At 38.6% G+C, this 72,089-nt stretch overlaps 2 protein-coding genes across 3 annotated transcripts; both read right to left on the minus strand.

Moving 5' to 3' along the window:
* Positions 1-23,590: 23,590 nt before the first annotated feature.
* On the minus strand, positions 23,591-29,067 carry LOC147537846 (uncharacterized). The gene is made up of 4 exons (XM_086643406.1): positions 28,736-29,067; positions 26,495-26,583; positions 24,300-24,477; positions 23,591-23,780 (listed from the first exon to the last, which is right to left on the minus strand). The coding sequence occupies exons 1-4, from the start codon at positions 28,913-28,915 to the stop codon at positions 23,715-23,717; spliced, it is 513 nt and encodes a 170-aa protein (XP_086499532.1). The 5' UTR covers positions 28,916-29,067; the 3' UTR covers positions 23,591-23,714.
* Positions 29,068-35,008: 5,941 nt separating this feature from the next.
* Positions 35,009-38,055, minus strand: LOC147537847 (uncharacterized). 2 transcript variants are annotated; one of them, XM_086644799.1, is made up of 3 exons: positions 37,705-38,055; positions 35,382-36,170; positions 35,009-35,274 (listed from the first exon to the last, which is right to left on the minus strand). In XM_086644799.1, exons 1-3 carry the CDS (start codon positions 37,712-37,714, stop codon positions 35,246-35,248), a joined length of 828 nt encoding a protein of 275 aa, XP_086500925.1. In that variant the 5' UTR covers positions 37,715-38,055; the 3' UTR covers positions 35,009-35,245. The 2 variants fall into 2 exon arrangements, with proteins under 2 accessions (XP_086500925.1, XP_086500924.1); XM_086644798.1 differs by lacking the exon at positions 37,705-38,055 and having other exon boundaries at positions 35,174-35,274; positions 35,382-36,287.
* Between the last annotated feature and the right edge of the window lie 34,034 nt (positions 38,056-72,089).

The raw sequence follows: 72,089 nt of genomic DNA on the forward strand, positions 1-72,089 counted from the left end.
AAAGAACCTCAAGACCTAAAGAATTTGATTAGTTGAAATTTTAAACAAAGGCCCTTGATTTTGAAAAAGTTGTTTAGAGAACTACATACTTATATCTTAAGCTGGCCCGTACTCGAGTATCCAAGAAAGGAAACCAATAGAAGTATCTGCTAGGTGGTTTTGTAGCCTTGATGTCGACGCTAGAGAAATTGATAGAGCTTCCTTTTCAAGAACATTCAATTAGGCGACTTCACAGTGAAGCTACAAACCATAGGAGTACAGTGTACTCAGATAGTAGGTAGTGTACTCAGATAGTAGGTAGTGGCACGTACCTGATGATACAAAAAGTGGTCATCAGTTGGTTAAGGTCAATGACCCTAGAACAGATCGAAAGCACGTGGGTCAACTCGCGTCAAGTTAACAAGGGAGGTCGAATCTGAAGGAGGTATGTCAAACTCAAGCCCAGAACTAAGGGGTCGGCACGATTTTCCCAGTCACCTAAGCTCTGCCCTGACTCAAATACGACCAAGTCTGCCTTGGGAATTATGAGAAGGCTAAGGAAGTCTCCAAAGGAGGAAACATGTCCTAGAAGATCTATCAACTCAAAAAGATATCTACCAAGGATCCTAAAAAAGAGGAACTCCTACAAAATCAACGATACGAGATAACTTCTCCTAAATCTCTTAACTACGAAATAGTAGTTCCAATCCAGCATGGTGAATCTCAACGGCCTCATCATCACCGTCAATCGACAACCGATAAAAAATAACCTATAAAAAAACATCAAATCACCTCGAAGAAGGTACGTTCAGATAACTTCAAGGTTCACTCAATACTCTATCTTTTATCTGCAAAGGGAAATCTGGCTGTCTTGAGCGTCGGAGAGGTTTTCGAGCTCCTTGTAGGTTTTTCCCCAGGTTTTCAAGAACTATCTCAAAAGTGAAGTTGATCGTGAAAGGAATCAACGGAGCAAAGCCATTCAATTAGACGTGATCCAACATCAAGTCTCTTTATTTCTAACTGATACAGGGTTGACAAATTTTGACATCAGTAGTACCGATGGAAGGGGTCTCGCTCTCGGCAAGTAGTCGTGTAGTTTGTAATAAGTCGTTTGGGTATCTCTGTGAATTTTTTAGTAATCATAGAAGGAAGTCTGTTTTTATCTTCTGGACAACCACCAAGGTCAGATCAATCAGTGAAGGGAGCTGAAAACGAACCGAGGGTACAACTAATTGATGTGGGTTGCTTGGACGAGATTTTGTTGCACTTCCTCTTCCTTGATGAGACTATAAACCTGTAAATACTGAAAGAATCCATTAATAAGATTTTACTACGTATCGCGAAAAGCAATATTGGAGTTTTAGAAGGAACTCCACAACACAGTCTTGATTTAGCATGTTGAGAATTGATATGCACGGTTCGACTGACATAAGAGAGTTCAACTCATTTTGAAGAGATTTTAGATGGGTGAAATACGTTCAAATGCGAGACCCATTTGTTTCAACCGAGAAATATTACCTCCATCCACACTTGTACGTCTTATTTTGAAAACTCAACTTTTAAAAGAACGTCATTAATTTGTGTAATCACAATAAAAACAAAATATTTTTTTCGATTTAATTTGTATTAACTTTTAATGAAAGAATATATTTGTCATCACATTTTTAGTTACGGATATTGTTACAAAGAATAAAAATTCTTACACCAAATGACAATCCAAAGAACAAAAGAAATTGACCCGCAAATGTGTAACGAGGCAGTAACACTTTTGAGTTCAAAGGCTTTAGGAGCATTTATTTCACAAGTACGATTATAAAATTCATATGCATCATGTGCATAAAGAATGCTAGTGGGAAACTGGATTGAGTATTGATTAATCGACCAAGCCGTTCAAATCGACAAAACCAAGAACGTTGTTCATTGCTCTAGATGAAAAGCCCTAGTTATCTCATGATGAAATAGGAATGACCAAAGTAGTAATAGGACAATCTCAATGGTGAACATCATATGGTCCAATAAGAAAAGAAATTTCAATCGAAACGTCAAAATTTTGAGCACCTGAAGAAGCCATAATAAAACGGAGAACAGAGAGAGTTAAAAAGATTATTACTCTCTGGCAACATGAAATTATTTGTCCAGGCTGATGAAAATAAATCTAATATTCTAATACGTGTTCAATATCGGGGCAGGTGATCACGACAGAATAAAATGATAATAATATGTGCAAAGGATCTTAGTACAGCCCAAAGCAATTTCAACGGGTACTCGTGTTAGGTCCCGATCTATTTTTGCCAACAACCCTTGATTGGAGTGGTAAGAGGTATAATCTTCCACTTTAGAGGTCAAGGTTTGAAAGACACACGCTGAACAATTTTTAAAAAAAATTAGTAGATAAAATTCTATTCAGGGGTACAATAAACCACAACTTAACTAATTTTTCTCTCCTTTGTGCATTACAAATAGTTTACATAGAAGGAAGAAAAACTACCATAAAACACCTAAACTTAAAAGTGACTGCCCACTATTACTTTTTCTTAACCCAAGGGAAACAATTCCCACTAAGGTGGCCAATACGCGGACAACCGTTTCTCTTATATGGACAACTATCTTATGTGGACAACGCAAAAAAATTAAATTTTTATATGGACATCAGTTTCTAAGGGGACAACTCTCTATTGTTTTCGCTCAAGTCCTCTTTGAATCAGATGTATTATTTGATGACCTCCCTCTTTCTCCATAAACCCTAGGTTAGTTTAGTCTTCATCTCTTCTATTACTTGTTCTTCATCATCACCCAAATTTCTTGAGAGCCAAATTCCTTGGAGAAGCACTGGTGGATGACATATGAGAGAGAAATAGAAGAGAAATAAGTAAACTTGAACTATTAACTAAAGATTCTTGGGAGGCTAGGGTTTTATTCTAAATATGAGAGAGGTTAAGGATTCGGGAATCCATCGAGAAATATTTGCGTAGATGCTTGTTTGGGTCGATTCTCAAGTTTGAGTCTTCTCGACTCTAAATTAGATGCTCTAAGTGCTAGATATACCTAATGGTCATAACTAGTCAAAGGGTCATCATATTCCATTAACATCGAGTCTAGATCGGAAAGATCGATTAACAAGTAACTATATGACATATGCTTGACATAAGACATGAAACAAGTTTAACCGACTAACCTAACATGATAGAGATATCAAACATACTAATCTAATCAAACAAACAAATAAATAAACATATCAAGATTTCATCATAATCCTCAACAAGAGGTTTAGCTAGACATGGAGAAATTCTTGAATTCAAGCACAATTGAGAGTGTGATTAACATTATAAACACCATAAAATCCATAATCATACTCACTTTATTTTAATTTCTCTCTTTCTCTCTAGGGTGTATGTAGCAAGAACAACTAGTAATCAAGCTTTAGAAGGACTATTTATAAACTTTGAATCAAGAATGAGAGTAGTTATTCATAAAGATAATCAAATCAAAGCATAATAACATGAATCACTCATATTAAGTACTTTATCTCTCTAAAATTCATCACAAGCAAGTTCAAATAACTCAATGCAACCTTAAGAATAGCTTAAAAAACCTTAGAAATCAAAAGAAGAAGAAGATACAAACAAAGGAATTCAAGGGAAGCAAGAGGGGTGTTTGGACGACCAAACCCTATGCAAAACAAGCTTTCTCACGCCATTAATGGGCTGAAAAAGCTGCTGGCCGAGCTGGGTAGCCATGGCCAAGAGCACCAAAGCATAGCCAACCCATTCTTCACCTTCTCTACCTTCTTTGTTTCACTTCCTTTTGATTTCTTCTTGTTTTCCCTCTCTAGATCTTTAAATCTCCATGAACCCTAGCCTCCATTATCATTTTCTCTCTCTAAAGGTTAGCACATAAGCATGAAGATGAAGTCTAGAGACCAAGTTAGGGCATTAATTTCTATTTCCTACCCCCAAAAGACCACTTTGCCCTTCCTTAGTAGTTATAGTCACTCCATTGTCTAGCTTGACTTCTTCAAGTTATTTTGACTCATTCAATGACTCCATTTCATTTTAACTTGAATAATGGGCTCTCTAACTTGACCAAAGGGTGCAAATGACAATTTTGCCCTTGTCTCCTAACTTGCTCATTTCTTATGCTTTTCATCTCTAGTCTTCACCAAAGTGATAATCATGTTCCAAAGACTTCATAGACTTTCTCAAATTATATTTTGACCCTCTTAGATGCAAATGACCATAATACCCTTGGTGAGTCTTTATCTCCTTACTTGCTCCCTTTTGCTCTTAGACTTTAAGGACCTTTTCTTAGATTCTTTTAAGTGCTTTTGACTCTTCTAGGGTCTCCTTAGCTCATTTCCTTGAATAGTTCTTTTATGGTGCCTTGTCATGAATATAAACATATCTTATTAGAATTGAAGCATAAAATGGACTAATTCATCTAAGTTAAGTGACCTAAATGTGATGTTTTCACATCACATCAAACATCCCCAAACTTAGGCTTTGCTGTCCTCAAGCAAACAATAGAAAATTACACAACAAAGCAAAAAATCTAACTCACTTTCGGAGGAATCCCGGTTACATTTAGCCTATGCAACAAGCCTTTAAACCCTTAGGTTACCCCTAAAGGACGAGTTTTGTCTCGTGAGGGTTTCCAGTGAATACACCCACAAAGTTCTAAATTTCCAAGGGATATAAGAGCTCAACTATCGATGCAAATAAGGTGATGATCAACAAGTGAGAGATTTAAATATGTCAAACATATGAATCAAACCGATAAATACAAAAGCATGCTAAGAGTCTCCTCACTAATAGTTTTATACTCAAATGCAAGTATTCCATCATCATGAGCATCATCCAAGTCTAAAGTAACAAAACCTTGTTTCCTATCATAGCACATTTCGCCTCGACATTGGCCTCACGGTTATACGCTCTTAAACATGAAATCACTCAAAAACGAATTATAATGGTTTACTCTCATATGTGAGCATGGAATAAAGTAAACTCAACATATACAAAAATTAAATGAGGATATCAAGTTCTAAAATGAAATGATCTCTTAGGAATGGAAATAACCACTAACGGAATGGGGAAGCTCACTCACCCTTCTCACCCACTCTACCCTCTAATAATGCCTCCTAAAGGTAAACGGATACAAGTGATGGAATGGAAGATGATGAAATCCCGAGAATGTCGACGCCTTCAATGATAAAAGAACACTCAAACCACCTTTAACTTGACTTTTTGCATTGAATACTTCATTTATTCCAAACACTTACATAAACACTCAAAAGTTCACATGAACTTTTACACAAAAACAACTTTCTTTCTTTTTATTTATTTTTTTTTTTTTTTTTCTTTTTTCTTTCTCTTTTCACTTTTTTACACACATAACCAAACACCAAACACAAAAGTACAAACTAGTATTCTCAACAAATCACTTTTACTTTCACACTTTGCTTTCACATTCTTTCTTCTTTACTTTTCATGTCTTCATTCTCGGGAGTAGTATGATGAATGGATGGTGGAGTATCTGTTTCCCTAAAGTTGACACTATTATCGGGTTTCATGGACTACAAGAGTAATGTTTATTCGCTATCCTGATGTCATTCCTAGTGGCTAAGGAAGTTGAGCTCATGAGATCGTCTAAGCTCTTTGGGAAGTTGCGAAATTGAGTAGCTCTTCATTCTACTCGGAGTTAGCACGGAAGAGTACACTCAAAAGCAATAGAAAGGCTCAGATATCTCACATGGGTTTAAGTCTCCACTAATGACTATTTTAGGTCACTTAGAAGTGTTCCTTCTTCTTTAAGATGATACTCACATGATAGCACACGAACACTAAAGGACTTAACATTCATGAAAAGACTAAGAGCATGCATAAGATTTATCGAGAAAGACACACATGCATCAACATACTTAAGAATACCACTAGAGTCATACCAAATCTACCCAAAAAATTTTCAAATTTGGTCGAATTTTTGAACTCTCTAATCTTTTGAAATCCAAGGTCATGAGGCCAAAATGTCATATCCCCATACCCAAACTTAAAACTAACATTGTCCTCAATGTTATAAGCATATACTCACCAAAACATAAGAGGTACAATATGTTAAAGAGAAGAGTGGAAGGATATTACCATAGCTGGAGGAGATAAAGAGTGCTACTACCAAGACTTATGTATTCGAGTTCCAAGTTGATAATAAATCCACCGCCATCCCCAAACTTGGAACGAACCACGTCTCAAAAGTATACAAAGCGAGACACTCCTAACACATCAAGAAATAGCATAAGAATGAAACATAAGCACGACCATATAAAAATGACCACTCACGCAGGATCACTCGATTGCATCAAGCTGTGCAACTAGCCTTTGAGTCTCTCGTATGCACGATAGCACGAGTTTTGTCTCGTGGAGGGTTTTCAGAGATGCTACCTGAAGGAGTTGAAGGAGATGTCCTTCGACCAAGGTGACAATGCGAACAATTTGTCGGATAGGATAATTGATGTGGAAGATCATCAAGTCCGATTGATTTAGGGATCGTAGAGTTGTAGCTAGAGACCAACTACGATCGTCGAATTACGAAGTAATTCGCGGCTAACTTCGATCGGATCCTACAACGGGTTACACATAAGAGTGACAAATTGATCTAGGATATGACTAGTGGGAGTGAGATATAATCATGGGAGTGTCCCATAAACATATCTCATAGGCCTAAAAAGGAATTAGGCAAAGATAGTACAAAAAGGCCAAAAACAGGGTTTTTGGGCCTAGACCGGTTCGGGTACTTCTAGGACTCGGATTGGGCTGAATTTTGGAGGTTTAGTTGCTGATATAATAAACATTATATCTGCCAATTTTCGTGGTGTTTGGGCACCTCCTCCTTAGGGAATTAAGAAAATACCAATAGTTGCTATTTTCGACTATTTCCCTAAATCTTATTCTAAAGGGTGTTTTGGGAAACCTAAAAGGAGGTGGATTCTTATTAGGGTTCTATATAAACACTCTTAGGGCAGAGAATAAGGTGTGGAATTTCTCTCTAAGCTTTCTTACTCTACCACATCAAGTAGAGAGGAGAAAGTGAGCTAATTCCCATTACTATCAATCTAGTAAAAAAGAAGGTGTTCTTCTTTTCCAACCACCATTGGTGTGCTAGCTATACAACAAGGTGGGAGATCAAATTGATTGCTCGTGTCCCAAGTAGAGGAGCTACACTTGAAGCTCTTGGTCTTCTTCAATCAATTCAACTAGTTCGAGGGAAAAGCGATTAAGGTAATTTACTATCTCCATTAGATTAATTACTAGTTTTGCATGTGATCCTGGGAATACTAGTGTAGACTGTCATATTTCCGCTATAAACACTAGTAGAAGGGTGTAAATCCCTACAGTGGCGTCAGAGCCTCTTGCTATTAACTAGTTTTTGCTAAGAATCGAACTAATTCATATGTTCGATTAAGTTTGAAAATTGAGTTTATAAAAGTATTTTAAAAGGTGTTTTAAAAGGTATTTTTAACTCATAATTTGATAGGATTCAATAAATTTTCAAATTGAGAATCACATTGATGATTAAAAGTGTTTTAAAAGTCTCAATTTGATTGAATTTCAAACTAATCCATGCTTGATTAAATTGATAGTTATGTTTAAAAAGATTTTAAAACATAAAATTTGATTAATTTTGAATTGGATTCAAAGATTTTTCAAAATTGATTTCAAAATTGTTCTTTGAAAGATTTCAAAAACCTAGATTTTGATCCAAAATTGGTTTGATTAAGAGTTGTTTTTAAGTTTTGGAAACTTTTGAAAAACAAAATTTTGGAATTTTAGAATTTTAGAAGTGTTCTAAAAAGAGTAGTTTTGACTTTAGGAAGCTCTCAAAACAAATTTGGAAAAATTTAAAAGTTTCTAAAAGTTTTAAAAAATTTTTAGAAGTGTTCTAAAAGGAATTTCAAAATTTAAGAAAAGTTTTAAAATTGGAAAATAGCAACTTAGAGTTGCATAAGAAAAAAAAAAAAATTTTTTTTTTCTTTTTGGAAACTAGGGTTTTGAAAAACCCTAGTGTCCGGCCAGGAAGCTTCTGGATGCGTCCTCTGGACGCGTCCAGAGCAGCTGCTGAGACGCGTCTTGAAGACGCGACCAGCAGCTGTGACAGAAGCTTCTGGACGCGTCTTGAAGACGCGTCCAGAGCAGCTACTAAGGACGCGTCTTGAAGACGCGTCCAGGTCGCGTCTAAGACGCGACCAGCAGCTGCGAAGGAGCTTCCTGGACGCGTCTAGGACGCGTCCAGAGCACTCGACCAGACGCGTCTTGGAGACGCGTCTGGGAGGTTCTGGGTGTCTCGGACTAGTCCGAGACACCTAGTGCTGGTCCGGTCCAGTACCAGACACGTCTAGGACGCGTCTGGTACATGGACTAGCGTCCTGGCTCCGGCCAGGACGAGACCAGGCCTTGATAGGCCTCGGCCAGGACATGCCGGCCCTATGGGCCGTGCTATGTCCGGACCTTGTCCGAGCCCTTTTTGGGCTTGGGCCGGGACTTGTCTAGGACTTGTCCCGGGCTTTTTTTTGAGGCTTTTCGGAACACGAAAAGGGACCATCATTCGAGTGGGAGTTTTTGCCAAAATTTTTTCCGATTCCAACCAAATAATTCCAAAATCAATCCGGGCCATCCAATAGCCCAAAACGGATTTCTCTTTAAATTGATTTATGAAATCATTAAGAATCGAACCAATATTTTTTCCGAAATTGACCCGGGCTTTCTCGAGCCCAAAACGGAGTTTTTCTTAAAGATGAGTTTAGAAATCATAAAAGATAAAACCGGAAAGCACCACTAGTAGAATTCTTCGAATTTAGACTTAAGGTCCGTAATGTGACATGTGATGTCAACAAAAGTATCTCCCAAGATAATCATGCATATATAATTCTTAGCCTTGATATATTATATGATTGCATGCGATGTGAATGCGGGAAACTAGTATGGCCATAGATTTATTTCTTTATTCTTGTTTTAAGCACGGATGGGTGCATGCTTTGTAATTAATTTTAATTTCAAGTTTATACGATCTGCGAATCGTTAGAGTCTTGTAATTAGAGTTTAGGGTCTATGAGTCCATTGAAGAAACTCGAGGATGAAATCCAAAGGCGAGTGGGAGAAATCAATGGAGGTTCAAAGATGGCGATCTAAGACGAACCAAAAGGCGAAACAAGAAGAAAACCAAGGGTGATTAGATCTTCTAGGTTAGGGGCCATACTAGGATCCATGTCTGCTTGATTTACTTTCTCGCGCGCATTTACTTACTTATTTACGCTTTATGTCGTGGATGTTAGTTAGGCTAAATAGTTCACTATAACAAACGCCAGACTAGCGTAAAAGTCCCCAAAAGTAATCTTGAGTAATCGCCTATCCAGATTAAGACACTCGTTGCGCCCTTGTTCGAGGAAGGTGGGTCGGCCTTCGCAGAGTACCTCCTCTACCTTGGGACAATGCGAGTAGGTCTATAGAAGAGGCCTACACGTCTAAATGGTTCTACTCAACGAGATCAGCAAGAGAGTCTTGGATACTCGAGGCAAAAGGATAGATTAGTCATTCATTAATGAAATCTATCAACCAAGAGTCATAAGGTATGATCAGTGAAGTAGTTCGCTCACCCGGAACGACGGAGTCAAAGGGTAGGGCCTTCGTCCGCTTTACTTCGAAGAACTGGGGTCTTGGAATCACTTATTCAATCGGGGACGATTTTATATTGAATAATGTGGGAAAACTAAGTTTTTCAAAAACGATAACGAGTTTTAAAACTTTGCCATTTCTTTATGTAGTTTTAAGATGACACAAACGATTTCAACATTGAATCACACCTAAGGGAGGTGCTGATCCACTTCCTAGAATGGAAGAATGAATCCGAGAATAGTTCTCAGATTCAAAAGGAAGGTCACTAGAATACCCAATCCCAATGTTGACTCATACAAGAGAAGGTCAAAAGCCTTTTGCAAGCAATCGTATAACATTCTCTTTGGAAGAGCAATGGATGCTAGCACGACCATTAAGACAAACTGAGGAAGAAATTCTTACAGAAGTCATAAATGGAGAGGTACGAGACCTCCAAGGCAATCTGAAAGTCATCCTAACGGAAGACAACAGAATACATCTATCACCCAATTCAATATCAATTGAACAAAGATAGATAAAACCTTAGATGAGTCACTCAGGTTGTTACTGAGCAGAACATACGGGAATATCCAATCTAAGAAAGGTTCTTGAGATTTGGTACAAAAATCTAAGAAAGAGCTCTTAAGATTCAAAAGGGCAAAGGGTCAGTCAAGTGAGACAAACATTTGATCGAAGAAAAGGCAAACAGTTACCGAGTACATGATCAAGAGTATTTCTCATTACTGTAAATGTTTCCAAACAATGGCTAGACCATTTAAAAGGAAACTACCCTTAGCACCTGGAGGACAAATGGAATGGAATTATGAATTTCGGTTCCGTATCCTTGTTAACAAAGTTAAAAACAAGTATCGTAAAATTCCTTCATCAGGTATTTTATACCGGATGTACGGCTCGGTAAAGCTCAAGGAAATCACATACTTGACTAAAAGAAGTAAAGATCCAAGAGGGAGCAGAAGCAATAATGCTAAGGATGCTGAAAGGGATCAAAGTCTTCTTTTAGACACTGATCTAGATTAGAACTTAATAGTGATTATTTTGTTCTTCTAGAAACGTCTGATGTTTTAAACCAGTGGTAAAATTAACTGAAGGTTAACATTGATAATGGCTAACATCAAGAGATTCAAACTCATTAAACTTCAGCATTGCCAATTAGGTCTTAAGGACTAAATTGACAAAGTCACCCTTTTCAAAAGGCATAGAGACTAGTAATCTATTAGGACTCATACAGTGTTATGCAGACCTATAAGTTTACTTGCAGAAGCTAACGAGAGAAACTTCAAATACGTACTCTGACAACTTCATGAAGTATGGAAACGTACACATCATAAAGTATAAGTCAGAATGTTTGAAAGGTTCAAACAAAGTACAAACCGAAGTAAAGAATCACTTTGACAAGATGGTAAAAACTTGAGTCAAACATTTGATAACCATCAAAGGAGTTGAGAACTCAATTTCCAACTCGCTCCATGGAACACATCTGTAGGATGGTGGATTCAGTGGGAGTAATCGAACATTGCTATGCATGACTCGATCAAAGATGGGTTTAAGCCAGTCTTCCGAATATTTTGGGATATAGTCTAGACACGATTGTTTTCACACTTAACCTATTCCGTCTAAAGCTAAAACTTGTAAAAACGTTACAAAACTAGCTAATATCTGACGCAATTTCTTTTAGAAGAAATTTGGGCTTCTTCCACAACCAATCAAGATAACAAAGTGTTTGTTGCTCATGATAGTATTCTTCTAATAATTAGCACACCTAGTAGTCTGGGAGAAAAGCACTAATTATTACAAGAATAAGTGGGAGAAAAGTACAAATCGATTCAATTCGATCATGAGAAAAATCATGGAGGGTCATGAAGAACAATCATGAAACTTGTACAAGACGATTAAAGTCGACCAGGAGCAACAAACTGCGGCTCCTCGGAAAAGGAAAGGTTAAAGACATGATCTTATAAACCCACCGCACAAAAGCGAATGTCATTTGCCGGAGAACTCTCAAAACAAGTGAAAGTGTCTCTAAAGGAATACCTTAAAGTAATTGAGAAAATTCCAAATTGTTGTTCAAAAGCCCTAAAAGGTCAAATCTCAAAGACACAGAAAATAAAGGTTATTTCTGAAGAGATAAAAGACCTGCGCAGAAATGGAAACTGACTCTAGATTTTGGCTAGAACCCAAAATCATCGTGGAATCCATATCTCGTCAAGACATGAAGCTTGATAATTTAAGTCAACAAAAGACCTAAATTGGTTTTCCAAAATAGAAAACTGAGAAGGATGGAAACATTCGTGTTTTCCGAAACGAGACAAAAAGAATAAAGATTCTTCCAATCAAGTTATGTCCACAAGCATGCTTCAGAAATCTATCGACGGATTAAAAACACGCAAGAGTTAGAATCTTCGATTCAAAAGGCAATCAGAGAAATTTGATTCCTGGAGAATGAAGAAAATCTTGAATCACGAGTTTCAAGAAGGTAAGTGGGAGTAAACAAACCTTCCGGGTCGGTATGCAGAGTACATACAAAAGATTGAGTACGACATAAGGTGTTGTATAACAGTAACGAACTGACTCAATAAAGGACCACACACAAAAGGATAAAATGCCATTTTGGGCATCTGAAGATCTATAAGCATAGATCAAAAGGATGATAGGATTAGAGAGGCTCAGTACGCTGAGATGCTTGAGATCCGAAACAGAAAATCTAAGACTCGGAAAGTCTAAAAGAATTTCGACCCAAAAACTCATGACAGAGGGCGTTGCAAAACTCGGAGTCTAAAAGACACCGATGAGCTAGCACGCATGAGAGACATTTATGTTCGAAAACATAAAGTCAATCATGTTGGACATGATTAGCATTTAAACATCCGAATTCGGATTGGAAAACCGAAACACTACTTAGTACATCCTAGAAGGCTAAAGGATGAAGTAGTACAAAATTGAACATGTCATCGTAGCAAACTTTCAGACATGGAAGGAAAGTAGGCTAAAAGTGTTTAAGCCGGGAACTGTTGCAAATACTACATAAAGAATTAAAAGCCTTAACTCTAGTAAAAGTTACTAGAAATTATCAAGGTTGAAGATAACCGTCTTCAAATTAATTGATAATTAGCAAAGTTTAAAACCGACTACCACGGTAGTCAAACTGAACTTTCACCTAAGACATAGTATGAGATTCATACACAGTCTAAGGCATGAGGTATAATTTTAAACCTCGACGAGTAAAACTGAGTGGGTAAAAAGAGTTTTACGGAAGAGGCTCAAATTTACAACTCTCGTTATCAGAAATAATAGAGTTATTTCACAAGTCGTCTAAATTTGGTTTAGTATTTAAACGACAGTCCATTGATGATAAAACATTCCGAATAGGTTTGTCAGATACGTGATCTGATGAATGAAACCCTATTAAGTGAACTTGGAATATTTATTATCGAATCCCTGGTCCAGGTCATTGCATGGACAACAATGACTCACGAAGACTAGCACGGGAGTCGATGGGATAGCGCAGTTTCGTGGGCTATAGGAATAGTATATTCTATTCGACTACGTGGGTGTATAAAAGGTTTATACACTAGATAACCCTTAAATGAGAAGTACATCATTCGTGATGAACGTCAATACTTCTCATAAAGACAATTGGAGAGATTCCTCAAAACATGAGTGCTCCACTCATCTTATGTAAGGAATGCCCGACTTTGGTTCCGTTAAACGCCGCGCCGTAAAAGGAGGTTATAAAGGCGGATACTGGGAAGGACAGGATAGACATGAAGTTAAGTGGGAGCACAAGAATGGATTGTGTCACCCTAATCACATTAGGTACAAAGTGTCTCAAGGCCACTTGATGAGTAGCAACTGAAAATGCGTGGCCGCGCTCAAACGGATTAAAAGTTAATCGTTTGTCTTTTACAGTTGTACTCGGATATCAAGAAAGTCTGAATGATGTGACGTATCAGATGGGATACTAAATTGACACGGGAATCGAGGCATTGCACTTGTTCTAAGTCCAAGTGGGAGTCTGAAGGAGTTGAAGGAGATGTCCTTCGACCAAGGTGACAATGCGAACAATTTGTCGGATAGGACAATTGATGTGGAAGATCATCAAGTCCGATTGATTTAGGGATCGTAGAGTTGTAGCTAGAGACCAACTACGATCGTCGAATTACGAAGTAATTCGCGGCTAACTTCGATCGGATCCTACAACGGGTTACACATAAGAGTGACAAATTGATCTAGGATATGACTAGTGGGAGTGAGATATAATCATGGGAGTGTCCCATAAACATATCTCATAGGCCTAAAAAGGAATTAGGCAAAGATAGTACAAAAAGGCCAAAAACAGGGTTTTTGGGCCTAGACCGGTTCGGGTACTTCTAGGACTCGGATTGGGCTGAATTTTGGAGGGTTAGTTGCTGATATAATAAACATTATATCTGCCAATTTTCGTGGTGTTTGGGCACCTCCTCCTTAGGGAATTGAGAAAATACCAATAGTTGCTATTTTCGACTATTTCCCTAAATCTTATTCTAAAGGGTGTTTTGGGAAACCTAAAAGGAGGTGGATTCTTATTAGGGTTCTATATAAACACTCTTAGGGCAGAGAATAAGGTGTGGAATTTCTCTCTAAGCTTTCTTACTCTACCACATCAAGTAGAGAGGAGAAAGTGAGCTAATTCCCATTACTATCAATCTAGTAAAAAAGAAGGTGTTCTTCTTTTCCAACCACCATTGGTGTGCTAGCTATACAACAAGGTGGGAGATCAAATTGATTGCTCGTGTCCCAAGTAGAGGAGCTACACTTGAAGCTCTTGGTCTTCTTCAATCAATTCAACTAGTTCGAGGGAAAAGCGATTAAGGTAATCTACTATCTCCATTAGATTAATTACTAGTTTTGCATGTGATCCTGGGAATACTAGTGTAGACATTAGATGTCATATTTCCGCTATAAACACTAGTAGAAGGGTGTAAATCCCTACACTACCCACAAACATCAAGGTCCCACCTCAATAGACCAACCAATCATATAACAAAAGACGAAAGGTTTGCAAAGAAAAGATGTAACCGGTAAGAACCGTCTCACAACAATGTAATGGTATTGGTACATAAGTGAGACGGTAAAAAATAAAAGGTAATCCCCAAACTTGGATGATGACAATGCAACAAAGTTTGATATACTAACAGGGAAAACATGCATTTCACTAAAAGGATCTACATATGTATGAGATATTGGTTGAGATGTCGAACTAAAACCTAAGGGGTTGCCCATAAGGCTCAAGACTAAGTCAGAAGTTTCCTTAAGTGAGGGTTCAACCAATCCTTTAAACATTATTCTTGTCTCGATATCATATGTGTCCTTAGGGAAATCTATACCCCCACTCAAGAGGGCATCCACATCTCGTCCATCTTTACTAGCTACAAAGGTCTCACGTAAAAAACTAGTCATGTCGTTATGATTCTCCTGAGCACTAGTAGTATTGTCCCTCTTAACTATCAATGCAAGCAAATTCATATCACGAGTAGGGAACAATTGTTTATGAAAAGCGGAATGAAGTTCATCAACTAGTTCAGACTCAGATTTCGACTTTAAAACCTCGTTATGTCCATCTCCTCTCTCAGAATTTGTACGATCCTCGGGTATGTCTACCTTCATAGGAGTATCCAATCTAATCATTTCATCACTTCCAAGAATGAAGTTGGACTTAACATTAGCACTAGGTGTATTACCCTCACCTATACCCTTGAGATCTGTTGGAGTTTGCGGTTGTGAAACCCTTTTCTCGATGTCTTTCAATTTTTCCTCCATCTCTTTAAGGGCGTGCAAGGTGTTTTGACTAATCTGAGTTTCTGCCTCACAAAATGATTTCGAAACATCTTCAAGAGTCCTCTCATGATGAGACGCATAAGAACTAACTAAGGGCTCTTGAAGATTCTCATAATCATTGGTAAAGACATCACTCCTCGAACCTACGGGCTTCATATGAGTGTTTACGACATTTGTGCATCCTAGCGAGACATCTCGACAAAGAGAAATAGTAGGGCATTTACTCGCTAGGTGTTCTCGACTTGCACAAATGCTACAGACACTATCAATCGCTAAATCACCATCATGCATATCTATAAATTCTTTCCGAGCCATGTAGGCAATTTTATCTTCTACTTCCCTGTTCTCCTTTAAAAAGCATATGCCTCCTTTTGAGTAATGGTTTCCTTCGGCTCTATCTCCGTCACTCTTAACGGGTGTGTCCCAATCTTGGGCCTTCTCCGTTAAGAGGTCGAGATACTCCCAAGCCTCATTAGGATTTTTACTCATAAACCCTCTGTTGCACATCACTTCCACGAAGTGTTTCATTTTGGAGGTCAAGCCATCGTAAAAGAACCCGATGACCCTCCATATTTCATAGTTATGATGTGGACATGCGAGAAGGAGGTCTTTAAATCTCTCCCAACACCCAAAGAAGGTCTCCTCTTTGTGTTGCTCAAAATTCATAATTTCTCTTCTTAAGGTGTTGGTTCGATGGATTGGGAAAAACTTTTTCAAAAACGCCCTAGTCATCTCATCCCAACTTCTTATAGTCCTAGGCCTTAGAGAATGAAACCACATCTTCGACTTTTCTTTTAATGATAATGGAAATAGTTTGAGCTTAACGACTTCCTCAAGTACTCCATTGATTGGGAGTATCGAGCAAATCTCATCGAACTCTCTCAAATGAAAATATGGATCTTCATTCTCTAGGCCTCGAAATATAGGAAGTAATGGAATAATCTCAGGGTCTATGTCTAAATCACACTCATTACTCAGAAATATGATGCATGAAGGTATGCTAGCCATGTTAGGTTCAAGGTAGTCTCTAAGACTTCTAAGCGGTCGATGAACCTCACACCCATCATTCCAACTATCATTCCCATAAACATCCATTGAAGCACAATTAAAGCAAAATGCAAGCAATCACAAGTGTTCAATTCAACCACTACTATCAATAATAGACAAGATGCAAATGCACTTAAGCCACTCAAATAGGTAAAGGTTAGGGAACGATACTAGAGGTGGCGTTTGTTACCATAATTTGATCCTTTTCCCTTTTCTTGTGTCTCCCTTTATATCCCCAAACTTGTTAACTTTCGTCCTTTAAAGCTCCTTGGATGAGTACCTTAGAGAAAATCAAAAAAATTAAGAAGAAACTATGGAAATAAACAAAGAAAACGTCTAAGTAAACAAATAACACCAAACTAATGAACAACACGACAAACGATATTCAAACTACTAGACCTATCCCCGGCAGCGGCGCCAAAAACTTGATGCACCCGAAAGGTTGCACACCCAAGCGGAGGTATCAAGTAGTAACCCGGTAAAGCCGGGGTCGATCCAAGGATAGGTTGGTAACTCAGATATCGAAGGATCTTATCCACGGATTTAGATGTCAAAGACTAACTTAGACAAAAAAATAGAAACAAATAAAGTAAAGAGGGGGGGTTTTAATTAGGCATTGACAAGAAAGAAATAGAAGAGAAATAAGTAAACTTGAACTATTAACTAAAGATTCTTGGGAGGCTAGGGTTTTATTCTAAATATGAGAGAGGTTAAGGATTCGGGAATCCATCGAGAAATATTTGCGTAGATGCTTGTTTGGGTCGATTCTCAAGTTTGAGTCTTCTCGACTCTAAATTAGATGCTCTAAGTGCTAGATATACCTAATGGTCATAACTAGTCAAAGGGTCATCATATTCCATTAACATCGAGTCTAGATCGGAAAGATCGATTAACAAGTAACTATATGACATATGCTTGACATAAGACATGAAACAAGTTTAACCGACTAACCTAACATGATAGAGATATCAAACATACTAATCTAATCAAACAAACAAATAAATAAACATATCAAGATTTCATCATAATCCTCAACAAGAGGTTTAGCTAGACATGGAGAAATTCTTGAATTCAAGCACAATTGAGAGTGTGATTAACATTATAAACACCATAAAATCCATAATCATACTCACTTTATTTTAATTTCTCTCTCTCTCTCTAGGGTGTATGTAGCAAGAACAACTAGTAATCAAGCTTTAGAAGGACTATTTATAAACTTTGAATCAAGAATGAGAGTAGTTATTCATAAAGATAATCAAATCAAAGCATAATAACATGAATCACTCATATTAAGTACTTTATCTCTCTAAAATTCATCACAAGCAAGTTCAAATAACTCAATGCAACCTTAAGAATAGCTTAAAAAACCTTAGAAATCAAAAGAAGAAGAAGATACAAACAAAGGAATTCAAGGGAAGCAAGAGGGGTGTTTGGACGACCAAACCCTATGCAAAACAAGCTTTCCCACGCCATTAATGGGCTGAAAAAGCTGCTGGCCGAGCTGGGTAGCCATGGCCAAGAGCACCAAAGCATAGCCAACCCATTCTTCACCTTCTCTACCTTCTTTGTTTCACTTCCTTTTGATTTCTTCTTGTTTTCCCTCTCTAGATCTTTAAATCTCCATGAACCCTAGCCTCCATTATCATTTTCTCTCTCTAAAGTTCAGCACATAAGCAAGAAGATGAAGTCTAGAAACCAAGTTAGGGCATTAATTTCTATTTCCTACCCCCAAAAGACCACTTTGCCCTTCCTTAGTAGTTATAGTCACTCCATTGTCTAGCTTGACTTCTTCAAGTTATTTTGACTCATTCAATGACTCCATTTCATTTTAACTTGAATAATGGGCTCTCTAACTTGACCAAAGGGTGCAAATGACAATTTTGCCCTTGTCTCCTAACTTGCTCATTTCTTATGCTTTTCATCTCTAGTCTTCACCAAAGTGATAATCATGTTCCAAAGACTTCATAGACTTTCTCAAATTATATTTTGACCCTCTTTGATGCAAATGACCATAATACCCTTGGTGAGTCTTTATCTCCTTACTTGCTCCCTTTTGCTCTTAGACTTTAAGGACCTGTTCTTAGATTCTTTTAAGTGCTTTTGACTCTTCTAGGGTCTCCTTAGCTCATTTCCTTGCATAGTTCTTTTATGGTACCTTGTCATGAATATAAACATATCTTATTAGAATTGAAGCATAAAATGGACTTGCTCCCTTTCACATCACATCAATAATCAGAAAACTTGTCAGATTTTCGTCGCAACTTAGCTTCTGTTATGCAATATTTTCGTCGGTTTTCTGCGAAAATATGGCATAACAGAAGCTAAGTTGTGACGAAAATCTGGAAAATTGTTCGATTTTGCCAGATTTTCGTCGCAAGTTATGTTCTGTTTTACCTCATCAATGTCATTAATGCGTATTATGGAAACGCACGGAAAAACTTCTTCACGTGCAAATTGAGGGATTTTGTCTTCTTCATCCATCTAGGGTTTGATATAAAAATGGTAGAAACTACAGTTTACTTTTAATAGAAGTGAAGAAAGAAGAATATGACTAAAAAGAGATTTTGTCTTCTTCATCCATCTAGGGTTTGATAAAAAAAAAATTGTAGAAACTACAGTTTACTTTTAGTAGAAGTGAAGAAAGATTTATAAGACTAACAAGAAGGGCCTTCATCAAAAAAAAAAAAGACTAATAAGAAGGAAGAATATGAAGAAGAAGACAGTTTAGGTTTTCAATCTTTAACTATTATTTTTGTTAGTAGTCCACAAGTTACTAATTATTAGTATTTAAGACTTCATGGAGTTGTCCCCTTATTAAATCAAAGTCAACTAAGTCAAGCATAGTTGACTCGCGTCGGGCCCGAAAATAGTCGTCTATATAAGAAAAACGGTTGTCCGCGTATTGGCCACCCTAAATAACTACCCGCATCAACCCACTCTAAATAAACTACCCACATCTCTTTTCAGTTCAACAACACCTTCTCCATGAATTTGACCTTTCTCCTCAAGGTTTATATTGATGAACCAGTCCCAGACTCGAATAAGTCTTCTCCGGTTGAAATTCTTCGGCTTCTCCTTTAGCCAAACGCCATGATTGCCTTCTAGCAATAGAATATGTGGCCTACCAGGGACGTGTGGTAGGGGGTGCGGGCCGTGCGGTCGCACAAAGCCCCCCACCACATGGGGCCCTTACTGAGTTTTATCTTACCCGTCTGCAAAACGTTACCCATTAAATAGACTTTCAACACTCATAGGCATGAGTACGTAAATTACTGCAGTGGAGAAGTATGTGTGCTAGGAATATATGGTCAGTGGTTCGAAACCTCCTCCACACAAGTCTTAGTTTTTTTTTTGCCAGAGCTTTGGGGAAAGCTAAATAGTTTCTGAGGTGTGAAATTTTAAAGGGAATATGCAAAATTTTGAAAAGTTTTCGGGGAAACATATTTTATGGGGAATATGGTTCAAAATAAAAAAACCCTCCACCTCACCTCACCTCTCTCTCTCTCTCCACCTCATCTCTCTCTCTCTTCTCCGACTAGGTCGTCGGCCGAAAAATTTTCCGGTCGGCGACCTCGTCGGAGAAGAGAGAGAGAGAATGGTAGGGAGAGAGAAGATGAGGTGGAGAGAGAGAGAGAGGTGAGGTGGGGGTTTTTTATTTTTCCCTCTAACAACTTCCAAAATAAAATTGTCAAACAAAATTGACCAATTTTTTACCAAGTCTTCACACCCCGGAAACTATTTTGGTTTCCCCAAAGCGTTGCCCTTTTTTTCATACTTCAATTTGGTAGTAAAGGACTTTTAAATTGCTAACAAACAACAATGACAAAGAATATCAAGAATAAATTTGTGTTTGTAAATACAAATTTTCGTTTTTGCTTTTTTAATTCGATAATGTTTACTATCAAAAGCAAACAACATTTGCAATTTGGCGACTTTTTCAATTAATGTGTGTGTATTGTAAAAATTCTAGAAAAAAAAAGACGATTTTCTATTGTTTTCTTTAGTATTGATAGTGGATCGAAAAATAACAAAAAATCATCTCTAATTTGTAAATTTTTGTAGGATTTTGTTTGTATGAAGATATGAATTTAAAGTTAATAAAAAAAACTAAATAAAATATGAACTTTTACGATTTATATTCTTTTTATAGTTAAATAATTTGGAGTTCTTCATTATTTACCATGCAAGGACATTTATATTAAGAAAATGTAAGAACATTTATATTTTACGGATTGTTGTATAAAGGGCCCATATTGAATCTAGCACCAGGCCTCTAAAATCTCAGCCACGGCTCTGTGGCCTACGACAGTTATGACCAAGCTTAAATTTTTCATCACAATTAAAACGAAACCCTTGCATCATTCTATTCTGCACTTCATCCCATGTGAGTCGCTTCATCTGTGTAGTTGCCTTAGATTTTGAACGAGAAATACATTTAGCAACATGTGAATCGGAAGGTTGTATGATTTTATTGTGTCGTGTAATCTGTTCATCCTTCATTTGTGCAAGACTAATGGCTTCCTTTAAGGATTTTGGATTCAACATCCTAATACCATCGGAAATATCTAGTTTAAGGCCTACCATGAATGTCCTTACCAAGGCTTTCTGTGTCCAATCTTGAATGTGGTAACTTAATCTTTCGAATTCCCTTTGATAGACACGTAATGATCCAAATTTGTTCAACTCTTGAAAGTGCTTCGTTTTCACAGTCCGTAGGACCAACCCATGACTCCTCTTGAAACTTAACTTATGTCACTTCATTACCTTCCTCTTCGAAAGCCTCCGCATCCATTGCCACCACTGGTTCGCCTCACTTTCAAGGTGAAAGGAGGCCAATGCCATATTTTGTGCTTCAACAATATTTTTGATATTGAGAAAATTGTTCCACTTTTGTAAACCACTCCGTAGGATCTTTTCCATAAAATCGAGGAAACTCTAATTTCGTTCTTTTCGATGAGAAAGCAGGTCGATCTCCTTCTGAATTGTCTCGCGTGTCTTCTCTATTGGAGTGAGAACGACCATTTCTATCGTTGTTGTTGCTGCTAGACATCTATTTATTTGAGATCAATGTTACAGATAGCTTTCCAATCATTACTTCCTTTTGTTTAAGGTTATTGGTAATACTAAAATCAACCTGATTGAAGTTATCTTGTAGTCCTCCAAATGAAGCCCCAAATGTTCAATCCTCTCTTTGTTAGTAGCCATATGAACAATGATCTGATACCAATATTAGGTCCAGATCAAAGCAGTGAAAGAAGTTAGTAGATAAAAGTCTATTTAGGGCTAGAATAAACCACAACTTAGTTAATTTCCCCCTCCTTTCAACATTACAAAGATTTAGTTTAAATAGAAGAAAGAAAAACTACCACACAACACCTAAACCTAAAAGTGACTACCCACTATTACTAATTAACTACCCGCTCCAAAATAACTTCCCACATCAATTAACTACCCACTCTTAATAAACTACCCACATTTCTTTTCAGTCATCAATGTTGGGGCCCTGGTGTCTAATCATTTTAACCTTCGAGTGCATGGTTGATAACCTGAAAGAAATTTTTTTTTTTTTTTTTTTTGAAGCCACGGGAATCGATTTCCATTCATAAGTGATATAAAATCACATTTGTTTACATGGATGAAATTGTTATTTCTCTCTTCCAACTTCATGAGAGTTGCATACCTTTAAATGCAAAGTACCTCGTGAATAAGAAAGAAATTGGACTAGACTCTGACGAAGAAAGATAGAAAAAAATAAAAGGATCCTAAAGATCACAAATGAAAAGACCCTAAAGGTCAACAAAACAACTGATAATACAAAAAAGAAAATACTAATCAAACATCCCCGTTAAATTCGCCGGAAAACCGCTTCTGTCGCCGGAAAACTGTCACCATTGCCGGAAAACTGCCGTCATAACCGGAAAAGCCACCGTCATCTCCGAAAAGCCGCCACCATCATAGAAGAACCTCCAATATAAAAGTACTAAATATAGATAATTTCTTCCAAAATTCCTTTTGGCCTCTTCGGGAAGCACTTGATTATGCCTAATTAGACCAAACGATTGCAATGGAAACCAAATTTGTTCCGACAAACACAGAATCATCAAATCGAACCACCAAGAGAATCTGCTAATTCATAGATCCGCCATGACTGTTCTCTAAACCACCAACAACTGTTCATTTTCCGGTCAAGATCTAATCCAATTTCCATCACGAAGGACAGCGATAGATCTATAGTCGCCACTTCTTCTCCGAAAGAATGAAAAATGTTTGACTCCATTAGATCTTTATCAACCTGCAAATCAACTTCCCAACACAAACAGCGAAAGGAAGAAGAGAAAGAAAACCGTTGTTCAAAACAAGATACAGTAAAACCTTCAAACTTCGTGAGTCAAAAGTGATTAGGATCAAACTTCGTGAACACAAAATACTGGAATAAGGTTATGGATCGTCGGTTGATTTAGCCGAATAAAAGGGGAAGAAACTAAAAAGGAGAAAGAAAAGAAATAGTAAAGCTAATAGAGGAAGATCCGGCGAAGGAGACCCTTCGCCGGAAACTAGGTCACGTTCTCTCTTTCTCTCTCAAGGAAGCGGTTTCTCTGTCGAGAGATAGATCTCTTTAATATGACACAGATATAGAAAAATTGTCTGTCAATGCAAAACTACAACCTGAAAGAAATTAGGTTGGAACCTTTTCCCATTGATGCTGTTCACTTCATTATAATCTTCTCACAGAACTACTACTTTAGACCATCTCCAATGCGAAACTCGAAAAAAAAAATCATCCTATTTGTCAAATTTCGATTGAGATTCTCTTTATTAGATGACACTATTGAGCTCTTCTACGATTTTATTGAAAGAGGGAGATTTCAATTTCTTTTTTTAATCCTTACAATTTCTTTTGTTTCCTTTTTTCTTAAGTATTTTATTTTGAAGGACTATATTTTAAAGTTTGAAAAGGACTTCTAAACAATATCCTTTATTAAAAAAAGGATGTTTGTCTCAGTCATCGTTTTCCTTTCTGTTTTATTATATATATATATATATATATATATATATATATATATATATAGAGAGAGAGAGAGAGAGAGAACTACACAACAGTCAATTTCATTTTTGTAATGAAGAATAAAGAACACAACAGAGAAGTATTCTTGATGTAGAGGTGGACAAGAGTTTCAATGGGTTTAAACTTGTTGATAACAATGAGGGATGAACCTATTGGTTAGTGCCCAGTACAGTCTCAATCCTTTCAATGAGCTTATCAGCTGCCAATGCTCCTTCCTGAGTTTCAGCAATCAAAAACATATAAAACACGGAATCATGAAACAATTATAAAATTACCCTTGCAGATTAACTAACATATGCATGAATGAACTGGCATATCCAAATGTACTTAATAAAACACGGGTAGGTCATCTAAACTCGTCAAGTGAAGCTCCAACGACCATTTACTTCATTTAAAATCCATAAATAATTCCATACAAGAAAGTGCCCATCATCTAGTTGTTGAACAATTATTATCTGTGGGCTATCAGGTGGACAAGGGCCCATCATCTAGTTCTGGCCCTTCTGGGTAGTATGGAAACAAAATGATGGTTAGGTTGAGAGTTTAAGATCCAATGCTTAGATGATGCTCTGTGGTTTATTACTTATTTACTTTTGCACATTCGTGTCGCAAGTTGTTGATCAAAGTCACAAATTCACCATCTGATGAAACTTTAGAAATATATATGTGATGGAACGATGTGAGGTTGGGTACTGAGAAGCAGCAAAACGAAAAAACAAAAAAGTTTTACTTACGAAGCGATCACAAGGTTTCCCATCCCTGAAGATGATGAAAGTGGGAAGTGCCTCGATTTTGTACTGATCAGCAATCTTAGGGTATTTTTCTGTGTCGATTTTCACCAATTGTATCTTATCTTTCAGCTCTGCACTAACTTGATCGAGAATCGGAACCATGTATTGGCAAGGACCGCACCTGTAAAGAAGATTGTGTTAGACCAAATCCAACAGAATATCAAGAAGATTATAATGAAAATTGTTTCCTGAAACAGACTTGACCACAAAAAGCTGCAATTACTATCAAGAATAAACTGTTAAGTATTAACAGTTGCCAATCAGCCTTGGAGGTCAACATTTACTTTTGAAGACAGTAACCAATAAGAGGTCAAACCTGTGTACATGGGTATATACTTGTACCTAAAGTACTTTACTTAAGCTTCAACTTGATGTGGCAGTTTTCCTCACCAAGGTGTCAAATTGTAAGTTGTGACACGAATCATTTTCGAATTTTATAGATTGTATCGCAGATTTAAATCGAGAATCATAAGATTTATTCCGTATAATATATATGTTAGTATATTTACTACGTGTACATAATTACATAACGTAAGATGTTTATTCACTATTATAGTTCAAACTTCAAAGTACTTGCTAATAAAAAATAATGGAGCAGAAGAAAAAACTAGAATATAATTCTATACCAATATAAGATTAATAATAAATCAATTTGAGCATAAAGTAGATGTCTTCTTTCAAAAGCTCTAAAAAAGGGCTGGAAACAGAGCGGAAAGGAGAGAAAGTCAGTTTAGAGATAGAACGTCATAAAAGAAAGAAAATCTAAGCAACGGAAGAAAAGGTATAGACAGTGAGTTTGAGAGAGAGAAAGTAAGTTTGTATGGAGTCTTTAGACAAAAAAAGAAAGAAAAAAAGGGTAAAAGGAGGAAAGAAAAACAAGAACACTTACGATTCTACACATAATTGAAACGATGGATTCAATGTAAATCCCACGATTCACGATTTTTACCACGATTCGGAGTATGAATATTACAATTCAGGGGCAAAGGCAATTTAGCCAGTGATCTGAACCGAAATTTGTACGATGCGACTCAAATTGCACGATTTGAATCGGAAATTGTACTATTTTGACAACCATGCTCGTCACCACATAACCAGCTCTATTGAGATCCATGAAGAAAAGTAGATATTGCATCTATGGTAAGCAAAAGTACCACACCATCAGGCCAAAATTCAAGTTAAACAAATTTTAAGTATATGTAGTATAGTTGTTTTTTCTTCTTTAACCATGATGCTCATGGATACTCAGATACTTCATGCGTGGTCACTTCAAAAGGTACAATGTTTGATTTTTTTTTTTCAAGTACATTTTGCTTTTATGTGCATAACATCATGTTAGGTCCACAAAGTACTACTCTAAGTTACATCATTCAGTGGCGAGTCCAGAAATTTTACAATGTGGGGCACATTTTATGAAAATCAACACAACATGGTTTTCTTCTAAAATTTTAGGATTTTTTCTAAAGATAAGGTTTCATCTTTATCCTTCTATTTTGAACTATTATTAGGTTTCTTCAATTTTAACAACCAGCAAAGAGTTCGCCTTTCTCCAAATGAAGCAACAAAATAAACTAGGTTTAACGGCTAATCCCTGGTTTCGCTTCTACTTTACACGTGTTGGGCATTGGTAAACCTATTTGAAGATTGGGGGTAAACTGAATTTATCTCTAGTTATTGGGCTTGGGTTGAATTTCGGAAGGTAAAGTGATGTTCTATGTCATCTCTAACTCTTAACAGGAATACATCTATCTCTAACTCTTAAGCTGGATCCAGCCTTTGGCCAGTGGGGGTACGTGCCCCCACAGGCCCCTTGGTGGCCTCGCTTGTGACATTTTTGGGTATAATTTAGCAATAGTTGATTCAAAATTAAGAAAACAATAATCTATATATGAGGTACACCTCTTACATGTATCAGATATTGGTATTCTTACATGCATCCATGTTACGTTCGTTCAATTTTAACCTTAAAATGATGGAATTGGAATTCCTTTACGAGAAAATATATTAGTTTAAGTTATTAACAACAATTCCAAGGTGTATAATCCATTTGTACAAAAATAATTGATCAAGGAATTCAAGAATATGTGAAGAAACTATATGAACGACTATACGGTACTTCAACAAAAAAAAAAACTCACCAGGTGGCATAAAAGTCAACTAGCACAGGCTGCTTTGAATTAGCCAGCAATTCATCGAATGATGAAAATGTTTGTTTCTTTGCCTCCACCTAAAGAAGCAGCACAGTAGAATCAAAAGCTGAAAATTAGATAGCTTTATGCAGTAAATAAAAACCTGAAGATAAAAGCCAATAAACACATAATGACTAATTAATTTATTTTTTTCAGAAATATCCATGATCATTATATGTGTGCGGGAAAAGAAAATTCATGATCTGGGTTGGAGAACCTTGAACTAATGAACTACCGGACTCATCAAAGAAAAAGAAGAATTGAAAACTAACGTGCTTATCCATCATCCTAGATAAATTAGTTCGAGCTTCTCATTATCCGAGGATAGTAAGTTAGTAACTGCTTGATGTTCAGACACCTCATTACATGGCACGAGTACACGAGGAATTTATGTATTCCATCTCAGTAAATACTTCGTTTTTAACTTTATAAGAAAGTCCCAATGTAATTAGGTACCAAGGAATTAAATTTCAAAAATTTTTGTCGAAATGACAGAAATATTTCCATTTCCATGGCTACCAAAACCGAAACTTCATTCCTTGTTAGATACTAAGTATAATTTTTGTTTCTTGATGTTCACTCATGTAAGCATCATAAAGCTTCAGTCTCTGTACAACATAGACGAACATACGATTTCCCGATATAGGTTTGCCGTAGTGCAGCCTACCACAGTGTCTTTTAATTACAAGTCAAAAGCTTAATATACCATATTTTGACTTGGACTTCAAAATTATATAGCAGACATAGGGTCCAGAATATAGCTTAATTTTAGCCGTAACTATGCAGATCTCCCTGTCTTTTGATAGTTGAGGACTTTATATCAGGCAATGGATCTTAGAAGAATCATACTTCGAGAGGCAGTGACGTTTTGTATTTCTTGAGGTGAAAAACTTGCACCTTCCGCCCAAATGGGCAAATATTATGAACAGAATTTTGAGTAAATTCTAACAAATTCCACCCAACCGTTGCTCCATAAGTTCCACCTTTAAGGATTAGCCGGGTTCAATTTTTTACCTTGTGAAGAAAAAAAAGGTAGAAAACTAACAAATTCCTTGTTGAAAGAAACAAGAAATCAGGATAAAGAAACAAGTCATAGTCTCATTTGATTTTTTTGAAGGACAGTAAAAGTGTTGACACCAGTTTCAAAATCCAGAAGAGGTTTTACCATAAGTGGATATCAAAATGTTTTTACATTCTTACACTAAAGAAAACCTTCTTACTTCACCAGAACATGAAGTAATGATCTCTAGAGGTAAGAGAGGAACTTACGTCATAGCTCAATGATATAAGGGTCCGTAAATAGATTAGCGTGATAACAACTAACTACAACAAACAATCAGTTTAATATATTAATATCTACACGGGTTCATCTATTTGTGCAACAGAAGTTATAATAATGAGGAAAACACAAAGAGGAACGACAAAATAAATAAAACCATATTCATTCCTAATAACAAGGTTAAATCTAGCTCAATGCAAGAAGTCCGTTATTGTTTCCAATCCATGATTAACTTGTACAAATGTTGACAAGTCACAAAAGATTGCGGCTTGAAAACAAATCCAACAGTAAATGAGTATACGAGTTCTTGCTAAGTACAACGCTCTCAAGAAGTAACTACCGACACCAACAAAAAAGCTATTGAAAGTTGCCACGTAACTTAGGCTAAGTTTACAATTGATTTGGTGATAAATAGTAGTATCATATATATATATATATATTCATAACCAATTGCTTTTGGAGTAGTAGTTGCTTCAACTCCATTTTTTCCGCCAACAAATTGAAGGTCGATTAAGAAAACCTCATAGCATTATCAAACGAAACCAATTCTCCGTGCCAAATATAGAACCAGGGGTTCCTCTGACCTAATTTTGTTGATACACATTTCAATACCTAATTTGTTGATTTTTCTTACCTAATTTTGTTTCACTAGAAAAATTAGCTGGAATATGTGACTTTCCAATGCGATAATAATTCTAGTATCAAATGTCATCAATTTCTTCTGTTGAGAAACTTGTAAAGTGAACTTAAACTAGATGTTGCTTATACCAAAACTAAACTAAAAAAATTCAAACACCCAAACTTCACATCTTAATTAATAGCAATGCAAGAAATTCTTTTAAGAAAGACCAACATAACTAAAATGATGAAAAATCAAATACCCAAATTAATAAATGGAGAAACAAGAATACCTTAGGAAGAATTCGATGTTTTGGAAACCAAGAAATTTTCTGACTTCCTCTTCCAAAACTGTGAAGCTGCTGAGGGAACTTACAGAAATTCGAAGAACAGAGTTTAACAGAAGATGAGGAACCAATCGACAAGTCCAAATGGAGGAAACCAGTGGTTGAATTGGAAGCTGAAATAGCCATTTGAGGGATTCTTGTGAGAGAGAGAGAGAGATAAAAAAGAATCCCAATATAACAATATTAGAGCGGGCCTTAGAGGAGAATGTGAAGGAATATTTATGGAGGGAGATAGGTTTAGATTGTGATAGGAATTAGGAAAGTCAACTATCCTCAACAAAAAAAAAACTATATTGTACTACTGATGATATTAGCCGTTGGATATGTTCATTAGGACATACAAGCTACTAATATAATTTTTTTTAAACAAAACTACTATTACATAATTGAACGATCAAGATTAGGGCCAAGTAATAATTGAGGTATAATTAATTTTAATTAGATGCTTTCTTATCTAGTTATTTTGTGAGAGGGGCATAGATAAACAATGGTTGCTGGTTTAGAGGCATGACTTGCTATATTATTGTGAAAGAGGATAAAAATTGACTTTTAATGGATTGACTATGACGATGTTACTGATAACTAAAATATTGATCATCAGTTAACCGAGTCAATAAATCAACGAAAGACCGGGAATCAATTGGGTCAACTCATGTTCAACTCACCAGAGAGGTGAATCTGAAAGAAGTCTGTCATCTAAGCCGAGAACTGGAAAGTCGACACAAGTTTTTTAGGCGTCTCAAGCGTTGTTTTAGCTCTAAACAAACCAAGTCAGCTCTAGTCATAGCCTTGAAGCAGTAAGGGAGGTTTGCAAAAGTCAGCTCGACCTTTAAGCCCATCTTGCCTCAAGGCACGGGAAGGCGAATCCAAGTCACGGTTTACCTAACCTAAGGCTGGACCTGATATACGACCTGGGCGGAGAAATCAACGGATGTACGTAAGCTGGAAGGCTAAAATACGCCAGAAAAGCTAACTTTCTATATGCGATCTACAAAATCGACAAGAAGATCTACCAAATTTGAATGATACGCAAACATGAAAACATATAATTTTTGCGACACGCAACACATGGTCTCATCTAAGTCGTTGATTCACCACCGCTCATCTCAGTGGATCAACACAGTCGGTAAACCAACCCTATATAAAGATAACCCCAATCAATCATGCAAACTCAAAGTTAGTGTACGACTCTTTCGTAAAATAATAAAAAATTAGGCCCTAAGCCAACAATTGATATCTATATGTGCCCTTATTGCAAAATACCACTTATAAGAATATAACCAAAATTCTTGTTGATAAGTTGAAACCGATACTTAACGAAGTCGTCTCACCCTTTCAAGCCACCTTCTTCCCTGGAATGCTGACAATATCATTATAACTTAAGAGCTCATTCGTTCAAATCTCTTAAAAGTTCTAAAGCTACGTCGGGGCTCAAATAAGACATGTCCAATGCCTTTGATCGCATAAAACGCGTTATTCACGCTACTTTTACGAGATTGGGATTCTTCCCCATTGAACAGAAATGATTCACATGTGTTTGTCCACTACTTCCGTGGTTGTTCTCGTTAACTGCATTCTAGGCCAAACTTTTTACCCTAGCAGGGGAATTCGACAAGGAGATTACAGTCTTCTTTCTTATCTATGCTCGCAATGTAAGCTCTTACCAAACTTCTTATGACCACCAAACACATATGGAATTCGGGTGATTTTTCAACCTCGAACCCTAGGTCTGTGTTGCAACACCGCATATTTGTTGATGACTGCTTGATCTTTGACCGAAATAGTTTGAAGGAAATTCATAACCTCAAGAGATCATAAAGCTCTCCTGTGACTCCTCTACCCAAATGATCAACTACGCTTAACCCACCATTTTCTTCTCTAAGAACGCACACTAAAAGATTTAAATTGATGATCATTAGGAGTGTTAAAGTTCACCAGGCCTCTCTCTAATAAATACATCAGAGCTCAGCTCTTTATAGAGCTCGAAGACTTTCTATCTTCTCGCAACTCTATGATCAAATCAAATATAGGCTATCCCTCTGGAAGTACTGCTTTCTGTCTTAAGCTGGCCGCATTGCCATTATCACTGCGATAGAAGCCACCATTTATCGATACCATGCAAATTCATTATTTTGTAATTCTTAAGGATTTTAGAGACGCATAGAGACCGTTCAAAGGTCTTTTGGTGAGGAAAATTTAAAGGGTTGTTCACCATGTCTTGGTCCTTTACCTATCAAGCCAAAAGGTGGTTTTCGAAAGTCATTAGCCACATTTAAAACAATATGGGCTCGTTGGCCAAGTTGGCATGGCGTCTAGAAATAGAATTTTTCAATTTAGGTTAAATTTCTTAAATACAAGACCCACAAATACTCATCACTCCTAGATCCAGAAAAGAATTCAGAACAACCTTGTATAATCAATTGCTTTATATGTTGGTAAGTCTATCGGGGACTAGACATTAATATCTAGACAGACTACTCGATTCCATTGATTCCCCACTAATAACTCCAAAAATTTCATCTTCACCCATGGTTCTTAGCTTATTCACAATAACATCTGGGTCACATAGCTCCTGTATAATTATAATTTTGATTGGTTGATAGATATTATTTTTTAAACAATTTATATTCAACGAAATGAACCAGATACTCCCAGATTGGCTCTCACAACATCAAGAAAGTATGTAGTAGTTTTTCCATGTGCAATCACATTCACATGATAGATAACTGGATACGAACAACACTAACACTGTTCATTGGAATTTCATTTAGTCTATTAAAACTATCCCTCGCATTAAATTGTTCTTATGGAAATATTGCACGGATGCTTTACCAGTTAACAATCGTATCAACAAGTACATCGAAAATAACATGAATTGTCACAGATGTTCTCATATTAAAACCATTGAGCATGCCCTTCTTCATTGTGATATTGCTAGAAATGTATAGTTTTGTTCTAACATCAATAGTAGTATAGTTGAGTCATTCAACCTCTCGATCCATTACTAGAAGGATTCAAAGGTGCATCATTTTTTTTTTTTTTTTGAAGCCAAGGGAACCATTTCCATTAATAAGTGATAAAATCACATTGTTTACATGGATGATACATCATTCTTATTTCTCTCCTCTGAAAACTGTTAGTAAATATAACCTTATTATACATGCATATAACCAAATACAAATACCTTATAATATGACATGTATAATCTAAACTAGACATGCTCTCCACAAGATTCAAAGAGATTAAACTAATCACGGAAGCGTACCTTGATCCATAGCTAAAAGATGGTTAGGTAGGGTTGATCTTCCACTTGGTTCTTCTTCTCCTTAGAAACTCTCTTGTGATGAAGGGATTTCACACTTAACCAAAAATGTAGAGATTAGGGAAGAAGCCCAAATGGGGACCATAACCCCTATTTATAGACTTTTATTTCTAATTTGGCCCCTCATCAAATTAGAAATCACTTAATGGTCTCTACACGTTTATTCCATGACAATTTGATACCCACTAGTCAAGTCAATCCATATAGACCACTTTACGACTTGACAATTACTGAGATAGCCATACACATGTCTATACATATGTGAGCCCACATATATTGGAATTTCTTCCAACAATCTCCCACTTGGGCCACATATGCTATCTAGAAATGTGTACATCCTTATGAGCTCAAAATGTGCTATCAAATATTAGGTATCCCAAACAATCTGGTCCATCAGTTGTGCTAGTATGGGATTAAAGGGACTTTCGTAACATTCAATCGTCACTAAATCCATCAGTAGTCACACATACCAACATAACCAAATGACATAGATCAATCATGGACGCGTAGCATGGAAATTACATGCAATGTGATCTTACCATGTCTATTCCCAACTGGTCCTACCGAAACTTTATTGAGATCCATACTTAACTTAAAAACAAAGTGGAATGTACTTAATACTTTATTTCTGCAGAAAGACTTGAGTTCAGCAAATGCTGTCTGAAATAGAAAATAGAGCAACGTCTGAATTACATCAACCCAAACATTACAAACTCCCACTAAACCGAAGTATCCTTAAGTGGTGCAACACCCATGTGAGCAACATGCTCATGAAAGACCTTAGGTGTCAATCCTTTAGTTAGCGGATCCGCAATCATGGAGTTTGTCCCAATATGCTCTATAGATAACTGTCCACTTTGTACTCTTTCTTTTACAACAAGGAACTTTATGTCAATATGTTTTGACCGAGAAGAGCTCCTATTGTTGTTGGAGTATTGAACTGCTGAGTTATTGTCACAGTATAACTTTAGTGGTCTTTCAATACCATTCAGAATGCGCAGCCCAGTGACAAAATTTCGCAGCCATAGTCCATGGTTTGATGCCTCATAGCAAGCCACAAATTCCGCTGCCATGGTGGAGGAAGTCACAAGTGTTTGTTTAGCACTCTTCCAAGATATAGCTCCACCAGCCAGTAGATAAATGTAACCTGATGTAGATTTCTTACTATCTTGGCATCCAGCAAAGTCAGAATCCGAGTACCCTATGATCTCCAAGTGATCTGACCTCTTGTATGTGAGCATGTAATCCTTAGTTCTCTGTAAGTATCTGAAGACTCTTTTGGCTGCTTTCCAGTGATCCATTCCAGGATTGCTTAAATATCTGCCTAACATACCGACAATGAATGCTAAATCTGGACGTGTACATACTTGAGCATACATCAGACTCCCAATTGCTGAAGCATAAGGAATCTGTTGCATTTCTTTAATTTCCAGGTTGGTTCGAGGACACTGGTTTAGACTAAACTTGTCTCCTTTAGCGACCGGGGTGTCTCCTGGTTTACATTCTTGCATACCATATCTTTTAAGAACTTTTTCAATATAGCTCTTCTGTGTTAATCCAAGAATACCTCGTGTGCGATCGCGGTGTATCTGGATTCCTAATACAAATGAAGCTTCGCCAAGATCTTTCATATCAAATTTCTTTGATAGAAATTTCTTAGTTTCATGCAACATTTCCTTATCATTGGTAGCAAGCAGTATGTCGTCGACATATAAAACCAGGAATACAAAGCTACTCCCACTGAACTTGTGATACACACAATCCTCAACAATATTTGTCTCAAAACCAAATGAGACTACGACTTGATGAAATTTGTAATACCACTGACGGGATGCCTGCTTGAGCCCATAGATGGATTTCTTTAATTTGCAAACCATATTCTTTGGATCACCAGATACAAAGTTTTCGGGTTGCACCATATATATTGTTTCATCAATGTCTCCATTGAGAAAAGCCGCTTTGACATCCATCTGATGTAGCTCAAGATCAAAATGTGCAACAAGTGCCATAATTATCCTGAAAGAGTCTTTCGATGAAACCGGAGAGAAAGTCTCTTTATAATCTACGCCTTCCTTTTGAGTGAAGCCTTTAGCTACAAGACGAGCCTTATATCTCTCCACATTACCTTTCGAATCCCTTTTGGTTTTAAAAATCCATTTGCAACCAATGGGTTTCTTACCTTCAGGTAATGGGACAAGATCCCAAACTTGATTGTCTTGCATTGATTTGTATTCTTCATTCATGGCGTTGATCCATTTTTCAGAGTTAGAATCCTGCATGGCTTGACGAAAGTTGATTGGATCATCTTCTGTCAATCCACCAGTGTCCTCATGTTCTTGGAGATATACTACGTAATCATCCGAAATAGCACTTCTCCTATCTCTGTTGGATCTCCTTAATGGCACTTCCTCTTGAGGTTGTTGAGTTTGTCCTTCAGGAACAACTTCCTGAACTGGAGTGGGGAGTTGTTCAACATTGTCTTCTAAGAGTTCCAAATCTCCTTCTTCGACAATCGTACGCAGGAAGATTGGTACATTGTCAGAAGTAGTAGTAGGAATCATAACTGATTCCTCCTCAAAGACAATGTCTCTAACCTTATTTCTCCCCCCAAACTCAACATCCTCAAAAAACACTGCAGTTCCCGTCTCAAAAATAGACTTTCTTGTGGGATCATAAAATTTGTAGCCCCTAGATCGCTCCGAGTATCCAATAAAGTAGTTGCTTATTGTTTTGGAGTCCAAATTCTTTTCGTTCGGCCTATAAAGCCTTGCCTCAGATGGACATCCCCAAATATGTAGATACTTTAGACTTAGCTTTAGCAACTGCTTTAGATGGTACTCTATTAAGGATTTAAGCTGCTGTCTTTAAGGATGTATAGCTTATCATAAGCACTTAGGGAACCAGTACCACACTTATTTGAATTTAAAGAAAGACTAAACTGATTGTTTCCAAATGAACAATGATAACCAAATTTGTCCAAAACAGAAACTGAAACCAAATTTCGTCTGAATGACGGTACAATAAAAGTGTCTTTCAAATCCAAATAAAAACCAGTTCCTAATAATATCCTGAAATGACCTATTGCCTCGACCTCTACCGCCTGCCCGTCTCCCACATAGATGTATCTTTCACCATCAATTGGCTTTCGGTAGCTCAGACAACCCTGCATAGAAACACTAATGTGAATAGATGCACCTGAATCTAACCACCACGTGTTTCTAGGTACTGAAGATAAATTAACTTCAGAACAGACCAAAGTAAAGAACATACCCTTCTTGGCACGCCAAGCAGCATACTTCGTACATTCTTTCTTTACATGCCCAGGTTTTCCACAAAAGAAACAACCATTTTCTTCCTTAGGTTTCTTTTGTTCTGGACCCTTAGCAGCTTCATTATCCTTATTCCTTTTCTTGCCCTTCCCTTTTGAGGTACTGGCCAAATGAGCACTTTCAGATTTCTCATGCTTCACTCTTTCCTCCTCTTGCACACAATTTGAAATGAGCTCATTAAGAGTCCACTTCTCCTTCTGGCAGTTGTAACTGACCTTAAATTGACCAAATTGTGCAGGAAGAGAGTTCATTACCAAATGCACGAGTAAGTCCTCAGACAGTTCGAGCTTCAGTGCCTTAAGTTTGGAAGCTATATGAGACATCTTCATGATGTACTCCCTTATGTTTCCCTTGCCTTTATACCTCATAGAAGTCAGGTTCGCCAAAAGCGTTCCTGTTTCTGCCTTATCGTTCTTTTCATACCTTTTTTCGATTTCGGCAAGGAAATCAATGGCCTTAGTTACCTCAGCAGAGATTGCGCCTCGAAAAGCTTCTGGAATGCCGCGCTTAATGATCATGAGACTCATGCGATTGGAGCGATCCCACCTCTCATAGTGTCTCCTTTCATCAGGAGAACTATCATCCGTAAGAGGGGCAGGTTGCTCCACCCTAAGTGCAAGATCCAGATCCATGCAGCCCAGAACGATCAGAACGCTCTCTTTCCAGTCCTTAAAGTTGTTCCCATTGAGAATGGGAATGTTGTTAGCATTCATTGGTATATTTGCAGCAACTACACAGAGAACAGACATAATAAATTTACATGTTCACATCATAACTAAAGTGAGATTTAAAATTTAAACAATAACTAGATACATAGCAGAATACCGAGCACAACATTAGCATCAAGTCTTTGGACAGTAATACTAATTTGTAAGTGGTATCTCTGTTGCAGTAATCAAATATAGACGATAAATCCTGTCAAACAATGAGTCTATCTTTGGACCAACTCATTATTCACATGGACACCTTACAATCATCTCACATTTATCACCGCAGGTGTATATGTAGTTCGGCCAAATATTAAACTACCTTTGGGTCGACTTAATACCCGCATGAATTTACATACACACGACCTGCTCTAACATTGTCATTGAACTAATCTACATAAAAGAGGTCACTTTGGCGACATTTTACTTCAATTAGTTCTATCAAATGTCAGATATTATTTGAGGGATGTATCAGTTATCAGTGTTTAAATTTTACAAAAAAAATGTCCCAAAAAAAACTTTAATTTGGTCTGTAATAGACCCAGTCAGATCAGTCTGACTCAGACCGGTCTAACACACAAACATGACACCTGACTCAGCCCGATTCAGATCTGTCTGACTCGGCCCGAGTCAGATCTGTCTGACTAGGCCCGAGTCAGATCTGAGTCAGATATGTCTGACTCGGTCCGAGTCAGATCTGAGTCAGATCTGTCTGACTCGACCCGAGTCAGATCTGTCTGACTCGGTCCGAGTCAGATCTGACTGACTCGGTCCGAGTCAGATTTGTCTGACTCAGTCCGTTGGACTGCCCACGTTCCATATTGGAACGTGGGCACCACTTACGGGCACCACTTACCCCACTTTAATGTGGGTAACGCCCCACATTAAAGTCGGCAGTAACTCCTCCCACTTTAAAGTGGGGGCGTTACCCCACTTTAAAGTGGGGGTGTGGTTTAATTCCTCACTTTAAAGTGGGGAATTAAACCACCCTGTTAATTTTTTTTTTTTTTTTTTATTAAAATAAAATTAAAAAAAAAAAAAAAAACAGGAACATCACCCAAAAAAAAAAAACTTTACCCGAATTTTTGATAAATAAGATGTTTATCTAATATCAAATTTTTACTAATCATGTGCGTAAACTAAATCAATAACACTAATTTCAATCCAAATGTAAAAGATTAATATGGCTCAATCTTATATCAAAACTTAGATTCTTAAACATTTAAATCAAATCACATGATGTAAATATTTATATGTCTAGATAACCTATCTACAAATTATCCGAACTTAATTCCATGGAAGATCAAGATAACCAAAAAAATTTGGACACAATAAAACCTTCATATGGTTCAAAAGATAAATCAAACACCAAAGACTCCTAAATTTCTCAATGAACCTTAAAATTGGAGTGGCTCTAGATACCAATTGTTAGTAAATATAACCTTATTATACATGCATATAACCAAATACAAATACCTTATAATATGACATGTATAATCTAAACTAGACATGCTCTCCACAAGATTCAAAGAGATTAAACTAATCACGGAAGCGTACCTTGATCCATAGCTAAAAGATGGTTAGGTAGGGTTGATCTTCCACTTGGTTCTTCTTCTCCTTAGAAACTCTCTTGTGATGAAGGGATTTCACACTTAACCAAAAATGTAGAGATTAGGGAAGAAGCCCAAATGGGGACCATAACCCCTATTTATAGACTTTTATTTCTAATTTGGCCCCTCATCAAATTAGAAATCACTTAATGGTCTCTACACGTTTATTCCATGACAATTTGATACCCACTAGTCAAGTCAATCCATATAGACCACTTTACGACTTGACAATTACTGAGATAGCCATACACATGTCTATACATATGTGAGCCCACATATATTGGAATTTCTTCCAACAAAAACTTCATGAGAGTTACATACCTTTAAATGCAAAGTGCCTCATGAAGAGAAAGAAATGGGACTAGACACTGACTCAAACAAAAGACCCTAAAGGCCGACAAAAGATCCTAAAGATCGTGAATGAAAAGACCCTAAAGGTCGACAAAATATTACAGTAAAACTTATAAAAGAACCACCGCCTTCTTGCCGGAAAACCGTCGTCGTCACCGGAAAAACCGCTGCCGACACCGGAAAACCACCGCTGCCGCCAGAAAACCGCCTCCGTCACCGGAGAATCGTCGCCATCACACCACCATAGAAATCACATTACCACCACACCACCTTCATGAAGCACCAACTGAAATTGCCGTATAAACCAATCGCTCAACCACCACCACCCATCACCATCAATAAACACCACCACCACCCACTCCCTGCATTTAAAAACACCATAATCACGGTCTCTCTCCTTGACGCACACGCTCTCTCCTCCTCCCGTCCGTTACTTCCTCTATCTTTCTCTTTGTAATTTGTGATAATATATCTTTCTTCATCAAAAACCATAACCTTAGGTTTCTTGATAAACAAATAATCTCTTATGTCTTCCAATTGAAAAGATCTAATTGTTGAATCAAAACATCTAGGGTAAAGATTATGACTTAACCGCCCAGACCAACCAAGGTTTGCAGATTTTGTTTAATTAGGGTTTGATTATAGATCTCATCTGAAGTTCATGATTTTGAGATGAGTTTTTGGATTGTGAGATTAAGGATGGGGCCAATCTTGTGATCAATGTGATTTTGAGATGAGTTTTTGGATTGTGAGATTAGGGTTTGATTATAGATCTCATCTTCCTGCTTACCAGTTAAAACCACCGTCCTTCACCGTCTTCTCCCAGATGATCAATTTTGATGAAGAGATAGATAGAGAGAGAAAAAAGGTAGTTGTATCTTTTCCTCCATTGTTGGTGATCAGAGAAATCTACATAGAAGAGGAAACAAAAGAACAAAAAAACAGAAAAATATAGAAGAGGAAACTCCGCTGGAGGGTCTCCCTTCGCCGGAAAAATACATCTCAATCTCTTTCTCTCTAGTAGACTGCATTCTAACGAGGGGAGAGAGAGATGTAAGAATAAGGTGCATCATTGGGAACCTAAATATGAATCTTTATTATCCTATACATGGAAATTTAGATGCACGCATTGCTTTCAAAAAATTGATACGCAACCTTTGAAAATTATTAAACAAATATTAGAATTCCCCACACATAATGTTTGCAGTGGGGTAAAGACACAAAACGACAATCATCAATGCACCCCTCCTGGAGCTCCTTATTTTAAGTTGAACATTGACGCTTCCTTTATATCACTACAGAAGATGTTGGGACATAAAATTTCTCATCATCGAAGGAGATAAGCAAAATTTAATGCATCATTCACAAGACAAAAAGGGAAATTCAGTGTAGTGCCCCTACCATTATAGTGGGGTGTCTATAGAGCACCACTTATAACCCCTCTAAGACCCTACTGCCACTTTAGCTCCCTTCCTTTCCTTTTTGTTTTACAACTATAATAACCATATAGTGCTAGAGAGAGAGAGATTTTTTTGTTCTAGAGAGAAAAAGCTAGGGCAAAGTGAAGAGGAAGAAGGAAGGATTGGAATTTGGTATTTTTTTCTTCATTGGTCTTCGCGTGGGGTTGTTTTTCTTTAGATTTAAGGTAGGTTTCTATTTCCTTATGGCTTGAGTAGCAATTTTCATAGAAAAACCTAGACAACTAGAGGACACCATAAACCCTAGACTTTGGTATTATTTGATTATAGATTATGGTTATTGAAACAAATATATACATTAGAAGTAGTAGATTTATCACTTCTACAAAACCAAATTTTAGGTCACTTTGAATTCCATCTATATGCTAGATTTGAAGGAAATCTGTCCTAATGATATAGTTGATGAACCATACAATCTTTATTAACATTGTCATGCTACATTAATGTAATACGACAATAATTAGGGCTAAAACTCCCTTTATTTGCCATGATTTAAGCATATAACTCTTATAGATGTGTCTCACTAATAGACAATATCCTTTATGTAGATACATGTGTTAGAATTTAACACGATGTCATAATTTTAAGCTATTATTTTACATAGATCACTAATTGCAAAATGTTATCCGTATGAAATTAGTAGGTCATAATATATTGGCGAATATGATTTTGATTTATGTATATTGTGGTGTGATGCTATTATGTGAGTGTGATGTGATGGCATTGGTGGAGGGTTGTACGAGTTTTGTGGTTGGTCCGACCCTCTCTACCGACTGTTTGTTGCGATGACCGACGGGTTCATATGATAAAGGCGTACTGAGGTACAACCTAAGTATAGAGCGTGTGGGGCCGTCGCTAACACAAGGGTAACCTTGTGGACCACACTCTCATTTGACGAGGGCTATCAGAAGGGTTCTGATGAAGGAGCTAATTTCTCCGGTGGACACCAACTTATCATATCACTTATGGTTGTTTGTTACAAATTTGTTTTACTTTATTATAATGGTAATAACTTGAATACTAATTTTTGAACACCTTTATATGTTAGGGAAACGCTAAGTGTACAAAGAATCTTTGACAAGATTCTTGACAAAATTCTAAAAGAACGGTCTGTCAAAGTCAAACTTTGAAAAACTTTGACCAACTTTTGTCTTTTAATGAAAATGAGGCATTAAGTCGAAAATTTTGTCAAAGATTTTTTACATGTAGCACTCCCGTATATGTTATGGGATTGTCTATATCTTTTGGTAGCTCTTGGAACGGTCTATTAAGGCTTTAAGGATTTCAAAATATACTTGTTGGGGTCTGACCCAACCTATTATTTTTCAAGACAAGGAAATCAAGAAGTGCCACCAGCTTGAGTCGTAGTTAGCCCTTGGAGGAGTTTTCTTAACAGCCTTCTTTCTTTCTTTCTTTATGTAGTTATTTGGAGTTGCATCTCCTAAGTACTTGTTTTTGCTCTTATTTGATCTTGTCCGACATATGTGTCATGATTTAGAGACATTATTTCAGTTTTGAAAACTTGGTAAAGTTTCGTTAGTTGATTAATTGTTGCTAATGAGCTTCATGTTCGATGTTATTTGTCTATTCGATGAGTATATCGTCTATGTTTACTGTTCTGCGGAGAAATGCTTTAACTTTAGGTTTTCATGGCGCCCGACATGGAAATCAAGATTTGGTGTGTTACATTTGCTGATGTCAAAAAATGACTTTCAGTTATATCAGCATGAAACGGGGACTTGATGCATGACAACGTCCGTTATGATCGAATAAAAAGTTACCGTCAATTTAAATTAGTACTAAAAGTATAAGTAAAAAACATAAAAATGAATTATAAACTTTATAAAAAGTGCATCCAATTTACATATAGAAATGAGCTAAATATGTTTTGAAAACATTCTTCTCGCCTTTTGATATGCAAAATTACTAATTATGCGTTCATAGTCTAATTCTTTTATCATATCTTGTTCAATTGATAACATAGCTAACCCGTTCAATCTCTCCTGTGACATGGTGGAGCGAAGGTAAGACTTGATCAACTTTAGCTTAGAAAAAACTTCTCTCGGCAAATACTACTAAAACCGGTATAGTTAATAAAATCTTGTAAGAGATCCAAGCATTTGAAAATTTTAATTCTCTAAGATTTAGAACTAATAAAATCAAGCACTTCAATCGCTTTTTATATGTCACTTGGTAGAATCACTTTTAAAACTTTGAGTTCCGAAAACAATTGATCCCCCTCAATGTTATATTGCATGTCATGCTTTAATTAACCTTCGAGTTTGAGACAATATTCTTTTAACCTTTCATCATCCTCAGTAGTAAATTTTTTCGAATCAAATAGAAACCCAAATTTTTCTTCATATTCTTGAAACTGCTCAAATCTAGTCTCCAATGAAATACGACCTTGATCTACGATACATAGGAAATAGTTCACTGTGAAAGATTCTTCCGCTGTCCGAGTCATCTCATTGGTGATATTAGTATCCTCATCAAATTGTTTCTTTCTACGAACGACATGCTTTTGTGGAAATACAAGCTTGATATCTAACGTCTCTGCAATTTCTTTGGCAGCTAAAATGGCTGAAATAAACCCATTTTCTCTATAATCGTCAAAAACTCTAATCAAATCTTGTAACTGAGTTAATGCAACATCAATCTGCATATATTCACTTTGAAGAAATTTGCTGACAACATTCACTACTTTTAACAAATCAAACCAAATACATAAACCAAGGACAAATTCATAATTTTCTAAATCATTGGTTACCAAGCTTATGGCATGACTCTTCGTTGTAGGATCTTTTGTAGTATTTGCTACAAAAAATCTTTTGTAGGATCATTTGTACTAGTATGAAATCAAACAGAGGCCTCATCTCAGATCGTGAAAGGAAGGCCACTTTTGATCAACTTTTGGTGATGAGGAGTTAAAAAACCAAAGTAGCCTATTTATACTGGAAAGGAATAGCCAAGAGACTTCTTGAAAACAGATGAAGGGTCATTAAAGGCGAAGACCAAACACATCTCGGGAACGCTCGAAGGAAGAATGACCAAGGGATGCACATACCTCAAGATCGATCAGGTTTAAAGGGATATCAACGGGTTTCGAGGAGACACGTCAGACCTCCCACTAACAAGACACCACGTGTCCACGCATGCTGAACTAACTACAGTGTACAACAACCCAAAAGATAAGCGCCGAAAACTCGTGATCAGAAGATCTTATACGTCACGTCACAGAATCACGCATGGAAAGGAAATTAATTGCTTGAGCAAAAGTCGAAACGTGTCTCGGGAGAACAAACCACGCGTCCAAGGAAAACACAACTTGAATCAATTCTGGGAAATACGGCCTTAGAGAAAAGAGGTTTCACCATCAACCGTCTCTACCAGCTCGGTACAAATCAGCTCAGGAATATGCAACTCTGGAAAACCAAAAGAAAGATCAAGCTTCACGAAACAACTCTGGTCCAGATAAAATCCTTGAGGGTCTTCAATGTTTCAAGCACACGAGTTACTTCTACTCCTCAGCCTCATTACTTTCCACTGAGGAGTGGCGGAACTCTTGATGATGCACAAAATGTCCAGACGTTGACTAACGTCTGAAGAGTCAAGATCAGACCTGAAGTCTACTGGGTCAACCCGGCTTAAGGTGGCAGAACAGTTGAGCCCTTGATGGTTCACCGAATATTCCCCTAACTGGGAGGTCAACCAGAAGAAACCAGCCATGCAAAACGCCCTTGGCATGGACAGATCAATCCTGGGATCTTTAAAGGAGTAGGGGGGTCCGCACAGGTTTGGCCAGTGTCTTACGCCTAGAACTGGGGAGGCAGCAGCGCCAAGCAACCTAGCGACTTAATCCCGAAACTTCCAGAAAGATCTCAGTCGGCTACACATCTCAAAGTGTTTAAGCCAGTTTGGACTCAATGTATATAAAGGAGGAAACTTCTCCTTTAGAGTCTATCACATCGGCAAGATATCTATGAAGAATCCTTTAACTTAGGAACTTCCACTTATCAAAGAACCGAGATAGACTCTTGAGTAACTCTAGATACTCAAGAGAAGAAACACTTCTTTCGGTTTAACGGCAACCGCCTCACCATCGCCACGAATCACAGTCGGCCTAATATCGCCTATAAAAGGCCCCCCACATCGTCCTTCATAAGACACAATCTCTTTACCCAAAAAAAGCACGAGAAACTCAGAGTTCTCATAACTCGCCCCCCAAAAGGATCAATCAATATTCATTCTTTTACTGCAAAGAGCACCCGGACTGGCTTGAGCGTCGGAGCGATTTTCGAACCCTTTGCAGGTTTCCCCTCTCAGGAACGGATGAACTAGAGCAAGAGCAAGGAGCAGGAATAAGGAGCAGGAGTTAGGAGCTTGAATAAAGAGAAGATGAGCAGGAAGCAGAGCTGGAAGCACGAACATTAGGCTGAATAACACCCAACATAACGGAAGAATCATACCTAACAGAGGCTGTCATGCATCAACTCACTTTTTCATGCTGATTTAACGGATGGCAAATATTTGACATCATAGGTCTCACCAACCGAACCACGTAAATCTTTGTGTTCTGTTCTTAATTGTTCTTTATTTGCTATTGCTTCTGCTTGATTACTCGTTATTGATCACATTAAACCCCATTTGGTCATAACAAATTGGTATCAGAGCTAAGGTTTTAAGGTTTCTGTGATGGCGAAATACGAGATAGAGAAGTTTGATGGAAGTAACGATTTTAATCTTTGGAAGACTAAGATGCGAGGAATATTAGTTTAACAGGGTCTCCTGAAGACGTTGAATGAGAAGGCTGCACTTACTGAATCACTTTCATAAGCACAGAAGGAAGTGATGATGCATAAAATGTCCAGACGTTGACTAACGTTTGAAGAGTCAAAGATCAGACCAGAAGTCTCTCGGAACAGCTCGGCTTAAGGCAGCAGGACAGCTAAAACCCCTGATGGTCCACCACACATTCCCCTAACTGGGAGGTCGTCCAGAAAAAAACAGCTCTACACAAATTTCCCTCGGCATGGACAGATCAGCCCTGGGATCTCTAAAGGAATAAGGGGGGTCTCCACAGGTTCGGCCCATATCTTACGCCCAGAACTGGGAAGATATCAGCACTGCGCGACCTAATGACTTAATCCCGGACTTTCCAGAAAGATCTCAGTCGGTTACGCATCTTGAAGTGTTTAAGCCTGATTGCACTCCACACATCTTGAAGTGTTTAGGAACTTTCACTTATCAAAGATTCGGGATAGACTCGAAGAGAAACCCTAGATACGCAAAAGATGTAACTTCTATTACGGTTTGACGACCACCACCACTAAGCACAGTCGGCCTAACTTCGCCTATAAAAGGCCCCCCACATCGTCCTTCATAAGACACGATCTCTGGAGGAAAAACATACTCTCTCTCTCTCTCTAAAATAGGATCTCTTCATACCAGAAGGATCACCCCCAAAAACAGAGTTGTCACAACTCGCCCTCCAAAAAGATCAATCAATATTCATTCTTTTACTGCAAAGAGCACACTGACTGTCTTGAGCGTCAGAGCGGTTTTCGAACCCTTTGCAGGTCCCCCCCGGGAACAGACGAACAAGAACAAGGAGCAAGGAGCTAGAGCAAGGAGCTGGAGCAAGGAGCTGGAGCAAGGAGCTTGAGCAAAGAGCAAATCGAGGAAGCAGAGCTGAACAGAGGAATCCCTCCTCTCCAAATAGAATATACCATCACAACGAAGGTTGTCATGCATCAACTCCCTTTTTCATGCTGGTTTAACCGGGAGCGAATTTTCGACATCAGCATTTGGCGCTAGAAGGAGGGGATCTCTTCAGCAAATCATTAGATTCGGTAACCCGAACCATACTCAATACTTTTTTCAGAACTAACTACTTCCCTGAGCTCTTCAGGAAAATATGTCTTCAGACGAGCACACTCCACGTGGGACACCCCACAGGCTTCAGAGCGCAGATGAGCTCGCGGTTGAACTTGAACAACTCAAAATTGATTACCTCCGAAGGGACGAGGAGGCAAAATGATTGGAGGAAAGCCTCCGCAAAGCTGAGATAGCCAGGAGGGCTGCAACACCCAATGAAAGGAAAGAAGTACTCAGGACGTTCGCGGGAAGGCTCTTCTCGCCTGGCGATACCTACGCACCTGAGACCCTAACTCTACAACCAGGCGACCAGATGCGTTTGGAGAGTATCTTGAGGGAACAAGGCGGGCAAAACCCAGACGAACCTTATATCCCCAAGAATGTTGGGATAGGCGAGGGGTGCGTGGACGACCCTACCCTCTGCGAGTTACTCATACACCAGGTAGCGGAACTAACAAGAGAAAAAGAGAAGGACAAACTCTGGAGAAGGACGGTAATTCGGCAGCCACCTCTCTGTCGGGAAATACTGGAATCCGAAAAACTGGCAAACTTCAAGTGGCCCACGCTGGAACACTATCACGGCGTGGAAGACCCGGGAGTCTTCATCAACAACTATGTTGCGAGGATGAATTTGTGTACGACCAACCGAAATATATGATGTGTGGTATTCGCCACCATCTTAAAAGGGCCAGCTCAGGCATGGTACCAAGCGTTAGCCCCGGGGTCAATAAAGTCTTTTGACCTGCTCGCCCAAGCTTTCTGCGAAGCTTTCCGAGGAAGCACTAGTATCAAGAGAGGAACCGACGAGCTGTTCAATGTGGTACAAGGAAAGAGCGAAACTCTAGCAAGCTACTAGCAGAGATTCTGCAACCTTATGGTACAGGTTCCCGACCTGGAATCAAACGTCTCTTTTGTCGCCTTGCAGAGATGTCTCAGACAGGATGACGTAATCAAAGATATCTCGGGGAGAAAGCCAGGTAGCCTCGCAGATCTGATCGAAAGGTTGCAACAATTTATCAGGACAGAGGATAATTATTTGCGGATGAAGGAGGTGGCCAAAATTCCTTACGAAAGTGAACGCCCCCGAAAAAGAGAACGGGAGGAAGTCAGGCTACCCAGGGAACGAGAGCGAGGCAGGAGACCCAGGGCTGACTTCACAACCTACACCCCCTAATGAAAGGAAAGGAGGAAATCTTGCAGGTATTGATAGCAAAAGGAAAGACTGAACTGCCTAAACCTAATGACGACCGAGGAGAGTTCGGATCCAAAGATATGTCTGCGTAGTGTGCCTTCCACAGAGGCTACGACCACAAGACCGACGACTGTCGGCACCTCAAGAATCTGATTGAGGAGAGGGTAAGAAAAGGAGAACTGGATAAATACATCCACAAAGAACATCGACCCTACGAATACCGAAACAAAAAGCCAGTAAACAGGGCAGGAATCGGATCAGGATCTGAAACCAACGGGCAGGGCCCTACTTCTAGAAAAGAATACAAAGGCCCGGAGGAGTCCACCGGAGTAATGGAGAATATCAATACCATAGCAGGAGGACCTACCCTCGGAGGATCAACCAAAGGCGAGCAGCGCAGATATGCCAACGAAGCAAAGAACCGACCAGTCTTTCTAATCAAGCCTGTCGTGAAAACTCCACCCATTATCTTTATAGACGACGATCTGTTTGGGGTGATAACTCCACACGCGGATCCGCTGGTAATAACGGTCGTAGTTGCCAATTAGAGGATAGGACGCATTCTGGTCGTTACGGGGAGCTCCACAGAGGTCATGAGTCGAACGTGCTTCCAGAAACTCGGGGTAAGTGAACGCCATCTCAAATCTTATAAATCTTGCTTGACAGGATTCAGAGACAATCAGGTCGAAACAGATGGAATAGCGACCCTGCCAGTTTTGATCGGCGAAGGAGAATCAGCAAAGGCGATAATGCTAAACTTCGCAATCGTCGATAAGATGTACGCTTATAACATCATATTGGGCAGAAACTTTCTGAGGGAGTCAGGAGCAATAGTTCCATGAACCACCTCATGATAGCGAAAGCCACGACCAGAGGACCAAGGAGAAGTCCTAGTTAAACTAGCCGAGCTCAAGCTGGCGATATCAGCTCTGGTAGCAAAAGCCACGACCAGTGGACTAAGGAGAAGTCCTAGTTAAACTAGCCGAGCTGAAACTGGCGATATCAGCTCTGGTAGCGAAAGCCACGACCAGAGGTCTAAAGAAGAGTCCTGGTGAAACTAGTTATGCAAAGACAGCTCTGGTATAGACGACCCGGGGCAGAGCTAAAAACTCTAACACTATTCAAAACTTTTTACGCCGGGCTAATTCGGGTTCTATTTTGTAGAGGGAAATAGTAAGCTTAGGGCATGCTAGAACTAGGTCTTAAATTATTTCTTTTGCAGGAACGATCATTCGGAGCATGCGAACTAAGCCTAAGAAAAATTGCATTAGTAAGTATAGGGCTAATTACATTAACTTTTCGATTACATATTTAAGAAAACAGGAAAATACAGTCTGGCGGCAAGCTCTTATTCGCCAGAAAAAGAAGATGACGAAGGACCGCAAATATCCATCGAAACCCTGATCATGATGGTTAAAAGGCGACCACACCCACGGCGACGAACTAGAAAACCCACAGCAGAAAAGAGAGCATGCTCGGAAGTGCTGGTAGCACCAGTCAAAGAATAAACCAAAGGATAAAGTGGCCTGGAGGAACTGAGGGTAGAAAGGTGATCGTCGTCCAGAAGATCATACGGACGAAGGACGTCAACAAAACCCTCGCCAGCCACTTCCATGCATAAGTGCTCAATGGAAAAATCATCATAGTTCAGAACCATGTAGAAGGGCAGAAAGGCCATGATGATGGGGCGTGATCAATGAAGAGTCGCGACGATCAGTCATGGGGAATTAACAGACCTAAACGTGGGAAATAAAGAGAAAACACAAAAGTAAAAGGGAAAAAGTTAATTCTTTATTAATTCATAAGAAGGAACTATTACAGAAGAAATACAAGAAAGGACACCCAAACCACCACTGGCACTTGGGTCTATTACTGAAGAAATTACAAAAAGCCCCAATCGTCGAGGGAAAGGAAAACAGATAAAAAAACATGAGTGACTGCGAAAGAGTCGTCATGGAGTTTGAGAGAAGAAAAGCCGAAAGACTGACAGGAACCACCATTCAGAGATGCAGTTAAGGACGAAGAAGCCCTCTGGGCATCATCACCCTGCCCTGAGCACCTAGGCGGAAGGCAGTACTAACAAGCCTTACCCTCCTCCGGGCTTAAACATAACAGCGCGTGAAATTATCACGGCCGTTATGAAGAAACCCATCCTTTATCACGGTCATTATGAAGAAACATTCATCAAAGCAAACGCTTGGCATGAACTCAAACAGAGGCCTCATCTCGAACCTTTGGGAAGTAAACAGGAAGAAATAACGAAGCAATAACAGAAGGAAAGAAATCTCAAAATGTTTTTCAAACTTTTTGGTAGTGAAGAATTGAGAGACCAAAGCAGGCTATTTATAGTGAGAGAGGATAACCAAGAGACCTCTTGGAAATAGATAAGAAGCATTAAAGGCAATAGACTAGACGCGCCTTGAAAACACCAACGGAATAATGACTAGGAAGTATGAACGGCTCAAGAACTGCGGTTACCAAAGAGGCTTCCGCGGGTTTGAAGGAGACGTGGTTCATTCACCAGTCACGACGCTCCACGCGTCCACAAATGGTAGAGCATGTTGCTGTGTGAAATGATCCAAAAGATCAGCGCCGGAAGCACATATTCAGAGGATCTAGTCTATGACGTCATAAAATCACGCATAGAAAAGAACTAATTACTTGCGCAGAAGACGAAACGTGTCTTGGAATAACAAACCACACGACAAAGCAAGTACACGGCTGGGTCCGCCCCGGCAAGGATAGTACTTCGTCGAAAAAGATCCCCAATTTATAAACATCCATCAGCTCTGGAACACTGACAGGAAAACAGAGCTGCTCCAAACAGCCATGGTCTAGGTAAGGCCCAGAGAGCTTCATGATACAGCTCGGGGACAGGTCATACTTCCGACTTCTGGCCTTCAAAGTAAAACACACGAGTTACTTCTACTCCTTAGTCTCTCTACTTTCAACTAAGGAGTGGCGGGACTCATGATGATGCATAAAATGTCCAGACGTTGACTAACGTCTGAAGAGTCAAAGATCAGACCAGAAGTCTCTCGGAACAGCTCAGCTTAAGGCAGCAGGACAGCTAAAACCCCTGATGGTCCACCACACATTCCCCTAACTAGGAGGTCGGCCAGAAGAAACCAGCTCGGCACAAAACGCCCTCGGCATGGACAGATCAGCCCCGAGATCTCTAAAGGAATAAGGGGGGTCTCCACAGGTTCGGCTCATATCTTACGCCCAGAATTAGAAAGATATCATCGTTGCGCGACCTAATGACTTAATCCTGGACTTTCCAGAAAGATCTCAGTCGGTTACACATCTTGAAGTGTTTAAGCCCGATTGGACTCCACGTATCTAAAGGAGGAAACTTCTCCTTTAGAGTCTATCACTCCGACAAGATATCAACGAAGTATCCTTGAACTTAGGAACTTTCACTTGTCAAAGAACCGGGATAGACTCGAAGAGAAACCCTAGATACGCAAAAGAGGTAACTTTTATTACGGTTTGACGGCCACCGCCTCACCACCGCCACTAATCACAATCGGCCTAACTTCGCCTATAAAAGGCCCCCCACATTGTCTTTCATAGGACACGACCTCTGGAGGAAAAACATACTCTTTCTCTCTAAAATAGGATCTCTTCATACCAGAAGGATCACCCCCAAAAACAGTGTTCTCACAACTCGCCCTCCAAAAGGATCCATCAGTATTCATTCTTTTACTGCAAAGAGCACCCTGACTTTCTTGAGCGTCGGAGAGGTTTTCGAACCCATTGCAGGTTTTCCCCCTCGGGAACAGACGAACAAAAACAAGGAGCAAGGAGCGACAGCAAGGAGCAAGGAGCTGGAGCACAGGAACAAAGCAGAGCAGAGAAGCAGATCGAGAACGCATAGCTGAACAGAGAAATCCCTCCCCTCCAAACAGAATATACCATCATAACAGATGCTTTCATGCATCAACTCCATTTTTCATGCTGATTTAATCGGGAGCCAATTTTCGACATCAGCATGAAGGTTTCATAGAGAGAGCTCATGGTCAGATTCTACTTTGTTTGAGTAATGAGGCCTTGCGGGAAGTAGCGACGGAAACTACAGCCGATGGCTATGGAGTAAGCTGGAGACAAGGTATATGACGAAATCTATAACTAATCGTTTATATCTAAAGAAGAAATTATTTAGTTTACAGATGTTAGAAGGGGAATTGTTGAAAGACCATATGGATGAACTCAACCGAGTATTCTTAGATTTGGCAAATATAGATGTGAAATTCGAAAATGAAGATAAGGCAGTATTATTGCTTACATCCCTGCCACCATCATATGAGAGCTTTGTTGATTCTTTTATGTCAGGTACAACAACTACAACCTTTAAGGATGTTAAAGAAGCATTGAACTCGAAGGAGTTGAGGCGAAGGTCAATGGAAGAAAGCATCTCAGGAGATCGTTTGGTTGTAAGGGGAAGGACGCATCAGCTAGGCGATGGGAAGGGCCGGTCTAGGTCTAAATTATTGAGGAATGTGAGAAGGAGGGGCACTTCAAGATGAATTATCCTGAGCTTAGGAAGAAGCCAGGTGAGGCAGCAGTCATCGAAGAAGATGATGGTAGTGTCTTGGCAATCATTAAGGAATGTGATGAAGCTATGGTTCTGGCGACGCTCCTTGTAAGGTGGTAAGGTGTTAATTGGAAAAGACGCTCCTTGTAAGGTGGTTGGAATTGGTACTGTTCAAATCAAGATGCATGATGGTGTTGTGAGGACTATAACAGACATCAGATATGTTTCAGATTTGAAGAAGAACTTAATCTCTTTGGGAACTCTGGATGATAATGGTTGCAAGTCTACTAGTGAAGTTGGTGTTCTTCGGATTTTTAAGGGGAGTCTTACAATTATGAAGGGGTTGAAAAAGAATGGTCTATATGTGCTACAAGGTAACACAGTTATTGGAGATGTAGTGATTTCATCATCAGACTAGGAAGTTGAGACTACCAAGCTATGGCATATGCGGTTAGGGCATATGAGTGAAAAGGGGATGGCTATACTGAGCTAGCAGGGTTTACTCTGTGGACAGAAGGTTGGAAAACTGGAATTCTGTGAACATTGTGTCTTCGGAAGGCAATGTCAGGTAAAGTTCAGTACAGCGGTTCATACTACCAAAGGTACTCTGGATTACATCCATTCAAATCTTTGGGATCCCTTCCAGGTTAGATCATATGGAGGGGGTAGATACATGTTAACCTTGATAGATGATTTTTCCTGGAAAGTATTGGTATACATACAGAAACGCAAAGATGAAGCATTCCTCAAGTTCATGCAGTGGAAGACCTTGATCCAGAAGCAGACTGGAAAATCGATCAAACTCTTGAGGACTGACAATGGCATAAAATTTTGCGGAAACGAGTTTAATAGGTTCTGTGAAGACCAAGGGATTATGAGACACCATACGGTTAGAAAGACGTTACAATAGAATGGTGTGGCAGAACGTATGAACAAAACTCTATTGGAACGAGCTCGTTGTATGCTTTCAAATGCAGGGCTGTCGGAGGTATTCTGGGCTGAAGCAGTGAACACGACAGCGTATCTGGTAAATATATCACCTTGTACATCTATTGAGTGTAAAATTCCTAATAAAGTGTGGAATGGCAGATAGGGTTGCATTTACACTTAGTGCGCGAGAAACATTGATGGAGGTGAACCATGCACCTACGAAGAAGCTATGAGGAGTGATGAATCTAGGCAATGGTCTTTTGCCATGAATGAAGAGATCGAGTCTCTTCGGAAGAACAGGGTCTGGGAATTAGCCGAGCAGCCTAAGGGTCAGGAGATTGTTAGTAGAAAATAGGTTTTCAAGAAAAAGGAAGGAATCCCAGGGGTGGAAGATGCACGATACAAACCACGGTTAGTAGCTAAGGGGTTTACACAGCGTGAAGGGATAAACTTCAATGAAGTATTTTCTCCTGTTGTTAAACATAGCTCTATTAGAGTATTCTTGCTATGGTTGCTCTATATGGTATGGAATTGGAGCAACTTGATGTTAAGACTGCGTTCTTACATAGAGAGTTAGAGGAACAAATCTATATGCGTCAATTAGAGGAGATTGAGATTCTCGAGAAACAAGACCAGGTCTGTTTGCTAAAGAAGTACATGTCTCTGGTGCCTTATGCAAATGCAGTAGGTAGCATTATGTATGCTATGGTGTGCACAAGGCCTGATATTTCACGTGTTGTTAGTGTAGTAAGCAGATACATGGGCAAACCTAGAGAGGTCATTGGCAGGCTGTGAAATGGATATTGTGGTATCTTGAAGGAACTGCGGAGCTTGGGCTGGTTTATGACAGAAGGGCTGACACTTCTAGCTCGATAGTTAGATTTGTAGATTCGGATTTTTCGGGAGATCTTGACAGGAAGAGGTCGATAATGGGCTATACGTTCACACTCTGCGGGAGTGCCATTAGTTGAAGAGCAGTGCTGCAGTCGGTAGTAGCTCTGTTTACAACGGATGCTGAGTACATGACAACAACAGAGGTGGTGAACGAGGCAATATGGCTGAGTGATTTAGTTCGTGATTTGGGGCTGAAGCAGGAAGTGACAGAGGTCTACTGCGACAACCAGAGTGCTATTCATTTGACCAGAAATAAAATATATCACAAGAGAACTAAACACATTGACGTCAGGTATCACTTTATCAAGGACGTGATTGAACAAGGGAAGATCACGATGAAGAAGGTTTCAACGACAGATAATCCAACGAATATGTGGACCAAGGAAGTTACAACTTTCAAGTTTAAACATTACTTACACTTGATTGGGATCTCCAAATGTTAACCCTAGCTGGGCTGGAGCGACTACGGCTGTGAGGCGCTGAGCTATGATGGTGGAAGATTTAAGTCAAGAGGAGCATATTCAAGTCAAGGTAGAGAATTGTTGGAAGTAACTCGAATATGGGTTGATATTAAACCCGATTTACGACTCGAATTTCGGACCCGTTAGCGGAGCTGATTACTGAGCCAGGTTGGTATGCGAAGCAGGGCTCTGTGGTTGAGCTGATCTCCGAGACAGAGCTGGAATACGAAGCTAGGCTTATGTCGGTTATTAGTGTTAGCGTATCCATGTGTAATTCAGATTTAGAAAGAGAGAGTCAGTGAGGCAGTGGAATTAGGGGTTTAGTTGCTATATAAACTAAAACCCTTAGGAGATGTCAGCAGCACAATCTCACGTAATCTCTTGTTAACTTATTTGTTTATCATAGTGGAAATCATCGCGCCGTTGTCACCTTAGAGTAGGTCTCACCAACCGAACCACGTAAATCTCTGTGTTCTGTTCTGGATTGTTCTTTATTTCCTATTGCTTCTGCTTGATTACTCGTATTGATCACATTAAACCTCATTTGGTCATAACAGTTCCTTTCCTTAGTCTTATTAGTCATGGATATGGATCAGCCACCCGATCCATATGCGCGAGCAATCCGACCCGGTCGGCCAAGAGGAACCGGTCCCACCCGGTTCCACCTTCCAGAAAATTCCTTGTTGTAATTTATATTAACATCAAATACTTGTGATCTTTATCCTAGATTTACCCTAATTGTATTTCATTAGCCTATAAATACTTGTAAACCTCATTGTTATCAATACACAAAGAGGAATATTAATCCATGACTGCTTCTTCTTTACTAAACTGAAATATCTCTTTCTCTCGTTCGATTAATACTCAGACTATCCAAGAGATATTTCTCACATGGTGTGTTGACCAAAAACTACACCTGGGCCCTCGACGATAAAATATCCATTGAGACGTCAAGCCCAACTCGGCTCGCTTGTCCTTGTTTGGGCCCAGCCCAGAAGTCTCTTAATGGGCCCTCGTCGACTAGACCCTAAAACTCGTGTCAAAGCCCAATAACGTGCAAAGAGTTTCCACATGCACAAAACTCCACACGCCCGAATCTCTACACGTCTGGCGCTCGACACGTCTATATCTCCACGCACCACGTGTAAGAGATTACTTAATGAAGAGATCCTCTACATGTCAAATATATCCATAATGACAAAGATCTCAGACTTGGTCAACGTAACTCCAGCAACGAATATCCCCCCATTGATGAGAGGCATAACACGGTAACGTCTCACATAAATATGAGACCATGTACATGCACACTGAGAGTCATTACTAGAGAACATGCACAACCGTTGTGCATGTACAACTCGTGCACACATCACCACATCCTAGGTATCTTGCCATGCATTTACTCTGTAACGGTCAAGCCTTTACTCCCCCTAACGGATCACTCCTCAAGCCTATATAAAGAGGAACACTTTCATTTCTCAGGGCATCGAAAGCAGAGCAAAGCAACTCATACTACTTCTTCTTCTCCACTCGCTCTCTGTTCTTCGACTGTCCTTGAGACATTTTGCATACAAGTTTACCTGGGTCTGGTCGTTGACACTACTAGACGCCTCAAGGGTGTTAAAGCTTATCCTTACTTGACGCTTCCTGTTCGACGCTTCCTGCTCGACGCTTCCTGTTCGACGCTTCCAGCTCGACGCTTCCTGCTCGACGTTTCCAGACGTCTTCGAGGAGATCACAACCTTCTTCTTGCTCGACGCTACTGGGAACATGTACTCTCATACTTCTGATCATTTCACTCCTGTAGATTCGAACTCTGGTCATTCTTCGAGCCTAGCCACTCTCTGATTATACATCAACGGTTATACCCTCGGCTTTTCATTTATTATTCATTGTAATACTTTGCTGACTTGACCGTCGGAGGGCCCTTGGCAGGCACCATCCCGGTGTCTCCCAAGTCTTCACGGGTTTGTTCGTATTTGTTCACTTTCTTTTGCAGGTTTCTTCTAGACGTTGTTGGTGCACATCAATCAAGAATTCGACGTTTGGAATTCCAGAAGACGTTCACGCTTCCGACCTTCTGACTTCCGACCCGTAGACTTCTCACCGTCTTTAGTTTGGCGCCCACCGTGGGGACTCAACAACTAACAACGAAGACAATCAGTTAAATGGAAGAGAACATGACATCTGCTCCTCTTGACGTTTCTGCTCAACTTGCTGCACTTACCGCTCAAGTACGAGAGAACTCTGAACGCTTCAAAGCGTTGGAAGAAGAGAACCTGTTGGTTAGAGCAGAGAACTAGTTACTCCAGGAAAAAATTACTGAACTTTCTATGACGACTCCAGGAGGTTCCAGAATTCATACCTCGAGAAATGCCAGACCAGTTCCTACAAGTACAGAAGGAGCAGGTCCCTCGAGTCAAGAAATTCCTGTAACGGTTCGAGGATCAACTCCAATCCCTTCCGCTACTCCTATCACACCATTACGTGTCTCCCAGCACACGCATCAAACTCTTCCAACTACTACACCCTTTTACTCTTCTCTCCCATATACTTTACCTACTATGTATCCTATGACAAATGGATCAACTCAAGTTAATGTATCTTCTGATTCGCTTCCGTTTACGTTTACAGGTACTCCTCTAGAACAGGCAATGGCAAAGAAATTGGCAGAGATGGAAGCATTGATTACACGTATTCCAGGAATGCCCACTCCTTTCAAAAAGAGTCTTCCTCACAGCTACGCTGACTCGCCCTTTGTCGACGCTATCGCGTTGGTGGAGATGCCAAAGAAGTTTTCTTTCCCGAACATGAAGATGTATGATGGTACATCTGACCCAGATGACCACATTGCCTCTTACAAACAGAGGATGTTCACAGCAGTTATTCCAAGAGACCTGCGTGAAGCCTGCATGTGCAAAAGTTTTAGGTCTAGTCTCATCGGACCAGCATTGCAGTGGTACACAAACCTCCCAAATAACTCGATTGCATCATTTGCCCAGTTGACGGACACCTTTGTCGAACAATTCGCCAGCAGCAAAAAGTTGGAAAAACTTTCTGGTGACTTGTACCGAGTCCACCAAAGAAGAGAACCACTACGTGACTACGTGGGAAGATTTAACAGGGAGAAAGTATCTATCCCTTATTGTAACCAGGAAACTGCTGTAGACGCCTTCAGAAAAGGTCTTCTACCAGATGGAGAACTTTACAAAGAACTCACAAAGTTCAACTGCACTACAATAGAAGACGTATTAGCAAGGGCGTGGGTAGAAATTCGTTGGGAAGAAGACGAAGCCCACCGAAACAGGTCATACTCGTATGAAGGAAGAAACAGTGATCGACGCTCTAGACAGTCCGACAGAAGGACCGATCGTCGACATGCAGAACCATATCCAACATCCAGAGGACCCTTGTCCCGGGAGAACAGGAAACCATTCAGCACCCCCTCTGGGCGTCCAAGTGATAAAAATCAAGCGCCTGTTCGCTCTAAAATTCCAGAATACAATCTCAACATTGAACCTGTCGAAGTAATCACTGTAATGAAAGGAATGGGCAATGTAATAAGATGGCCCGCCAAGACGAAAACTCCTAGTGATAAGAGAGACAACACCAAGTGGTGTGAGTTCCACTCTGACCACGGGCACATGACCGCTGATTGCATAACCCTTCGACTAGAAGTAGCTGAACTCTTGAAAAGAGGTCACCTCACTGACCTATTGACAGATAAAGGGAAAAACACTATAGCCCAAAGAGATGTTCATCCAAAGGAACCAGAGGAACCAACTCCAACAAAAACATGTTTGGTTATCACAGAAGGATCAGAAGTAAGCGGAGTTAGTCATTCAGCCGCCAAAAGAAGTGCTTGTATCGCTGCCAACCCAGCTGCTCACTCACCTAAAGCCTCTTCATGTGCCTTCACTGATCAAGTCCTTTGCTTCCCTGACAATGAAGCATCAGGGCTCGTCAACCCTCATCATGACGCTCTCGTTATCTCACTCACTATCTCGAACGTCTTTGTTAAAAGAATACTTGTTGATAATGGTTCATCTACTAACGTGTTGTTTTTACATGCATTGCGAGGAATGGGACTGGAAGAAACGAGTATATGTCGCCGACCCACCATTCTCATCGGTTTCAGTGGCAAGCAAAAGTACACGCTCGGCGAAATTTCTTTACCTGTTTTTGCAGGTGGAATCAACATGAGTACAACCTTCGTAGTACTCGACAGTCCCTCTGCCTACAACATCATACTTGGACGTCCTTGGATCCACAACATGAGGGCGGTCCCATCAACCTTCCACCAAGTTATAAGGTTCCCTACTCCGTGGGGGGTACGTGAAGTCAAAGGCGAACAGAGCACGTCTCGAAACTGCTACAAAAACACCTTGAAGACGCCCAAAGCTCCCTTATAACAATTACAGACAGAACAACTACTCCATAGTGACCCAGACAAGCCAACTATGGAGGAGTTGGATGAAGTACAGATTCACTCAGAGCTAACAGATCATAAAATACAGATCGGTTCAAGACTGAATCCTACGCGCAAAAAAAAGCTAGTAGAATTCCTCACGCTTCAGAAATCGAGCATATTGCCGACGACAAAAGATTCAATCAAAGCTTTGTAAAACCGATAAGGCTACCAGAGAATTTTTTTAGAGAGAGAAATGAAAATAAAAGAATGAGATGGAATTTTTTTTTTAGAGAGAGAAATAAGGAACAACAAAGCCTATTTCCCACCATTGAAACTGAATTGAAGAACTGTGGCTTCTTGGTTCTAATAATGTCCCAAAACTAGATTCATTTCTTCTCAGATTTGCGTATTCATCGTGAATCCTAAATTTCAACAATGATAAATATCAATTCTCATCTTAATCATGTGATTATTTCGACCTTAAATTTCAATAATCTAATGCATATCATTCAAGTTATGATGCGTGTTGATGATGCTTATGATGATGATGATGGTATTTCTAGTCAAAATCAAATCTTTACTGGAAATAATGGTGACGACGCTGGTGTTGGCGTGGATGGTGGAAATGATGGAGGGGGAATTTAGCTTTTCCATCAAGTTCTTGAAAACGTATTAAAAAAACGTTCTACTTTCCTCACATCTTGTCGAGATTGGAATTGAGTTTCACTTGTTTGCAATGTTGGAGATTTAAGAAAAATAACAACTATAACATAAAGGATCTAACACCATATACTCAAACCAACTATCCTTCAATCACAAATCTCCATTCATCATAAACACAAACATTGTTGTTGTTCCTTTCATTAACAAAGAAAAAAGACATTCAAAAACATTAGATAATAGTCATAGATACATACCAATTAATTACTTCAAATTTCTTCACTAAGGATCTTCTCCAAATAAAGCCCTAGTTCTTTCTCTCTCTAAGCTTACTCAAGTTGTAGACATATCAATCTCTACTACCTCTCTTTTAATTAATTTATGGAGTCTTTTTCCTTCTTTGCCCCTTCTAGTTTGATAGACCCATTTACTCAAGCCCACATTTCATATTGGGCCCCAAAACAAATTTGGTTTAAAACCACACTTTCAACATCCCCCCTTAAACCAAATTTCCATAGCTTCTCATACCTAACATCTACTTCATTCTTTCAAAGACATCGTGCTTCAAGGGCTTCGTAAATATATCGGCTATTTGATCTTGAGACTTGCAATACATCACTTCAATATCACCTTCTTTAACATGTTCACGAATAAAATGGTAGCGTGTATCAATGTGCTTGCTTCTTTCATGACAAACGGGATTCTTGGCTAAAGCAATAGCCGATTTATTATCAAGGAACACTTCGGTTGGACCAACTTGAGGGCATTGAAGATGCTTCAACATATTTCTTAACCAAATTGCATGACAAACCATAGAGCTAGCGGCTACATATTCCGTTTCACAAGTAGATAAAGTCACAATGGGTTGTTTCTTGGAAGACCAAGTAAATGCCGTGTAACCCATAAAAAATACAAATCCCGATGTACTCTTTCTTTCATCCAAGTCTCTACCCCAATCACTATCGGAATAACCAATAAGCTTAAAATCTTGTGCACAAGAGAAAAATAAACCATCATTGAGCATACCTTTAATATATCGAAGGAGCCTCTTTGCAACATTAAGATGAGATTCATCCGGTGTCTCCATGTACCTACTCACTAGCCCAACTCCATAGAGAATATCCGGTCTTGTACATGTAAGATAACGTAGACTTCCAATCAAACTTTTGAAATATGGAGGATCCACATTACTACTTCTTGTGCATTTTCTCAATTCTACTCCACTTTCAAGAGGGGTGTTTACCGGATTACACGACTCCATTTTAAATCTTTTAAGTACTTACTTAGCATATCCACTTTGAGAAATAAATATTCCATTTTCCATTTGCTTCACTTTGATACCAAGGAAATGACCCATCAACCCAATATCGGTCATATCAAATTCCTTAACCATGCTCTTCTTAAACTCTTCAAATAGTCTTGAATCATTACCGGTGAATATCAAATCATCAACATAGAGACAAACAAATAACATACCTCCATCTTCTTTCGTTTTCATATATAAAGTGTGCTCATGAGGACACTTTTCAAACCCATTTTCTTGAAAATACTTATCAATTCTTGCATTCCATGCACGTGGAGCTTGCTTTAACCCATAAAGGGCCTTCTTCAACTTATAAACTTTATCTTCTTTTCCCTTTCTAACATACCCCAATGGTTGTTCAGCATATATCTCTTCCTCTAGGATACCATTCAAAAATGCCGACTTGACATCAAGTTGATAAATCTTCCATGAATATTGAGCCGCTATAGAGATTAACAATCTTATTGTTTCCATACGAGCAACGGGAGCAAATACCTCACTATAATCAATGCCGGCTCTTTGCTTGTAACCTTTAGCTACAAGTCTTGCTTTATATCTTTGGACTTCTCCACTTGCATTCTTCTTTGTCTTATACACCCACTTTACACCAATAGGTTTATATCCCTTTGGTAAACTTGTCAATTCCCAAGTATCATTTTTTTCAATTGCATTAATTTCTTCATTCATTGCATTTTCCCATTTTTCTTCTTGGATGGCCTCTTCATAACTAATAGGATCACAATCCATGAGAAAACAACACAAGTTCAATTCTTCTTTATTATCCACGACTTCATAAATCTCTCTCAAACTTCTAGTTTTCATTGACCCTTCATTAGAACTTCCTCCCGATGATGAGGATGATGGAGATGAAGACGATGGTGTTTGTGGGTCTCTTTGAAATTCTCTTGGTGGTGCATCTTCTTCTTCTTCTCCTTCAAGTCTAAGTTCAACTTGAATAATTTCTTTTCCTTTCCATTCCCATGTCAAATCTTCTTCAAATACTACATCTCTACTAAAGAGCACTTTATTGACAATTGGATTAAACAACTTGTAACATTTCATTTGCTCATTATACCCAAGAAAGATACATTTCTCACCTTTGTCGTCAAGTTTTGTTCTTCTTGCTTCCGGTATCTTTGCATAAGCAATACATCCGAATATCTTTAAATGAGATACACTAGGCTTGTAATAGCCCCATGCCTCTTGAGGTGTCTTCATATGAACACTTTTAGTGGGACATCTATTTAACAAGTATACGGCACATGCAACGGCTTCACCCCAAAATTCTCTAGGCAAACTTTTTTCTTTTAACATGCTTCTTGCCATGTTTAATATGGTACGATTTTTTCTTTCGGCTACTCCATTTAGTTGTGGTGTGTATGATGGGGTAAGTTCGTGAATAATTCCATGTTCTTTACAAAACATATCAAAGTCTCTTGAAGTAAATTCCCCACCTCTATCCGATCTTAGTTTCTTGATAAAATACCCACTTTGTTTCTCAACCATATTTTTGAATTCCTTGAACACTTCAAATACTTCGGATTTATTTTTCAAGAAGTATACCCATGTTTTTCTACTATAATCATCAATAAAAGTGAGAAAGTAATTGTTACCTCCATTTGTCATTGGCTTCAATGGACCACAAACATCGGTATGCACAAGCTCCAATATATTAGATGCTCTCCACCTTCCTTCTTTAGAAAAACTTGTTCGATGATGCTTGCCAAAGATACACCCTTCACACACTTTGTTTGGGTGATCAATACATGGTAAGCCCCTTAACATATTCTTGCTTGCCAAGGTCTTCATCCCATCAAAGTTTAGATGCCCAAGTCTCAAGTGCCACAACCAAGATTCATCTTTCACAATAGAGTTTAAGCATTTTGCGTCACCATGTTGAATGTTTAAGAGAAATAATCTATTCTTTGCATCTTTACCTTAGCAATTAGAGTTCCACTTCTATCTCTTAATGTGAGATGAAGATCTTTCAATCTTATATCATATCCTTTTTCTAAAAGTTGTCCCAAACTCAAAATGTTATTTTTCATTGCGGGAACATAATAAACATCGGAAATATAGTTATGTTTTCCATTTTTTAGTTGAATGAGGATATTACCTTTCCCTAGCACCGGTATCTTTGAGGAGTCACCGAACTTTACAAACCCTTTCACACTTTCATTTACTTCAACAAACAATTCTCTTTTTCCACAAATATGATTACTTGCACCGATGTCGAAATACCAAGTGTTTGTTTGTGATTCATCAAAACCATCACAAGAAAATAACAATGTAGGATCAACATTAATTTCTACTTCATCTTCAACAAGATTTGATTCTTCCTTAACTTCATTTTTATACCAACATTCATTACTATAATGCCCAAGCTTGTGACAATTATAACATTCAATATCCCTTTTGTCTCTACCTTGGCTATTATAAGGTCTAGTAAAGTTTCCTCTACCTCTTCCTCTTGGTTCATTTGTTCTTCCTCTATTAAAAAAATTTCTTCCTCTTTGGCTTCCAAAGCCTCTTCTACGGTTATCATAACCTCTACCATAACTCTCATAGCCTCTTTCTTTTTGGGGTGTATATTGTTTTTCTTCTAAAGTGAGTTTTGCTTGAAGTACTTGATCAACCGAACAATTTGAAGAGGTTGTGGCATTTCTATTCACCCTTTGTTCATGGATTTGCAATGTTCCCATCAATTCATCTACCGTCATAGATTCCAAGTCTTTTGATTCTTCAACAACAATAACCACATTATCAAATTTAGGTGTTAAAGACCGTAAAATCTTCTCCATCACCCGAACATCATCACATTTTTCACCACACCTTTTCATTTCGTTAACATTAGACAATACTCTTGAAACATAATCGGAGACAAGTTCTCCTTCATTCATACTCAACCTTTCAAATTCACCACGCAAAATTTGAAGACGAACCTTCACCACTTTATCAACTCCTCTAAAAGAATTCTTGAGAATATTCCAAGCCTCTTTCGATGATTTTGCTTCGGACACTTTTTCAAATTAAATGTAGAACTATCAATCCCTTGATATATAAGGAACAAAGCTTTTTTATCATTCTTTCTTGAATCTTTAAGAACATTTTTTTGCAAGTCATTCATAATATCCTCTTCTTCTAAAGTTGGCTCTACATAACCATTTTGAACAATATCCCACAAATCTTGAGATCCCAATAATACACTCATTTGAATGGACCAATGTCCATAATTTTCTTTTGTTAACATAGGTATTTGAGATTGCACCATATTTGTCATTTTTTCTAACTAGATCCCCAATTCTTTTTTCACAAACCCTAGATTCTCAAAATGTTGAAATGATAAGATAACATAGCTCTGATACCATTTGTTGGAGATTTAAGAAAAATAACAACTATAACATAAAGGATCTAACACCATATACTCAAACCAACTATCCTTCAATCACAAATCTCCATTCATCATAAACACAAACATTGTTGTTGTTCCTTTCATTAACAAAGAAAAAAGACAATCAAAAACATTAGATAATAGTCATAGATACATACCAATTAATTACTTCAAATTTCTTCACTAAGGATCTTCTCCAAATAAAGCCCTAGTTCTTTCTCTCTCTAAGCTTACTCAAGTTGTAGACATATCAATCTCTACTACCTCTCTTTTAATTAATTTAAGGAGTCTTTTTCCTTCTTTGCCCCTTCTAGTTTGATAGACCCATTTACTCAAGCCCACATTTCATATTGGGCCCCAAAACAAATTTGGTTTAAAACCACACTTTCAACATGCAAATCATGGTGTAACGCAGGATCACAAATCTGTTCTGATTTCTTCATCGGAAAGTGTTACTCAGTTTCGTCGCTCCGTACGATTCGAAGATTCCAGAAAGTTCAATCTTTAGTATTAAAAGAAAAACCTAGGTTTGCTGATTTCAATTTGGTTCCAAGAAATTCTATCTCTGAATGTAAAGAAATTTTCTATTTCTTCTTGCTAATTCTCTCAATAAAATTAAAGAAATTTTGTTGTGAATGTAACATCCCATGTTTTTAACAAAAGAAATTAAAAAAAAAAACTTGGATTGAACGAGGGACTATATAGTTCCTTCATGGTTAGTTGTGGGATCAAAACTAAGAGGAAGAAAAAGTTAAATTGGGGGTCAAATGGTAATCAGTGCAAGTGGATTTAATTAGATATAAATATAAAGGGACTTGTGTTTGAGGCCTATATAAATGAAGGACAAAGTGGATTAATTTCGCATGGCCACTTTGATGAACGACATGTGGCAGCCCATGCATTTTAAATTGTTTAAAGCCAACCCATCTTTAACCCACTTCTCATTCATATCAACACCAACCGAATTAACGGAGGATATGTGGCGAAAATTTTAGGGTTTTAATGTTCGATCTTCTCGACTTAATTTCTTCGCGCTCAGTTGTCGGAATTTAATGAAATTTGTTCCAGGTACCCATTCGACTTGTTTTACATATTTAGCGGTTCAGAAATTTCTATTTCGTCCGAATCTGGTGGTTTTATGATCGCAATTTCGTATACTGTATAGTTGTACTAATTTCTTTTGGGATCGAACTTTGAAGCTATTTAGATAGTCATTATGCAATTTCTTCTAATGATTTGTGTTCAGGATCATGTTTAAGATATTATGAGCTATTTCGCGGTGTTTAAATATAGACGAGGTGCTGCCGAATTTTATTAATACTCGAATATCATATTTGGACTAGTTTAGAGAATAAATTGGAATAAAGATCGTTACCCTAATTTTGTCATATTTCATATGAATGGACAGTTTCAGTTATAGATTTATACGATGGGTTCATTATATGATTTTTTCAGCTTATGATGGATCTAAAATGTAAAATAGGGTTTATGGGAAGTTGGTCGGTTGGTGTATATATATTTAAGGTATTCAGTAAACAGAGGAATGAAGTTAGAGATCGATAAATTTGGTTATACTCGAAGGCTTCTGAAGTTGGCGCATTTTCTTTTATATTCTGAGTTTTCATCGTTTTCTTTTATTTGTTGTTTTTGTCGTGCGAAGGTTCTTCGTTTAGAACCTAATGTTTGTATCGGTTCTTTATGGTTTTGGTGGGGGGGGGGGGGACCGGAGCTTATCGTTGACGATTTTGCTACGGTTTTGGCGGAGCAGAAGTACCGCAAGGTAGGGCTTTTGAATCTTTTATCCAGCATGGTTTTATAGATAATGAATATGCTAGATTCTATAGTTATGTATGGGCCATTATAACTAGAGTTTAGGTAGCATGAAACTCGATTTATGTGATGAACTGAAATATGGTTGAATGGTTTTACTGCAATATGAGAAATATTTTCGAACTTTTTTACTGTGATTGCGAAAACTTGGATTTTCTTGCATGTACCCGACTGCGGATTATGTCAACCTACGGGCACGTAGCCATTGAGAGTAGGATGACATGTGGACACGGTTGTGACCAGTGTGAGACCGGTGAGGTGGGCGACACTAGTCATGAGACCTGTGGGAGTAGAGTGCTTCACTTGCTGGCCATTGGTGCTCGTGCCTCCAGCTCGAGGCTCAGGGCCGTACACCCTGACCGCTCGCCTGGGAGGTGACATTGATTGGGATCCCTCTGCTTTGTGGCGATATGACTCTTGGTTGTTCCACTTCTGTGTTTGATAAGGTAATGAATCGAATATGAGAATATGGTTTTGATATAAGAACGAAACTGATTTTGAAAGATCGCATTAGATGCATGACAGGGTACCGAAGACAATGAGGTTCAGGTCCTTCCATGGTAATTGGGGGACGGCTCTCTTATTCGAACTCGGTGATCAAAAACATATTTAGATACTTAAGGTATATATGTATCATGACGTAAAATCTTCAATGATTGTGGAGTCCCTTAGTGGGAGAGGGGCTTATCGGCTAGGGGCAAGTCTCTTTTTCGAGGAGACGTAGTGCATTAGCTAGTGCCTAAATGGGCTGGTACTATCAAATACACTCTAGGCTCTCCTGAGGAGCTCTCCTCTTATTGGGAGCGCACCATTGGTGGGCAGCTAATCATTGTTATTGCTTGCTAGATTAAGGAAAATGATTTTGTAGATAGTATATATGGTGACTGGTTTGATAATTCGTTTTGTCATGATGTTTATAACTTATTAAATGAACTTTTGAAAACGTGATGGGTTTTGAATTGGTCTTCTACCAGAATAACTCGTGTCGGTGAGTATTCTGACCCCCTACCAGCTGTTAGTGTGCAGGTGCTTTGTCGTAGCCTCGAGGCGGAGTTGTATTCCAACCGGTGATCTTGTCTGACGAGGCTAGAGGTGTTGCGTCATTTTCTTTGGTTTTCGTTTATTGGCTTTCCATTATTTTAAAGTTATGTAGTTATTGCAGAACTGAACTTGAATATGTATATATATAATACTTAGAGTTGTTTATAAGTTGTATCGATATGTAAGAGGCTTTTATATTTTGTTATGTGGTTCGGGTTTCGACCCGAAACTGAGTTGAGTTTGTTTAGCTTCCGTTTTAGTTTATTTTTCTTGTATATGTGAATGTATGGTTTGAATGACAGGTTTTACAGGTGCGACCGGTTCGATTTACAGAGGAGACTCTATCAGATTTTTGTCTCGTCTGTGAGTTGTCGGGGTGTGTTCGTGTCTATTTAGGGACACGGAGCGTCACAGTGAAGGATTTAGTGGGAGAGACAAAAGTGAGAAGAAGAAAAACAAAAGTTTTTTTGTAATTTTGGGTGATGGGTGGAGGACGGGGTTCGTCTGGCCGTCGTCGGCGACCCTGCTCCAACCAAGGAGAGAGAAAAATTAAATAGGGTAGAACATTGAAAAGGAGAGGTAAATAGGGAAACAATTAGTTAGAAGTTAAAGTTGACTAGAATTGACTAACAGAAAAATTTATATGGGGGCCATATTAGAAGCTGGTCATCTTTAGGTGGCCATTTTGGTGGATTAATCATCTTTAGAGGGCCAAAATAGAATTAACCCTAATTAAAATTAAGAGAAACTCGTTACAACATTATCAATTACAACATAATTAATCCACTATAAGAACTAATAACTTAAAGATTTTTTATTTATATATCCTTCAACTCATCTGGTAGCAACAAAGTTAATTCAACTCCCTTCCTTTGCGTGTGTATTGTTAAATCTTTGGCTAACATCCCGTGTGAAAATGCTTATAGTTAGATTGGACCACAAGGTCATCCACGTGCAAAATCATGTGCAACCACATTTTCGTCTGTAAATTTGTAAAATATTAATGTGTTGAAACAAGTTCTTGTAGTTCTTGGATTGATAAGATAAAAAAAAGTAGAAGAATCGAAATGTAAACTTTACGAAAAATTTGTACAGTTCTATTATCGGTAAAGACATTTTGAGAGTAATGATGTTATGTTTGTAAATTATGTTATGTTTTGTCAAAGTTTAGAAAATGTTAATAAAAGTTCTACAATTTACGCTGTGAGGGACCGACATCGCGGGTCAATAAGTCAACAGGACCAGACCGTTGACCGGAAGTCGGTCCTTCACCTGTTAATATTGTTATGGGCACCGATGGAGTCATTGTAGCAAGAGACAAAACACAGGTGACCGTAAGATCCCTGAGACACCGGGATGGTGCTGGACTAAGGGGGGTCCGACGGTCAAGTCAGTAAGCTTGGAAGAGAAGTAATAAATACACGATTGTTATCCCTGGAATGTTATCGTTGAGGAGAATGGTCGGAGTTTTGGCACGGTCGCAGAGTGTCCGGAGCTTGAACTCTGCGGGTAGACTGACTTGGTTGGAGAGATAATGTGACAGCCTGTGAGGTTTGTCCTTGACTAAGGCAGCCCTGATGAGGTTTGTCGTGTTCGGGGGTATGTATTGTAAATAAGGTCAAAAGTTTTAAGGGTTTGACCTCGTAGATAATCACGTGGGTTAAGAAAGGAAGGTCTGTCCTCTAAGAGTGATAAAGTAGCTTGCCTACTTTGATCGTCAGGAGAGAGAAAGGTTTGTCGCCTTTACTTGCTAGAACGGTCGTCTGGTTGCCTAAGAGAGAGAAAATAGATGTTTGCTTCCTCAAGGTCCTGTACTTGATAAGTCCATGCACCTGACAAGGGTCCTGCACCCTTGATAAAGTCCTGTACTTGGAAGGGTCCTGCAGCTGATAAGGGTCCTGCACACTTGATAAAGTGTTGTAGTTGGATGGATCCTGCACCTGATACAAGATTTTGTATCTCATATTTGGTAAGACCTCGTACCTCGGTGGATGATAAGGTCTTGTATCATCTATGAACAGTACGTGATAATGTCCTGTACTTGGGTGTAAGCCCTAATCGTACTTATGTGATTGGAAGGAAGCAAGACTATGTGATGATGCGACACTTTATCAAAGAGCAAGACTCTACGAGAGAGAAAGTAAATTGTATTCGGTTGGTTGCTAGGGAATTGGAATGGTCGTTAGTAATGTCAGGTGAATATTAGGTATGTTAGGCGATAACCAGATGATCGAGTGTTTCAGTCAGAAGCTCGATCCTCCATATCATCTTCCTCTCGGTCCTTTTATAGTGTTGGAGGTCGACTGCTATCTGGTGATGGGTTGTCATCTTTAATGGTGGTAACGCATGGGTTATCACCGTAAATACGGATATCATAACCCCCTAACAGGTATATCCAGGATATTTTCATCTTGAATGACTGAAACGTCTTCCTAACGGATACGTGGTGGCAGGTCCGTTGAGGAGGTGAGGACTGACCTATTTTTCCAGTGTTGGATGTGCTTGCGTACTTTGGCGTTGCTTCTGGGTACCCGAAGATAAATGGGTCGGGCCCATTAGCCATTAATTCATGGGCTTGGCCACGATGTAAGCTCATTAATCGTGGATTTCTAGGGGCACTCCTGGTGACGTATTTTGGCCCATACATACACAAAATCAAAGAAGTGCTACAAACAATTTGAGGGTGTTGCCGACTACAAACAAACTCGTTCATTTAAAATTACAAAATGTAAACGATTTTTTGGGTAATTCAAAAAATTACAAAACGTAAATTTGGTGTTTTTTTTTTTTGATGAAAATAGGCTCAGCCTAACTTTATTTAATCTCAAATCATAGAAATGTTGGATTTATCTGTCTCCAACTGACTTACAATACTCTCAGGAACCGTAATCAATACCTTTGGTGTGTCAGAATTGTTCCTAGTATAAGAATTAGCTAGCAAATGTGCGACTTTATTCGCATTTCTCGGGCAATAAGCAAAACTACACTTATTGAGAAGTGCAGTATTATTTTTAATATCAAGCACAATAGATCGAATCTTCCATGGTATATCGTCTTCTAGGTTTGAGCAAGCCGTTACCACATTCAAGGCGTCCCCTTCGATAATAAAATCATATTGAGGTAAGTCTGCAGCTAACATTGAGGCTAAAAGTGCTACTTTAGCTTCAGCTTCAAGTGCCGATGTAGCGCTTGTTTCGTGAGCCAAGGCCATCACAAAGTCACCGGTTGAGGTTCTGCAAACAGCTGCAAGCTTTGCTTGCCCTTCCTTATAACCCGCATCAAAGTTTACTTTAAGTTCCTCCGTCAAAGGGGGTTTCCAAACCTCTGAATTAATTAACATATTCTCCTCACTTGAAGCACCTAATGAGTGCCCTGAATTCATAAACTCATCATTCAATTTCATTGCTGCATTTATAATTTGTCTCCCTCCTTGCAAGAATTTATCGAAAACCAATTTATTTCTCGCTTTCCATAGATACCAAGCAACACAAAACCGTAATGTAACTATCTTCTCTTCTTCTTCCCCTGCTATCCAATCACATAAAATATCATGAAAGCTTATTTGTCTTTCCAATCTCAGGTTAAGTGGCAGACAAATCCATGTTTCTCTTGCCATGCGGCAATTTTTGAATATATGATCTATGTCCTCCACTTCTTCGCTACAAAACTCACACAATTGAGATATTGTAGTATTAAACCGTAGTGCTCTTTTCTTTGTTGGCAATGCATCATTCAATATTATCCAAATGAAGGTTCTCACTCTTGGTGCAAGATTGAACTTTCACCATACTTTTTTCCATTTCAACTCATTCGGCAGTTCTAAAGCCTTGGATGTTGATGGTTTCGCCTTTATAATCGATGTGTATAATGATTTTGTCGTAAAGACTCCCTTCTCGGTTTGAATCCATACCATCTTATCACTTGTATCTCTTCTCGGTAATTTGATTTTAAAAATCTCTTTTGCGGCAAGAGAGTCGAATAACTGCTCAATTATCGATTTCTTCCATAATCCCTGCCCATCTATTAAATCATGGACGAAGATCGGTGACGGTAAGGCCTCTCTATCACTTCGTTTACCTGGAATAAATCCCCTCAATGTCGGTACCCAAGGGTCTTTCCATATTCTGATATTTTTCCCGTTCCCTACAAGAAAACACATCCCTTCTTTTACTCATTCTCGCATTTTCAGAATACCTTGCCATGTAGCAGTCGATAAAGCGGACTGTTTAGGCTTGAACTGCCAAAAATCCAAATGTTTTAGGTATTTAGCTTTGAGAAGCCGCACCCATAAAGCATTTGGTTCATTCACAAATCTCCAAACTAATTTTCCGATCAATGCTTGATTAACAAGACCCATGTTTCTTATACCAAGCCCTCCATTCTTCTGATTCTCTTGTAACCTATCCCAATTTATATAGTGCATCTTCGACACTTCTGAATTATGTCCCCACCAAAAGTTCCTTTGACATTTCTCAATTTTATCAATAACTCCTTTCGGTACTAAATTTGTTGACAAAAAATATATTGGGATTGAAGAAAGCTCACTCTTCAGTAAAGTGGTCCTTCCCGCATGGGAAAGAGTGTTTCTTTTCCACCCCATAAGCTCCTTTTCCACTTTCTGGACAATATAATCATACGATGAGATTTTGTATTTTGGCTTCAATAAGAAATTCCCCAAATATACATCTTCAGAATCCATCTCCTTAACCCCCATAACGTTTAAGATCCCCTCCTTCTTTTCAATAGCGCAATTTGCGCTTAAGTGTAAGGATGATTTTGTGTAATTTATTTTCTGCCCTGAACAATTCGCATAACAATCTAATAATTTCTTCAATGCATTAATATTTTCATTCGAAGCTTTGCCGAAGAAAAACAAATCATCTGCAAACATGAGGTGACTAATACTAGGAGCATATCTGTTGATTTTCAGGCCATGAAATAAACCGTTTGTTTCTGCTTGAACTACCAACTTTGTGAGAGTCTCCAAACATAAGATAAACAAATAAGGACTAAGAGGACAACCCTGTCGTAAACCTCTCTCACTATAAAAGAAGCCCTTTGGTCTGCCGTTCAATAGAATAGAGAATGAAGCAGTTGTAACACAATTCATAATGAGTCTTTGTGTGTTACCAATAATGCCAAACCTTTGTAGCACTTCTCGTAAAAAACCCCAATCGACCCGGTCATAGGCTTTTGCCATATCAACCTTCAAAGCAAATGCTCCTTCTTTCATTGATGTAGTAGAAAGTGAGTGAAATATTTCTTGGGCTATTATGATATTATCTGATATCTGTCGACCCGGAATGAACGCATTCTGCACATTTGAAATTAATTTACCAACAAACAGTCTGACTCTATTTGTAAGGATCTTCGTAATCACTCTATATAGGACATTGCATAAGGCAATCGGTCTATAATCAATCGGTCTTTCAGCGATTTTCCTTTTTGGAATTAAAGCAATGTTAGTATGGTTCAGATTACCTGGAAGTTGTCCTGAATAAAAAATAGTACGAATTTGAGAGGTAACTTCATCACCAATAACGTTCCAACATCTTTTGTAAAAAATGGCGGAGAAACCATCTGGACCCGGAGCTTTACACGACTTCATCTCTTTAACTGTCTGCCAGATTTCCTCCTTCGTTGGTGGGAGGCTAATTAGCTCGTTTTCACTTATTGATAGGGGACAGTCGGTAATCTTCGAATTCTCAGGAAATCCTGAAGTTGGTTCTGCTCTAGAAGCCCTGTAAAAGTGGTTAAGAAAAACATTAGTAATAATTGTCGGGTTGTTAGACCACGAATGATCATCTAACCTAACCATAAGAATATTATTTTTCCTCCTTCTATTTAGAACGGAAAGGTGGAAAAAATTTGTATTTTTATCTACATCCTGTACCCAATGTTTTTTTGCCCTTTGCAGCCAAAAAATTTCTTCCATTCTCTTTAATTGTGTTAGTCTCATCACCACACGATTTTCTTCTT

This window comes from Eschscholzia californica, unplaced genomic scaffold, assembly GCF_041429995.1.
Source record: "Eschscholzia californica isolate CP2 unplaced genomic scaffold, dmEscCali1.0.p SCAF_5, whole genome shotgun sequence".
Lineage (NCBI taxonomy): Eukaryota > Viridiplantae > Streptophyta > Magnoliopsida > Ranunculales > Papaveraceae > Eschscholzia > Eschscholzia californica.

Bases quoted from the DNA above. Each gene is read 5' to 3' on its own strand.
- LOC147537847 (XM_086644798.1), bottom strand. From the start codon at position 36,189: ATGTCTGTTCTCTGTGTAGTTGCTGCAAATATACCAATGAATGCTAAC. The intron at 35,275-35,381 runs GTATGTTCTTTA...GTTTCTATGCAG, and splicing joins TGCTTGGCGTGCCAAGAAGG to GGTTGTCTGAGCTACCGAAA.
- LOC147537846 (XM_086643406.1), bottom strand. From the start codon at position 28,915: ATGGCTATTTCAGCTTCCAATTCAACCACTGGTTTCCTCCATTTGGAC. The intron at 26,584-28,735 runs GTATTCTTGTTT...CTGCTTCTTTAG, and splicing joins AACATCGAATTCTTCCTAAG to GTGGAGGCAAAGAAACAAAC. The intron at 24,478-26,494 runs GTGAGTTTTTTT...TCTTCTTTACAG, and splicing joins GTTGACTTTTATGCCACCTG to GTGCGGTCCTTGCCAATACA.